At 47.9% G+C, this 66,301-nt stretch overlaps 2 protein-coding genes, 2 long non-coding RNA genes and 3 pseudogenes across 6 annotated transcripts; 2 read left to right on the top strand and 5 right to left on the bottom strand.

Annotated features, from left to right (window-relative positions):
- Window positions 1-6,144: 6,144 nt before the first annotated feature.
- On the bottom strand, window positions 6,145-7,210 carry LOC120713339 (annotated as a pseudogene).
- Window positions 7,211-7,803: 593 nt separating this feature from the next.
- Window positions 7,804-9,441, bottom strand: LOC120712056. Its single transcript, XR_005690644.1, has 2 exons — window positions 9,154-9,441; window positions 7,804-8,580 (listed from the first exon to the last, which is right to left on the bottom strand). It is a non-coding gene; the product is annotated as an uncharacterized LOC120712056 (long non-coding RNA).
- Window positions 9,442-10,058: 617 nt separating this feature from the next.
- Window positions 10,059-11,880, top strand: LOC120712055 (exopolygalacturonase-like). Its single transcript, XM_039997756.1, has 4 exons — window positions 10,059-10,225; window positions 10,312-10,479; window positions 10,586-11,104; window positions 11,352-11,880. The coding sequence occupies exons 1-4, from the start codon at window positions 10,094-10,096 to the stop codon at window positions 11,568-11,570; spliced, it is 1,038 nt and encodes a 345-aa protein (XP_039853690.1). The 5' UTR covers window positions 10,059-10,093; the 3' UTR covers window positions 11,571-11,880.
- A 732-nt stretch (window positions 11,881-12,612) lies between these two features.
- On the bottom strand, window positions 12,613-19,260 carry LOC120712053 (annotated as a pseudogene). The gene is made up of 11 exons (XR_005690641.1): window positions 19,091-19,260; window positions 18,951-18,985; window positions 18,795-18,836; window positions 18,619-18,712; window positions 18,282-18,466; window positions 16,965-17,227; window positions 16,567-16,850; window positions 15,139-15,209; window positions 14,647-15,054; window positions 13,721-13,895; window positions 12,613-13,212 (listed from the first exon to the last, which is right to left on the bottom strand). The product of XR_005690641.1 is annotated as a probable galacturonosyltransferase 4 (transcript).
- Window positions 19,261-23,872: 4,612 nt separating this feature from the next.
- On the bottom strand, window positions 23,873-26,400 carry LOC120712054. Of its 2 annotated transcripts, XR_005690643.1 has the most exons (3): window positions 26,182-26,400; window positions 25,259-25,294; window positions 23,873-24,181 (listed from the first exon to the last, which is right to left on the bottom strand). It is a non-coding gene; the product is annotated as an uncharacterized LOC120712054 (long non-coding RNA). The 2 variants fall into 2 exon arrangements; XR_005690642.1 differs by having other exon boundaries at window positions 23,873-25,294.
- A 1,678-nt stretch (window positions 26,401-28,078) lies between these two features.
- Window positions 28,079-32,144, bottom strand: LOC120713338 (annotated as a pseudogene).
- A 4,335-nt stretch (window positions 32,145-36,479) lies between these two features.
- LOC120713337 (exopolygalacturonase-like) lies at window positions 36,480-37,929 on the top strand. The gene is made up of 3 exons (XM_039999320.1): window positions 36,480-36,895; window positions 37,002-37,520; window positions 37,711-37,929. Exons 1-3 carry the CDS (start codon window positions 36,518-36,520, stop codon window positions 37,927-37,929), a joined length of 1,116 nt encoding a protein of 371 aa, XP_039855254.1. The 5' UTR covers window positions 36,480-36,517.
- Window positions 37,930-66,301: the final 28,372 nt, after the last annotated feature.

Here is a 66,301-nt window from a genome sequence, read left to right as displayed (position 1 = left end):
CTTTACCCCTTGTCGAGCGCGATGAGTTTGACGGCGTTGAATCGGGCGGAGGCCAAGAAGAGACCACGACAGCGACGAACTATGCGGAGGCTGCGCCAACGAACCTTCCTTGGCGGTGGACTAGTCCGCCGTCGAGGTGGTAAACCATGTTGGCTAGGTTGCGGCGGAAAGGGGAGGCCGCACCGGAGTATAGTAAGTTGATCGCCGAATTCTGCAGTGTATATTGTAGGATTCATCTATTCTTGGTGTATGGATTCATATGATGCCTTGTTTAGTTGGTACTGTAGTCTTGATTTGGGGCAATTTTTCTAGGTTTGTTCTTCTGTTGATGAAACGTTGAATTTTGTGCATAATGTAGGAACTGGTAATGATGAATTTAGTATTGAGATTCACCATGGAGGATTTTTTTGTTGGGCATGGTGAGCTAAGAACCTATGTCGATGAGAAAGTGGACTGGTCTGATGGAATTGAAACTGATACATGGTCAAGATTATGGTTTGAGAATTTTGTCAAGCAGTTAGGATATGAGATGAGCCCAAACATGAAGTTTTATTGGTTGTTGCCTCAGAAAACATTAGCTGATGGATTAAGGCTGGTAGATTGTGACAATGATACTATTGTTATGGCAAACATGGTAGACAGGTTCAAGACTTTGCAAATGTATGTTGATCATGATGGACCTGTTGCAGACAATACTTGGGATGACATTGTGCTGAATCCAGTGGCCGAGCTACCTAAAGTCTTGAGCCCAAGGAAGACTATTTATCAGGATCCAAAACCTGGTGAGAAGTTTCCAGTGTTTTATACTAATTTGGAAAAAGGAGTTGTTCAGCAATGTGAAGATGATGGTAGCTCTGAAGATGAGTACTTCATAGATAGTGACAATGAGGTGCTTGAAGGTGATGAAGATTTATTTGAGGATTTAGTGCACAATGTTGTGCACCAGAAGAAAAGGAACAGGAAGGCAACAGGAAGCCAGCTGAAGGTGGTGGAGATAAGTGGGCCATCTGTTGTTGATGATGAAGAAGACACCGAAGAAGGGGAATTAGAGCTTCCTGATTCAGATGGTGAGGGAGAAGATAGGCTTATGATGAAATGTTGGACAGAAGCTGATGCCAACAATCCATCCTTTTCTGTTGGACTTGTGTTTCCAACAATAGAGAAGCTGAGGCAAGCAATAACAGAATACAGTGTTAGGAATAGAGTGGAAATTAAAATGCCAAGGAATGACAAGAGGAGATTAAGGGCCCATTGTGCTGAAGGCTGCCCATGGAACATTTATGCTTCATTTGATAGCCGGGTCAAATCATTTGTAGTGAAGACATACTTTGGGGGTCACAATTGCCATAAAGAGTGGGTGGTCAAGAGATGCACTTCCAAGTGGCTTGCAACTAAGTACATTGATTCATTTAGAGCAAATGGCAAGATGAGTATCAACAGCTTTGGCAGGACTGTGCAGAAAGACCTCAACCTGACTCCTTCCAGGAGCAAATTAGCAAGAGCTAGAAGGCTCATCATGAAAGCAATCCATGGTGCTAAGGTGAAGCAGTATAACATGCTATGGGATTATGGACAGGAATTGAGGAGAAGCAATCCTGGCTCTTCTTTTTTCCTGAATATTTTTTAGAACAGATTTACTACATGCTACATGTTACTAGATGCATGTAAGAGGGGATTCATGGCTGGTTGTAGGCCCATTATTTGCCTAGACGGGTGTCACATCAAAACCAAGTATGGAGGTCATGCCATTTCTTGTTTGAGGCATGAGAGGATCAAGCCTGAAACTGTGTTGCCAGCATGCTACTCAATCTACACATTCAATACAGCCTATGGATTCAACATATGGCCTTGCAGAGACAAGAGTGAGTGAGAAAAGGTTGATGGTCCACAGGTGCAGCCACCTTTGTAAGAGAAGAAAATTGGCAGGCCTCCAAAATCCAGGAAGAAGCAACCACATGAGACACAAGGCAAAAATGGGCCGAAATTTTTTAAGCATGGAGTCACAATCCACTATTCTCATTGTACAGATGCAAATCATAACATTGCTGGGTGCAAGCTTAAAAGAATGGGGTTTACTGCAGCAGCAGCCAAAGACTTGGTTGCAAATACCAGGGCACAGGCCCAAGCAGAGGCTGAACAAGCAGCATAACATGCTGCTGCAAATGCTGCCACAGAAGTTGAACTAGAAAACCCAAATGAAACTAGTGATCCTATCAACCAAACCATGCACTTCCAAGATATGCCAGATGGACCTCAAACATAGGCGAGCACAACCTTGCTCAGTCAAATGCTTTCACAAGTATGTGTGTGCTGCTAGACAAATGCAACCTCTAATGAACCTCAAGTCCTGCTAGACATCTAATGAAATTTGTGCTGCAGGATACTCAGGCATCAGCTGTCTCAAACTCTTTTGGTCGACTACCAGATAATGAGTTCATCATGACAAACCAACCTGTGGAGATGCCTATTGCATTGACAACTTGCACCAAGGCTGGGAAGGCAGCAGCAGCAAAGAAGAGAAAGGCATCGACTTCTACAACAAAGAGAACCAGAGCTGGAACAAACAAGAAAGAGTTGGCTGCTTCTCGTACAGACAAGGGAGAAGATGGCACTGGTGGAGCCAATCATCAACAAATGGGCTAATTAGTGACATGTTTGAGCTTGTCCTTTCTATGTAAATAGAAACTAGCAGACCATTGGTCTAACTAGTGCACTACTTTCAGTTATATTTTGTGTGGAAATGTGAACCACCAGAACACCACTTGGTGTGGAAATGTGAACCACTAGATCACTATTTTGTGTGGCAAACATTATCAACATGTGTTTTCAGTGCAATCATTCTCAACACAATATGTTGTCTATAATCATTTTGAGCACAATAAATCATTCCATAACTTTTCAACCCATCAGTACATCATATGCATTGAGCACAATACCACAGATAGCAACAAAGATCAAGATTTTTATGAACACTACGAGTTTCTTGACAGCTGCAACTAAATCCCTAATCTGTTGACCTAAGTCATGTACATTGGATTCATGATTTTCATGGCCATTGCAATCCTTTTTCTGTCCATCTCCATCTTGTTTCTATCCATCTCCATCCTGCACCTCTTTCTGCTTTGTCTTCGTGATTTCTTCTTTCTTCTTTCCAATTTCGGCCAAATGGTCCTCATATTCCTCCTCCCACATCCAAAATTTGCAACCACTTCCATCCCACTGCAGATCAAGATCCAGATTCACACCAAACCAATCAAAAATTTACAGAAACTGAAGAATCAAGTCTAAATCACTTACATTGCGACCTGCACACTTGAAAAAAATGCGGCCTTGATTCCCATGCTCATCTTTTTTGACCTGAAACAACAAATTCTTGTGAATACCACACTTAGTGCAAGTGATTAGCTCAAGATCTGGCCTCTTCTGTGCGTGGACTCGAGAGGCTGAGTTGGTCGATTGATTGGACGAGTTAGCCATGGCGGCGGAGACTACAACGGTTGAGGAGCAGGCGAAGCTACGGCGGTGGCGGCGGCTGCAAGAGAAGGGGGGCGGTGGCGCCAGCGGCTGCAAGCGAAGGGGGCGGCGGTGGGGGCAGCTGCCAGCAAAGGGGCCGAGTGGAACACCAAGAGCAAATCGACCCAAGGGCCTTTTAATCGACCTCTTGTGTTTTTAGGGGGGTGATTTGCAAGATTACAATGCGCGTCAACGAGTGATTGGACCCAAACGACACAAAAACAGTGATTAGGCACCCAAATGACCGTTTTGCAAGTTTAGGGACTGTAGTGACACACCCGCACAAGTTTAGGGACCGCTGATGCACTTTACTCAAATATTAAAATTCTCTTTGACGTGATCGGACTAAAGTTTAGCTTCTGGATCCAAACAATCTCTTATGGGGCGTATTCAATGTTCTGAGAATAGAAATTGTGATACCTAATTCGATAGTTCTAATTAATGCTTGCTTTTGTAAGATTCTACTAGGCAATTATGCCCGGGCGTTGCTACGGACAAAGTTCGTATAAGTATCGGATATGTATAGTTGCACGTGCATTAATTTGTAGGGATCTACATGATCGAGTCGTGGATGAAGGACTGTTCCGTCTTACATACAAGATGGACTAAGGCCTACCTGTCAATGACATAAGACGGACCGAACCAAAAATTTAGATGACCAAACCAAAAATTTAGGTGGAAACCTTACTCGTTTTAGAAATAGGTATAGACTAGACAATTATGCCCGTGCGTTGCTACGGGCAATGTTGGTATACATAACGGATACATATATATATGTATAGTTGCCCATTAATTTGTAGGGATCCATGTGATCGTTTCATGAACGAAGAGCTAGTCGGACTCGCATAAGGGATGGACTAAGGCCCACTGACAATGACACAAGGCGGACCAAACCAAAAAATTAGGTGACCAAACCAAAAATTTAGGTGGAAACCTTACTCGCTTTAGAAATAGGTATAGACTAGTGGAGTGCCCGTGCGTTGCTACGGGCGTAAAATATTTTTAAAATATTTTTTATTATTACATAATGCTGCTAAAAGGTAAAAAGATACATCAAACATCATCTTATAATGCCTCAACCATCAAACTCCACAAATAATAATATGTTTTGTGACAGAGTAACATACATTAAGTTTTACATAACCCGTCAAGACAAGATCAAACAAAAGCAAAAAAAATATACGCCACAAATTATAAATACTTTTCAAAGTCCGCACTCTATCAAATAGACCTCCCTCTTATACAGTAAGATAATGTTGAACACTTGGATGAAGCCTCTTTTGGTATACATTCAATCCTAAGCTTAGTACATCGATCACAAAATTATGCCATAGTGTCTATGCATCCTTTGCACAGATGTAGTGTGATATATATATATATATATATATATATATATATATATATATATATATATATATATATATATATATATATATATATATATATATAATACCATACATAATTAAAAATACACTTACATAAACATATAAAATATTGTTCATACCATACAAATCGGCGCGCGTTGATTATTGCCGAACGCGGATATATTTTGAAGAACAAGATAGCCGGATAAATACCTATCATAAATTCCAACCGTATTACTAAATCATTACATAATATAACTTGATGTTAGAATGTGACAATAAGGAAATTACCCATCTGTATCCTTTGGAACAGTATCAGGAATTGTACGGCACCATAGGAAAACATCCTCTTTCCACCCAGGTTATTGTACTTTCATGGCAACCCCAAACTTGGAGTAAAATTCTAATAGTACACGCACATATTTTTTATTCTGTATGTCCCGGAGAAACACGAAGGAAGAGGTAAATCTGAGTAGAGGGGTAGCAAAGTCTCTCTGCCCATAGCAAGGCAATAGTGGCTGGTTTGGTTGACAGTCAATTTTGCTGTAAATCGTTGTCGATCTAGCTGCACTTATGTCACAGAAAGATAAGCCATCTGAATGTAGTTAGGGGAAAATAGCCTTTACCAAGTGGGCCAAATGGTTAAGAAGTTAGGTTGACTGGGTCATGATAGCAACGAAAACTAACTTCAAGCTGCTATGGTTAAAGGCAGTCATCTTGTGTAGAAACCTGCTAATAAAGCTAAAGGTTTGCAAGCTGCCAGTGGTGACCTGCTGTCAGCTCCTTTACCCGTGGCCAGCACATGCCAGATTGCCAGTCAGCAAGAGCAGCCCAGCCTGAACTTTTGATTTTGAAGCACCAAAGCTCACTCTGACAAAATGTTCAGACTTTACTTGCAACAACACTATCAGTGAGACAGTAACAACATTCAGGCCAACAGTTTTTCTACTTGGGCAATATGTAGGGAACACTGAAGATGATGGAGTCAGTCAGGTATGAGATGAACAGATACCCTTTTTCCTGGCCATTGCCATTGCCATTGCTTCCCGGACTGATGGTTGACCCAACAGCCATACAGAATGTTTTACAACTGGAATCACTGACAATACAATCCCCTTCCCTGGGTAGGTTTGAACCTGCAATCAGTGACCAATCGGACTGCTATCTCTCGGCTCAAATTGCTACCTACATGAATATGCAGGTTAGGGCACCCGCAGTAGTATAGAGAGCATGTTCTCTATAACATCAGCCACATCACTTATAGAAAGCATGGAAGTTTGTGTATCGACTCTCGCTATGTTAAGCAACATATTTTTTCTCTCTCCTAGTTTCTCTTTACCCGGATGCTGACATGGAGCCCTTGTAGAGGCTGCTACTCTGATCTTATCCCCCAAACCCAACAATTATCATGTCAAGTTCCTTAGCTTAGGACAGAGCTCGATCGCTGGTCACACGAAATGGTGCGTCGGGTACTCGTGCTCCGAGCCGTTGTAGTCGTAGTAGAGCCTCTCCCCCTTGGAGATGTCCCTTGTGGCCAGCAGCAGCACCCGGCACTCACTGGCGACGTCGAAGCGCACGCACTTGAGGTTCTGCTTCTTCCTCCCATCTGGCATGCGGTTGATGATGCCGTTGATGAAGCGCACAACGTTGCTGCGCCGGTTGGGGCAGATGACGAGGCTGCGGAACGGTGCCGACGCCGAGAGCAGGGCCATCATGCTGTCGCCATCGTCGTGCTCCCGGTTCTGCAGGTAGTCCACATCGCCAACGTACTCAGTGATGATGGTCAGGTCCCAGATGAACCGGTCCGGTCCGCCTCCACCGTGAACCCCTCCACGGGGTCGTACACCATCAGCAGGGGCGGGCACTCCTCCCGCTCCATCATCCGCTAGCGTCTCCACCTCCTCCTTCGGCAGCACCTGGTGGGGAGGAGAGATCCAGATCGATTCAGCGACGAGGCAATGGCGGTCGGTGCTTGAGGTCGACGGTAACAAGAAAAAAGAAGAAAGGGAATTGGCACCTGCATCCCTCCGGCCTCGAGGACGGCGCGGTTGGCGGAGCGCGGCGCCATGCCGGGCTGGTAGGTGAGGTGGTTGCTGAAGACGGCGCTGGTGGCCATGAGCGCAGTGGAGAGCGAGGCCATCTGGCGGAGCCGCTGCGCGGGGTCCTCGCTGGGGTTGAAGGGCAGCAGCTTCCTCTTCTTGGACACCAGACAACACTGGACTCAGCTAAAACAAATCATTCAAGGGAGATGAGATAACAATATAGCAGCCAAAGCAGGTAAGAGATGAAGGGTTAGATACAGTTGGCTGATCTTTGGCGATCAAATCCAACATGCTAGTATGCTACAAAACCTTGCTTGAGACTTCCAAGTTATTACTGGATCGTGATTCGTGCTACACAAATAGTCATTTTTCTAAATATTTATAATTAAGCAGCATTAACCACTGCACAATCTAGAGTACTCAAAACATGCCTCAAAACCACAAATCATCACTCATATGTACTATATCATTGTTGAAAAACTAAATTATATGGATTTCTTGGCATGTTTAAAAACAAGCAATTTTGTTGACAGCATAATCCCTATAATACGAACTGCACTCTACCCTGTTCAATTTGTCTTGGGAGCCTCAGCATCTAATGGCAGCCCCGAACTCGAAACTGGAACAAGGCAAGACAACGGCTTCCACTGATAGACCAACAATCCCATATATTCAAAAAACCTGCTGGTTGAATATGAAAGGGTAAATTACATATCCACATAATATGCAACGTAGTATAGCAAGAGAGAGAAAAAAAACCATACGGCTGAAGAAGGTTAAAACAATAGCTACTACTTATTTAGCGAGGCAAATACACATACCACTGCCCCTTATTTTTGATTTGATGCAATCTATAATAATAGTAAGTTAAAGCAATATGGCCATCTCTTTTCTGAACTATTTCTTAGTATAAATATCAAATATGAGATCTATTCAGAACATCCAGCATCTTAAGATCTAGTTCTTTTTTAAATCAAGGTCATGTACTGCATCCTTAACTATGTATTTGACACACCACTGTTCCATTAGCTGGAACACATTCGAAACACATGCACCTAACCATACACTGTCAAGATTTATTCAATGTTTGATTTTGGATTTTCAAATGGCTAACAAATAACAACCATAATGAATTTTGTGCGTAATAAAAAAATACACACCAAAATCTTTAGCTGTAAAGTCACCAGAAAACAGAAAACATAAGTGCTCCAAACACACAGGCAATTATAGAAGGATTATTTTGAGATTGTTGTGCTAATAGTTATCAAAATAAGGAAATATAGCAACTGAAGGATTAATGAGTCCAAATAACTAAGAATTGGAGCCTTGTTGATTGACTCCAAGCTAGTTATAGAACAAACCGTTTCAAACATGTCAATAGCAAGGTGTTTCCTGCACTTACCATAATAGTGTTGCACATGAGAAGACCAAAATTAAAGAACCAATTACCCAAATCAGTAAGTGATTAATGACCTAAAAAGATCATGGTCTTGAAGGGATTCATGTACATGGTCACTCTTTGTGCCATTTTTGACATGGCCCTGAGCGCTGAGTTCTCGTCGTTCTTCTTCTTATTGCCGCTTACTGTTTATTAGAAAGATAATTATGATGCAGTGGGATAGGTCAAAACTCACTGTTTCTTATGAGTTTAATTCTTTGATCTACAAAAGAAAACAAACTCTGTTTTAGTGAAAGTTAGAGAATCATACCGAGGTGTATAAATTCACATAGATTGGAACAATTTACAGTAAATATCATTGACTGCTTTAAGTCATGCAGCATCTTTGCAGTCTCTGGATCCATACACCCTGCCTCATATTTGCTAACTCGCTAGAAGTCTTTGATAAGTCTAGAACCACATAAAAAGAGCAATCTGCAGCTTTTATGGAGCTACTCTACAACATCAGAATTATGAAATCAGATATCTGTTTTCCTACAAACTATGTTTGGCCCGCATATTCAAAATACGGAAATTGCAGAGAGTCATCAGCAGTAGAAATATTGGAACCAGATAGACACAGTGCAGTATATTGGTTAAGAAATACATTAATGATTGCTAAAGAGAAAAAAAAACAAATTGATGTTGGTGTGGGCTAAGTAGTGCCCCACTGCCACTTCTCTACTCATGCCAAGAGAGGTATTTGTATTTAACCTCTCCATTTGCCATATTCTATTTAGGGGATGTTGCTAAAAGCTACGTACTACAGAAAGGGGATTGAAAGAGACTGAGTGACCTTTTGCAATCTCGCATCTTATCAGTAAGCTCTTCAAGCTATGTAGTGCGGCGGTTGGCATCCTTGATCTTGTCCAGCTTCTGGAACCCATTCCTGCGAACCAATTAAGCAACACATCAGTTCAATCACACTATGCTACCATTTCCATATAGATGAAGTAGTAGCTCCGCAGACAGCAGGAAAACGAATGATTTTCCCCCTCTACAGATCAATAATTCGATCCCCAAAGCTGCTCGAAAATTCTTCAAGCAAACTGAGATCTAACGAGCATTCATGGAGAACATGAGCAAGAGCAAACTGCAAGCAACCAAAATCGCGGCAAGTTGAATGGTTTGTGGGGGGGGGCGTGTGGGCGTGGGATTGGGGGGGTGGAGAGATGGAACCGTCGGAATGCCCGAGGTGGGGAGGCGCAGGGCGAAACGTGGGTCGGAGGTGGGGTGCGCACGTCCGACGCCGAGCGAACCGGAGGAACGACGGTTTTTGCCGATCGACGGAGAACCGCGCGACGCTCGTCTGGCGTCCGCAACCGCGCGGCGATCGTGGGGCGAACCGCGCGGAGGTGTCGCGGGCTGTTCGTCGATCTGCCGCGGCGCGCGGCGGGCGGAGGTCGAGCAGGTCGCCGGTCGCGGGTTTATGCCGGCCCGTCGTCCCCGGAGGCGGCATCGTGCGCGTGCGTGAGCGAGCTGAGGGAGACTACCCGGCTAGCTAGGACGTACGTCATGGAGGCGCGGTTGGCCCTCGTCGTCGTCGCGCTCCTCGCGTCCGCGCTCGCCGGCGGGGCGAACGTCTTCAACGCCAAGAACTACGGCGCCAAGGGCAACGGCATCGTTGACGACAGCAAGGTCGGAGGCCGTTGGTTGGTTTCTTAATTTTTCTTCCTGTCTGTCCTCCGGTTCCGCGCGGCTCTGATCCGTCGGTGTCGGTGTGCTTGCAGCCTCTGATGACGACATGGAAGACGGCGTGCGGGACGGCCGGCGCCGTGACGGTGGTGGTGCCGGCGGGGATCTACCATATCGGCCCGGTGCAGTTCCACGGCCCCTGCAAGGCATCCACCATCACCTTCCAGCTGCAGGCAAGCCGTCGGTCAGAGATCATCAATCAGCTGCCTGCTGCCAGTCTTTACAACTTGGTCCGTCTGACATGGGATCGTCAGTGCAGGGCACGCTCAAGGCCGCGACGGACCTGAAGCAGTTCGGCAACGACTGGATCGAGTTCGGGTGGGTGAACGGGCTCACCGTCGCCGGCGGCACCATCGACGGCCAGGGCGCCGCGTCCTGGCCCTTCAACAAGTGCCCCGTCCGCAAGGACTGCAAAGTCCTGCCCACAGTGAGCAGCATCTTCTTCTTCTTCTTTTTCGTCGGCCGATCGGCCACTCTGCTTTATAATATATTAACACGACGTACGCCACGCCATGGATGGATCGACGCTGCAGAGCGTGCTGTTCGTCAACAACCAGAACACGGTTGTGAAGGACCTGACGTCGGTGAACCCCAAGTTCTTCCACATCGCGCTGCTGTCCTGCAAGAGCATCAAAATGTCGGGGCTCCAGATCAGCGCGCCGTCCAACAGCCCCAACACCGACGGCATCCACATCGAGCGCAGCGCCGGCGTGTCCATCACGGACACCAACATCGCCACCGGCGACGACTGCATCTCCGTCGGCCAGGGCAACGACAACGTCGACGTGGCCCGCGTGCAGTGCGGCCCGGGCCACGGCATGAGCGTCGGCAGCCTGGGGCGCTACGCCGGCGAGGGCGACGTCACGCGCGTGCACATCCGGGACATGACCTTCACGGGCACCATGAACGGCGTCCGCATCAAGACGTGGGAGAACTCGCCCACCAAGAGCAACGCAGCGCACATGGTCTTCGAGAACCTCGTCATGAACGACGTCCAGAACCCCATCATCATCGACCAGAAGTACTGCCCCTACTACAACTGCGAGCACAAGGTACTTACTACTCATCATCGATTGGACCTTCATTCGTCTCAAGAGACGAAATTAGACCAACTTATTACAAGACTCATTCTCGTCATGGCAAAAGTGCCATAGACTACACGACCACAAGTCGTAGCACCAATCAAATGAACAAGCACACTAAAATCCATACATGTCGATCGGACCTATATACATCATAATGCCGCCGCCGTCGAATCTACTACTACTAATAACTATAATAACTAATGCTGCCTTGCAGTACGTGTCCGGGGTGACCATCACCGACATCCAGTTCAAGAACATCAAGGGCACGGCGACGACGCAGGTGGCCGTGCTGCTCAGGTGCGGCGTGCCGTGCCAGGGCCTGGTGCTGCAGGACGTGAACCTCAGGTACAAAGGGCAGGGCACCGTGTCGTCCAAGTGCGAGAACGCCAAGGCCAAGTACGTCGGCGTGCAGCTACCCAAGCCCTGCCCCTAGGCGTGGCCGAGGGCGCACCTGCGATAGGATTGTTTTTTTTTTTTGTTGAGGGGAATCAATGTCACCCACTCTGGCGCACCTAGCTAGCGAGCTCCAATGTGCGGTGAAGTGAGCTTTCGATTCTTTGGTCGTGTTCTCTAGAGGTTTTATCCCTTTCTTTTTTTTCTTTTTTTGATGGGATTATCCCTTTCGTTTTCAATTTGTTGCTTGTTTTTTTCTTTTTCTGTTTCTTTATTATTAAATTAGCTGATTTTTGAGGTATAACAGAGTTGAGCTGCCAATTTCTGGCACCTACTTGCTTATCAGTGAACTTGTTACTTGCCGTTGTTGTGTCAGAGAGTAATGCCTTTGGTACTGACAGCTCAAGCAAAATCGAACCCAATCGTCGCGTATGAACAAGTGACCATCTCTTAATCCTTCACAACTGATGGTGTTGCTTACAAATCAGTGACTGTATGAAGTCTTTCGTCATTCTGGTTTGCAAGTTAGCCACTCGATGAATTTATAATTCTCTTCAATTTGTTTGGGCAGCAAGGTTTTAGATCATAAGATTTGTTAAATTTGAACCGAGTTAATTTTTTTCTTATTAGCAATCCACACCTTGAAACCCGGTAACTCATTGAAGTGAATCCTTTTATGATTACTGTTCAAGGGAAAATTGGCAACCTTTTTGAAAAATATATTGCCATGGCATGCGTTTTTTTAATAAAGCTGGGTTTCATCGCCTGCTATGATGGCACGAGAGATTGGGAAATTGGATGGCCACGCTTTCCAGTGATATGAGCGAACAAACTGTTGTGCCGTGAAGAAAATGGCAATATGGCATTCTGAATTCTAAGCAACGATGGCTGACCCCTGCACAAAAGCGTAACGCATGCAGCATATTGGGTGCTAATCTAATGGAAACATGTCATAATGTCCAGTAAAAAGATCTTCCGGAGAACAATGTTGATGTAACGATCAATGGGACAATGACAGTATGACACTGATGACTGATGTTTAGCTAGCATTCCACATTTCCACCCAAAAACAGACCCACAGGAAGGGCAACATGATGAGTGCAATATGATATCCAGTTGAATACAATTTGTCATTTGAACTGGACTTCAACATTCTGGTGACCAAAGCTGCACTGAACTATTCAGTACAGAATGGCGAGGTGTTCCACTAAATTTTTGTTTCTTGCTCTAAACCATGTACTTTCATGCATTACAACTATATCTGCAATTATGCAGAGGGGTTAACTGATTAGCAACCAGAATCTAAAACACGAATTAAATGAATACTAGGCTGACTAGACTACAGAGCACATCAGCAAAAAAAACAAGCTATTGGTTATGTCAGGGATTGAAGGTGCAATCTTCCTTTACGGATTGATGTTGCATTCCCGCAGGAAAGGTTGGTCATAATCCAGATACTTTGACCAGTAGCTTCGGAACTTGGGCAGGCCAATCTCTAGCCAGGGCTTCATGTTGCCATTGTAATGTATGGCTGCGGCACATTCAATGTCTCTGCTGTTTACATGGGGGTTGTAACCTAGACCAAGAACATGCCATGACCAGCTGAGTGGGAATGTCTTGTTCCAGAATGTGATCAAACCTGGAGGGAGAGTGCCAAGTTTCCAAAGCGATCTGTCTTGATTCTGCAGTTAAATATGATGTATCATGTATGTTGATCAGGTTAAATTATTCAGTACCAATCATAGTCAGTACACATGACAAAGTGAATAAAACAGACTGAATTCAAAGGCACTGTGTTTGTGTATATGTATTTTCTATGCTTGTGTATATGTATTTTGCTACAGAATATGTAAGCTAAGGTTTTTTTAATTATAATTTTTGCATAATGTAAGCTGAAAACTGAATATGGAAGTTAAATAAAAAAATGCAATGTTGAATAAATTCCTTTCCTAGGGCCACAATAAAAATAATACTTTGCAGATGATTTAGTTCGTAGTGTTGTTGGCATTTCCAGTGCATCCTTTCAAGGTATAGCTTCAAAGTCATACTCGCTACTGAGCTTCAGTACAGACAAAACCCTACTACACACATGCAACAGAGGTAGATTTGATATTCATACATATGTGTAAAACATCAAAAAAAAACTTTGATAAATAAACCAGTGAGAAACGAAGGTTGTGAGCATCTTACAAGCTTCTGCCATGAGTGATAGATTTGGGTTATGTTCTGCCTCTTCCATTCAGCCAGATCAAACACATTCATCCCAAAAGCCCAACCACAAGCATGGGGGGTCAAAATTCTTGGCGATAACAGGATTTGAGAAATTCAGGTAACGATCGAAGCGATGGAAGCTCTCTCCACAAGTCTCAACCATAGTCACAAAGTTCCCGGGTCGAACGGGTCGAGGTCGAGGGTCGAGACTTTGTAAAATTATGGTACGAGAGGGTCGATGAATCCTCTTTGGAACGAGAACCCGAAATTTGGTACGTGAATCCGTGGCTAATGGGTCGATGACCCTAGGACGGTCCTAGGAGTCGAGAGTCGCGACCCCAGTCAATTGAAATACTCCTCCTCTCCTCCTCCTCTCTCAGCCCATATAACAGTCCAGCCCAAGTCTCAAAAAAAAAAACAGTCCAGCCCAACTCCTCTCTCTCCCTCTCCCCTGGTGTGCTCCCAGTCCCAGCCTCCCAATCTCCTCTCTCCCAACGCCGCTTCTCTCTTCCCCTTCTCTCTTCCCCTGCGGATGGAGAAGCCACTGTTCGCACAGGGCGGAGGACGGCGGCCGGAGGCCAGCGCAGTGGAGGCCGGCGGCCGGTGCGTGCGGCGGAGGACGGCGGCCGGCGTGGGAGGAGGCGGTGACGGCCGGCATGGGCGCGGCGAAGGCCAACGGCCGGCACGCGAGAAGGCGGGGGACGGCGGCCGGCGCGGCGGACGACACGGCTGCGGCGTCTGGTAAGCCTACCTTCTTCATCTGCATCTCGTCCCATTTGAGACCCTGCGCAGACGGGGTGGCGACCCATCCTGAATCGGGACATCGATCCCTGTCGTCCCCGACCCACGAATTGGGACGACGATCCGGGGTCACGGATCGCGGCATCGACTCCGAATTCCGTGACTATGGTCTCAACAGCACCATTTACCTTCCCCTTCATATTGATTGACCAGAGGCCAGTCAGATTCCTCTTTACTACTATATCATCATCAAGAAAGACCATCTTGTCAAGCTTTGGATAAATCTCAGGTATGTAAAATCGCAAATGATTAAGGATTGACAAATATTTTGGATTTCAGTATTTCAAATTTGAATCTAGGTTTGCATGATTTGTTTCAAAGTAGTAATCAATCATGGACTGAGACCCAAGTTGTTTGAGCACTGGACTGTAGCTGTCATTTAGCCATGTAAACTCCCCAATGTTCTGTACTTCAATTGTTGCCTTTCCAGGAGGATTAGAAAGGAACCACATTCTCATTGGAGCATAATTCAGTCTGTCAGTTACTATGTGGAAGACATGATCGGAAGGATGCTGCAAACAAATAATTCCATTAAGAATGATGCAAGCTATCTTTCAAATTTTAAACTCATGCATTGAAGTATTCAACATACATACCTTGGCATTTAACACTGTTGAATTAACAACAACTGCTGTTGCTAGTATATTATCCGTGAACAAGGCATAATGTCGGGTACCATGATTAGGGGCACCCTAACTAGGGGACTAAAATCGTCCTAAAAACGCAAACACATGTTAGGCAACCGGGCCCACAAAGGCCTACAGTCTCCTTCCAATCTGGAAGAAAGGAAAGGACTCAAAGAAGCCCAATACGCGGCTCACGTACACAGTGCGGTCCATCCGCACCCCCTCTCGAACCCGCGAGGCGATCTCCGCCTCGCTCGAGGGCTCCCCGCTGAGACCCTCGACAACACCCCGCACTTCCGCCTCGCTCGAGGGTAGCGAACCTACCCTCGGGGTAGCAAGCTAACTCCGCCTCGCTCGAGGGTAGCGAACCCCACCCTCGGGAGAACGGACCAACTCCGCCTCGCTCGAGGCTACCTCTCGGCTAACGGAGTTATTGATCCACCGGCTCACCTACTCGCCTGACGAAGGCAATAAATGCCAACCACTCCACCGCGGAGTGGGGAGTCAGGCGGCGTCAGGCCTCCACGCCGCACAACAGCTGTGATCGGAGTCCCGTCCGCCAACTCCGGTCACTGCTCCGCCATCCCGGACACTGGCGGCACTGTGGGAACCTGCGACGCAGTACAAGACGTGCTCGGCACTGCTCCAGCCACTGTGCTGCCAACTCCTTGTATTTCCTTCGTACTTTCTCCTCCGCAGGAACCCTCGAACGGCATGGGCACAACCTTCGGAAGCGGCTCCGACCATGACAAGGACAAGACCCTGGCCCGCAGGACCCTCAGAACGTCGCCATGCCACGTCTGGAGGACGGTACCCTCTACAACAACGACCACGCCGCCCGCTGGAGCTACAAGGATGCCGGTGCGATCTCCGCAAGGCCAAGGACGACGCCCAGGATGTCTGCTACGCCAGGTGCCGTACCCCGCAGTATACTTTCTACAGTGCTCGATCAGTGCACCCCCGCGATTCAGGGAGAAGACGATGGCTTCCACGATCTCCCCGTACATGTATACCGCCCCTCCTTGTGTCTATAAAAGGGGGAGGCGGGCTCCATCTTAGGGGGGATGGATCCGGTAACAGACAACACTCAGCACCGCTCACAGAGCACGTACGCTCTTCTGAGCCCCGATATTGGCACTCGCCTCAATCAACTCCTCTAGCAGAGACTTCGGAGCTTCCCTCCCTCTCTCGCCTCGCTTGTACCCCCTACTACAGTCACCCCCGGTGCAAGACAGTACAGTGCTCTCGCACACCCCTTTGCTAGACATACGGCCCCACAGCCGGAACCAGGATAAACCCGTGCGTTACTGTGTTGCCTCTTGCATCAACCATCTGGGACGAGAAACACGCAACATCATCACTAGTTGGTGCCGGACCACCGGGTCAGCGACACATAATGATACAGTTTTGGGTTAGTGAGTTTATGTTGGTTTGGGAACTGCTGCCGATCAGGATCCAATGAAATGTATTCATTAGCTAGCCTCAGGGGGAGGCAGTGAAGACCTTTAGGAAGGGTTTTAGCTGCAAGTTGTGTCAGAAAAACAGTCTGCTTGTGTGCATGCAGCTGCTCCTCTGATGAGTGAAGCATAGCTCGAAGCTTTTTGACAACAATAGAACAATTATCCTGCATCTGTCTGCCCTTAATCAGCATCTGCTCCAGTGCTTTAACCTTCTCATTCGCACTGAACAAGTATAGGAAAATGTTCCATAATTATTGCATGCAACTGATTTCTAGGCACGGTATGAAACGGAAGCTATATTTTGAAGCGGATGGACTGAACTGGTGAGAGACTTACTTCTTTGGTAGATCAGTGTCCTTAGATGCATCACCAAGCACCTTTTGGACTTCTCGAATCCTCTGCCTTAAGTCTTTTAGGTACTGGGAATTTGCTCTAATGGATCCAAGGCCAAGGTAGACTTTTGCCTTGATTAACTGATCCTTGATATTCCGGATCCGCGTATCAGGCAAAACAAAGCTTTTAGTTTTACTAGCTGTTAGGGAGTTCTCCGCAACAACCTTGGCAGATGTCTGTTTAGGCATAGTCTCCAGTAAACTTTCCTGTAAGCGGTCATGTGATAAAGATGAAACCATGTAACAAACATAACTGCAACACATAAGATCCACGAAGAACAATTAAATTAACTTTCTCTAAAATAGAATAATCAAGTTCAGCAAAAACATTAGGAGTATGTGATTCCGCACATGGATGAATATTTCACGACATAAATGTATTGAACCTCATTTGGTCAGAAATTGCATATATTATATGTTGGGTTAAACTTTAGGGAATATTAAGATGACGTTCTATAATGAAATCCCATATTAAGAGTTGATTTAATTAACTAATTGGAAGGAAAGGATATTGGAGGTCAAGGCAAAACTTGGCAGGTAATGTAAGCATGTGAAACAAAACAGGCCCGGAAGCCAAATCAGTAAGATTCCAGAACTTTCATATATGTGCCTTATCAGTATCCTGAAGGAAATGAGCAACATACTGAACCAAACACGTGGCATAGCTGTTGACGAACAACAACACAATCAATACCTGTAACTGACAACTGTATGAGAATGACAACAACTCCAACTGCTAGCAGTAATTGACATTGTAAAATGATTAATGTAAACTTGCTTCATTAAGACCCACAGATCAACTAAGGGCTATGTATTCACCCTAAGGTTCTCCATGGCAGCATTTTGCAGGCATTAAACTCATGAAGCAAGTGAGCCACTTAATACTTTACATCAGAATTTCATCGGTTAAGTTTATTCGTGGTATTCCTCATTTCATAGATTGGCAATTGACACTACGATTTGACCTGTTATCCCAAGAAAATGAAAGATATCACAACCCTCCAGCAGCCAGAATGTTCTTAACTTCTTATCCCAACCAGGAAGGTACTGGCCATCAAGGGGTTAGGTGTAATAAGTGCAGAAAGGCTTCGCCTACCAACCGATTTCAAAGCTTGATCTTAACTGATTAACTCTAATAATGCAATCTTCGAAACCTGAAGCTAAATGACAAACCATGGTCCCAAATCTCAGAAAACTAATCCTCAGGTGACAACTCAACTAAAATTTGATAGGATGCACAGAAAGCTTAAAAACTACAAACCTCTGAAGATGACTGTTGCTGTGATCCGGTGGTTTTCACCTGCTCTTCTGAGACGGCACTCACCAAGCCACCATCCTGTGCCTCCCGCCTTGTAACTTGCTCGATCACTTCGATGCCATCAGCAGCAGCCGTGACTTCAGAGAGCACGCGGCTCTTGTGCTCCCCTGCCTTCCTCGATGGCAATTCTACAGACAGTTTGTGTGCAACGATCTCAGAAGTCAGAACACAAAAAGTCAACAACAGCAACAACAACGCAAATCTCTACGAAAGACTTTCTGCGAATCCAGGAACCTACAAACACAAGATGCAATGAAACAAACGGAAGAGTTACCCGCACCTTGGCCCTCAGATTCAGTCCATTCTTTCGACAACCCGCCCAGTTCCTCCGAGAAGACGATGCTGGCAGGTTCTTTCAAAGAGCTCACAGTTTCCTGCATCCAAAGCAAAGGGAAATCTATAATAACTCATCACCCTGGTCAAGAAAAATACCAAAAAAAGGGAGTGAAACTTTACCAGAGGAAGTGCATTTAGCTTGTCTGCCTTGACGCCACGGCCCTAGCACACCATTCAACCCGAAAAGAAACCCGTCAAAACCCCAAACAAAATCCCCATAGAATCCCAAATCCACCGACCAAAACAAAAAAAGAAAAAAAACGAAAACCCACTCACCTGATTCGTGATTGCTCCGGGGAAATCCCGAGTTTCTGGAAAGGAAAAAAAACAAGGCAGCAAAATCGTAAGAGCGCCAATGCCGACAAAAGACGGCCTCAAATCTCGAAACAGATCACGCTGGGGGAGAGCGCGCTTACGGATGGGGTTGAGCGCCGCCGGGAGGCGGCTGGTATAGAGCGCGAGGGGGGAGAGCACCGTAAGAGAGAGGAGGAGCAGGAGCACCGGCCTCCTCCTCGTCCTCACCATCTTGGAGTTTTGGTTTTCTTCGAAGTGTGGGTTTTCGCTTCCCCTCACTGCAAACATTCGGCATGTGTATGTCTAGCAGTGGCGAGTTTTGCATTTCAGTACCTAAGTTAGATTTTGTTTAGGTCCTTCAAAATTCCAAAACATTATAAGATTCTCCATCCCATCGAATTTTTAAACGCATGTATGAAGTATTAAATATAGCTAAACAAAATAACTAATTATACAATTTGTCTATAATTTGCGAGACGAATCTTTTGAGCATAATTAACCCATGGTGGAACAATAATTACTAAATACAAACGAAATTGCTACAGCGCTTTACACCCAAAACTTTATGCATCTAAACAACACCTTAGTTTTTTATTGCACTCTGATCATGGGATGGGGTATGGTTTAGAATTTCAATCAGCTGGAATATATATTTGAATCTCAATGACAGTCGTCTATTTGTCAAAATAGGTGAAAATTATAAAGAACTATCCTACCTATACAAATTTGGAATCAAAATTTCATAGGTAGCACAAATTTTTATTGTGGAGGGATAATGGCTCAAGTAAGGATTTGATAAGATGCGCCTTATAATTTTGACCAACATCGTAAATATATCGAATCTATCATTGCATATACATACCATTATTATTCAAATTGATATTCTTGTGGTCAAGAAAAGATAGATAAGAGAGAACTAAAAAAAGATAGAAAAGAGAGGAATAAATATAGAGTGTACAAGTTTATTATCCATTAGATACAATGTGCTATGGACTTAGATACAACGGCAACAACTTCTCTTTGAGTGCTTGTGTGTGAGGTTGCCTCCCTAGTCACCATATTATTTTAGACTCACAGACATTTATGCCGCCACACCGGTAACAATGTGTATAACATGGTGAGGGATCACCTAGGCAATGACTGACGATTAACACACTTAATGATTGTGAGTGGAATGGACCACGACAAAAGGTTGATTGAGTAGGAGAGGATGGCCTGTTAAGAGACCATAAGGTGAGGGAGAAGAAGAGGATGATAAAAGGAAACAAAAAAGTGACAAGCTTAGTGTGTGTGTGCGTTAAATATCAGGGTTTGTGAATTATACTACTCCTATCATCCTGAGCTGCCAAACTCGTAGAGATATATACTCCCTCCATTCATTTTTGATAGCTATATTTCAAAAACTTAAATGTTCAAAAATGATAGCTATATTTACTATTGGTATGGGTTGTGACAATAAATAGCACTAGTTACAAGGAGTTTCCAGTTAAACCATTGGAGGACCAACAAAAAAGTCTGTTGCATTTATTAGATTGATAAGCACACTTGTGGTGCCCTTGGTCATTGTGTCATATGGAAATATATCAATCAAAACTGAATAGAGGGAGTAACAACCATTGTTGACGCCACGGGCAAGGCGATAGCATTTTTTTTTTTGAGATTCAAGTGATAGCATGGTTGCCAAACCCACGCGCGGTTCGGTGCCGGTGCACAAAGGTGCTTTTCCCACGCTGCACTCGATTTCTATTTGAGCTCGCCGCGGTACATTACAGGAGGTAAGCCGCGAGAACGTGGCTACGCTGGAACGTCATCATGAGAAAATACGAAAAGAACCGCAGAAAAGTGACCCCGTCCATGCAATCAGTAAACCAGCTACAACCTAACCCGATCATTTTCCTCGCCGGTGCTCTCCTGCGGTAGAAGGACGACACAACCTAAGGACCTGCTTGCAATTTCTGCTGCATCCCACGTGTGGGCCCGGGCTCTTCTTGCACGCACCCCAAGACTGTGTGAACGAGGAATAGTGCATTTTTTTCGCATGGAGAAAAAAGAATCATGGCGCACGCGCACCAGATCCGGGTTGGCTCTTTGCGACTGCGATGGTCTGTCTCGTCTCGCGTGTAGTAACGGCATGTGCTCCCATTCCGTTGGATTTTTTTGTTTTTTTTCCTGATACGACGGATGGAGGAGAGAGTGGCCGGTTCTTTTCTAAAACAAGTAGGTTGAGAAAAAAAATTTGTATGCATGAAATACTAAATAAAGTATATTTTCAAAATTTCTTCACGGATGAGCGTAATTTTTCGCAACGAATCTAATGACGGTAATTAATCGTTGATTGGCTATATTAGTGCTACAGTAACTATTCTCAAATCGCGCGGTCATATGCCTCATTAGATTCGTCAGGATTCCTAGCGCATATGTTCTGAAGTTGGTTTTGTAAATTGACTTTATTTAATACCCCTAATTAGCGGTCAAGGACGATTCGTCAGGATTCCTAGCTCATAAGTTCTGAAGTTAGTTTTATAAATTAACTTTATTTAATACCTCTAATTAGCTGTCAAAGTTGATTCTAACTAATTCTAAAAAAAACCAAACTGGGCAAAGTGTCGGTCAGCCCTGCGTGAGCTGCGATCCGCATGTGTACGAGGGCATCAGTAGTGTTGACTATCGAGGCTTGTCGTGACGGCGAGGCCGCCAGCCTATGCCTCTGCAGGATGGATACGGAATCTGCTGGCCAGGCTCTGTGCTGAGGGTACATCAGATTGCTCTGATAGTCCCGTTGAGGTGGCACGATTAAGAATAGCAATCAGTTATTTCTGTCGGCTGCGGCTGGTGGCTGGTGCTGGTTTGTTGTAAAAGAAAATTACTGTTGACTGGCTGGTAGTTGGTGGCTGATGCTAGCTTGGTGTAAAAGAAAACACGGTTGGCTGGCTGGAGAAGCGGCGAGCCCTGCGTGACGGCGAGGCACGATTATGTAGTTTGAATTAACAATGTGATAACAATTATCTATGAATGACGAACCTTCTCTGGTGGGGACATGATTCTATTTTTGCATGTTCCCATTATTAAAGTATGATTGAAGAGCCTTGTAGATTCCTAGAGCTGTCAGATTGCTTATGGCCCCATTTGGTTACCGTTCTAGAGATTCTAAAACGGGTATTCTAGTGCATGCATGACGGGCATATTCTAGGGAAAGGTCAGGTATGCTAGGAAAGGACGGTATGGGTTACCCGGTACATAAGTTGGTTGGAGAACTGAGTTCGACAGTAGATAATGATATCCGTGATCTAAAGAGAGCACTAATGATATGGAGGTATTATAAGATGACCGGATAATTAAGTAGAATGAGTGATTTTTTTTTGTCGTAGGCGATTTTGGTGAATACTCCTAGGCATTTTATTTGGTTTATTAATGTCTTTTTTTTAGTTTAGCATAGGCCATCTTTTGTTCATTTATAATATAGCTTTAAAATATAGACATATTGATCTTGTTTTGTTGATAAAAATATAAGAATTGCAATGGTGAAATGGATCCTAAATCCAATATATTATTTAGAAAATATAAGCATTTTTTTGTTGATAAAATATAAGCATTTGAAGATGATTCAATCTCTTTTTTCATGCGTTCACACTTATTCCATGGAAGCATGCAACTCTCTGCTCTGTGGTAAAAGTAGAAAACACTTTATTCCCTGGAAGCATGCAACTCTATCCTCTGCAAGGGCGGAGCTTCATTGGGGTCAAGGGGGGCCTTGGCCTCCCGGCCAATGAAAATTCCCACTTTGTCTGAAATTCAAGATCAAGCTCCACCACTGATGCTCTGTGCCTAAAAGTAGAAAAGGTAATATCTATGACAGCAATACATTCGAATAGATATGCCGGAAATAAAGTGTGGCCGTACATTAGCTAGGTCGGTCCAATAGAAGGGCAAAATTACGGTGCTACTGCTACATTTCTTTCAATAGATAAGACCGACCCATAGAGGGGCCCATCGGTATCCCACCTTGGTGGTCTGGGCCGCGCCCCAACGTGCACGCAGCTGGGTTCGAGCATGGGCGGGTGCGCTCCACACCGGGGAACCACACCAAGCGAGCTATGCTCTATTGCTCTGCCTTGTTGTTATTGCTGGTAGATTACATTGCATTTTCCAAACATGGATCTTTAATTTGCTTGTGCCAGTCGGCAAGGTTTCCACTTATCCCATCGATGGTGGAGGAACAATTCGACACGTCGAAAAGTACCAAGATGGGTTCGATTCCTCCAATCCGAAGCAAGCAGCCAAGCAAATCATCGTAGAAAGATACCTTCCCAGCACTGCTGCGATTACCCGTCTGTCAAGTCAAGCAAATATGGCCTGCTTAGTCTCTGCTGTGAGAAAGAGGGTGTTGCTAATGACATTTGGCCGGAACGAAATACCCGTTTCTCGTGCTAGCTGCAAATCTGAATGTACATTGCTTCAGTCAAATTTTCTTTTCATGTCAGTCAAGTTCAGTTGATCCGAATGTTAAAAAAATCATAGTACAATTTTTTCGAGTACCATGCAGACATCTTGTGGAGGCAATGAGGCACTGTTTGTTAAAGACTCAAGGCCCATATTTCCAATAATACCTCTTCCGTCCAAAACTATTAGTCGTTTTAGCTTTTTTAGATAGATCGAATTTGCTATGCGTCTAAATATAATATATATTTAGATGTATAATAAAAATTATATTTAAAAAAACTAAAATAACTAATAATTTCGAATGGAGGAAGTAGTACTTTTCCGTCTCTAGTTTAGCGTGCTCCCCTTCTGCAAGCAAAACAGATGTCGAATCTGTCGAAGGCCCATAGTTGTTACAGCCTTACAGGCCTTTCTGCCAAACAAATAACATCAACAGATTCCCCAACGAAGGCAGGGGAAGGGGAAAAAAAAGAGCTGAACCATTGTATCCAATAGTTGTCTAGTCCATCTATGGAAGTGTTGGCAATTGAGTAATGAACATACATGCATTATCATCTACATTGAGGCATGGTATTTGGACAATTGAAACTTTAGCAACCAATCCTCCATGTGAATGGTCTACTAATTAACTGATGCAGAAAAGAACCTCGACCTTGCAGTGACTGACAATAGTGTTAGAATTAACAGATAGAAAAATGGACTCAATAATCATAACTAATATCTACTTGCCCATCTTCTTTTTACTGGTGCATTGAGGAATGAATCTTCAAGATCTAAAAGATAAGAACAGATTGGTTTTGCGATCAACAAAAACAATTCATGGAAAACAAATAGTTAGAAGACATCTATGAGCTAGATAAAATATGGGAAAGAATGTCAATCTAAAACTGTACAGAAGATACTAATAAGCACAAAGGATGCATACACTAACTTATCCTTGTTTCATGCATCCCTAAAAAATATAGGTTCACTCCAATGGAGAGGATATTAAGTTAAAAACTAGAAAGTGTCCTCAGGAAAATTATAATGGTGAAACTATATACAAGAATTGGCAATACCAGAACTAATGCATTGCTTTCAAAATAAATCAGAAATTAGAAGCTAACATTAGCATCCATGCTAGTAAAATTAGACGTTCACAAAGGACAAAAAATCATACTTGTATTGACATTCGAGTACTTTCATAGTACTGCCTGAATATAGTATGAAGTGCAAATTTCAGCCTACTGTCAACAAAATGGCATCAAAGAATTCTACGTCCAACAGACTTATTCAGTAAATTATATCCAAATAATAACAAATTACATATCGAGATCAAGGTGTAAATCTAGCAAAAATCATTAGTGATTTTGCCTTAAACTATCTAAAGTGACGGCCCATTCTAATTAACAATCCATCAGAGATGACAAAAAATACGTCAACAAAAAAGCCTTCGGAGATGACAACAAATATTGTGCCATGTACTCTACATGTGCAGGTTTTTTTTTACAAGATGTGGCCTTCTGATTTAACTCACATGACCTCACACATAATGCAACATGTAGCTTTAGGATTCAACACACATGATCTCACATGTATGCCCAGGTTCTAACTACAATATCTCACTGTCTAAAATTTCAAGATGTTGAATTTCTTGTTGGTAAGTAAAATAAGAGGAATTGAAATCTCAAATACCCAGACATAAAGTTTCTGCAACTTTGAGTTGCTGTCCTAGTGATGCACAAGCCAATTCAAAAGAATGCTGGCCCCTCCCTCCCTACAGAATTTTTTTTTACAAAATCCTAAGCTAACAGTCTACAAATAGCATCCAGTAGAACACAAACAGAAAAAAAGGAAAATATAACACACACCTGATTAGCCACACCCTTGGTTATTCAACTCTTTGGCTGCAAAATGAAAAAAAAAGAAACCACACACCTTTCTGAGCACATTTCACATAAAAAAGGCACAAAAGTAGTTAAAGATAACCAAAAAGATATTAAGAATTACACTTGATGAGTTAGCAAGTTACACCACATGGCATCACATGTATTAGCAAGTTAATAGTTAAGTAGTAGCAAGCGGTATGTGTGGAGGAGACCTATGAACATATCAGAACTTATAAGGGATTGCAGACCACAGAAAAAAATAACAAAATGCTTTTTGCTGTAGTTGAGGCCATGAACTATATGGAGCTAAGTAAATATAAACATATAACATATACACCATAGTTTTTAGAAGACTATTTGTTTGACATACTAGATTTTACTCAACAGTATGGGCGTGATTGAATAAGATAAATTGAATCAATAATGATATTATTGCAACATCAGTGGTGTCTGACACACATGGCAAACTTCAAAATTGAGATAGTTCTCCAGGGATGATTTGTTGCCAAGTATTACAGACCAATTGCAATCATTACGCTAAATTGAGACCTGTATGCCTGAAACTCTAATCAATTTCGAATATCAAAATCTAAATGCCATAGGCCACACATCTCACTCCAACTACAAGCCCGTACATCAGCAAATCGCTAAATTGAGACCTGTATGCCTGAAACCCTAACCAATTTCAAATCCCAAAATTCAAACCCCATAGACCACACATCTCAGTCCAAATACAAACCCATACATCATCAAATTGTTAAATTGAGACCTGTATGCCTGAAACCCTAACAAATTTTGAATCCAATCCAAACCCCATAGGCCATCGCCATACATCTCAGTCCAACTACAAGCCTCTACAGAGGAACTACACATCCAGGGGGGGCTGCAAATTGACGCTGCCACACCTTCGCATCTCGCTGCTCACAGGTAGGGTCGCCTCCCGTCGACGCCTTGGCCTGCCCCCTTCTCCCGAGAGGAAGGGCATCAGCACCTGCGCTGCTGGGGAGCGGTGGCGCCTTGGTCCGATCCAGCCCAGCGAGAGAGAGGCGTTGACTGCTGAGTGGTGAGGGAAAGAAATGAGAATGTGTAAGAGAGAAAATAGACGGATCTATTTTGCACAGTGAAGACATGGGCGCCACATAAGGCGGGGCGGGCCCGATAGTGCTGGTTGTATTAGGGAAAAGCGGGCCCAATATCTCTTACACATGAAACCGTCTCCTGCGTCCAATGCTGAACGGATGGCTGAGATCATCGACTGATGCAAATGCAACATGTAAGTCACCTTAAAAGGAGTAAATCTGTATTTTTTATTCTGTATGTCCCGGAGAAACATGGAGGAAGAGGTAAATCTGAGTAGAGGGGTAGCAAAGTCTCTCTGCCCATAGCAAGGCAATAGTGGCTAGTTTGGTTGACAGTCAATTTTGCTGTAAATCGTTGTCGATCTAGCTGCACTTATGTCACAGAAAGATTAGCCACCTGAATGTAGTTAGGGAAAAATAGCCTTTAACAAGTGGGCCAAATGGTTAAGAAGTTAGGTTGACTGGGTCGTGATAGCAACGAAAACTAACTTCAAGCTGCTATGGTTAAAGGCAGTCATCTTGTGTATAAACCTGCTAATAAAACTAAAGGTTTGCAAGCTGCCAGTGGTGACCTGCTGTCGGCTCCTTTACCTGTGGCCAGCACATGCCAGATTGCCAGTCAGCAAGAGCAGCCCAGCCTGAACTTTTGATTTTGAAGCACCAAAGCTCACTCTGACAAAATGTTCAGACTGTACTTGCAACAACACTATCAGTGAGACGGTAACAACATTCAGGCCAACAGTTTTTCTACTTGGGCAATATGTAGGGAACACTGAAGATGATGGAGTCAGTCAGGTATGAGATGAACAGATACCCTTTTTCCTGGCCATTGCCATTGCCATTGCTACCCGGACTGATGGTTGACCCAACAGCCATGCAGAATGTTTTACAACATGAATCACTGACAATACAATCCCCTTCCCTGGGTAGGTTTGAACCTGCAATCAGTGACCAATCGGACTGCTATCTCTCTGCTCAAATTGCTACCATATCAGCTACATGAATATGCAGGTTAGGGCACCCGCAGTAGTATAGAGAGCATGTTCTCTATAACATCAGCCACATCACTTATAGAAAGCATGGTAGATTAGTCTCCCAACAGATTTACTTTAACATTTATTGCAAAATTTTGGTGGGACCTACAAATGGAATTTTTTAATCCCATTCCTTCCGTCTCTCCTCTAAGACCTCCTCCAATGGTAAGAGTCAGCAAGTATCTATAAGCAACTAATTTTAGAGCCAGTAGGTAGGTCTAAACCAGTATTGAATATCGTGCAGTGAGAGAGAAGTATATTGAAAAACGTTATAGATTAACTGCTAACTTCTCGCTAGCTATTCACTTTTCATACTGTTCATGAAATAAAAAACTATTTTTGCTTGCTTTAAGCTACCCGTTTGGAGGAGGCCTAAGGACTCCTCCAACGGCCGGCGACGTCGCCGGCTAAACCATTTTTCTAATCAATGAACATTGCCAGGGACCTCTCGCTAGCGACGCGTTCCTCGCCCAGCGACAAGCCGACCCGAGGTCTGCTTACAACTGTGCCGCCCTAGCGACATCGCCCGCACTGGATGTAACCGATGGAGGAGGCCTAAGCACTACACGGCAAGATGGTCCATTTGCATGGAAGTTTGTGTATCGACTCTCGCTATGTTAAGCAACATATTTTTCTCTCTCCTAGTTTCTCTTTACCCAAATGCTGACATGGAGCCCTTGTAGAGGCTGCTACTCTGATCTTATCCCCCAAACCCAACAATTATCATGTTGCTCCGAGCCATTGAAGTCTTAGTAGAGCCTCTCCCCCTTGGAGATGTCCCTTTTGGCCAGCAGCAGCACCCGGCACTCACTGGCGACGTCGAAGCAAGCGCACGCACTTGAGGTTCTGCTTCTTCCTCCCATCTGGCATGCGGTTGATGATGCCGTTGATGAAGCGCACGACGTTGCTGCGCCGGTCGGGGCAGATGATGAGGCTGCGGAACGGTGCCGACGCCGGGAGCAGGGCCATCATGCTGTCGCCATCGTCGTGCTCCCGGTTCCGTAGGTAGTCCACATCGCCAACGTACTCAGTGATGATGATCAGGTCCCAGATGAACCGGTCCGGTCCGCCTCCACCGTGAAACACTCCACGGGGTCGTACACCATCAGCAGGGGCGGGCATTCCCCCCGCTCCATCACCCGCTAGCGTCTCCACCTCCTCCTTTGGCAGCACCTGGTGGGGAGGAGAGATCCAGATCGATTCAGCGACGAGGCAATGGCGGTCGGGGCTTGAGGTCGACGGTAACAAGAAAAAAGAAGAAAGGGAATTGGCACCTGCATCCCTCCGGCCTCGAGGACGGCGCGGTTGGCGGAGCGCGGCGCCATGCCGGGCTGGTAGGTGAGGTGGTTGCTGAAGACGGCGCTGGTGGCCGTGAGCGCAGTGGAGAGCGAGGCCATCTGGCGGAGCCGCTGCGCGGGGTCCTCTCTGGGGTTGAAGGGCAGCAGCTTCCTCTTCTTCTTGGACACCAGACAACACTGGACTCAGCTAAAACAAATCATTCAAGGGAGATGAGATAACAATATAGCAGCCAAAGCAGGTAAGAGATGAAGGGTTAGATACAGTTGGCTGATCTTTGGCGATCAAATGCAACATACTAGTATGCTACAAAACCTTGCTGGAGACTTCCAAGTTATTACTGGATCATGCAACACAAATAGTCATTTTTCTAAATATTTATAATTAAGCAGCATTAACCACTGCACAATCTAGAGTACTCAAAACATGCCTCAAAACCACAAATCATCACTCATATGTACTATATCATTGTTGAAAAACTAAATTATATGGATTTCTTGGCATGTTTAAAAACAAGCAATTTTGTTGACAGCATAATCCCTATAATACGAACTGCACTCTACCCTGTTCAATTTGTCTTGGGAGCCTCAGCATCTAATGGCAGCCCCGAACTCGAAACTGGAACAAGGCAAGACAACGGCTTCCACTGATAGACCAACAATCCCATATATTCAAAAAACCTGCTGGTTGAATATGAAAGGGTAAATTACATATCCACATAATATGCAAAGTAGTATAGCAAGACAGAGAAAAAAACCATACGGCTGAAGAAGGTTAAAACAATAGCTACTACTTATTTAGCGAGGCAAATACACATACCACTGCCCCTTATTTTTGATTTGATGCAATCTATAATAATAGTAAGTTAAAGCAATATGGCCATCTCTTTTCTGAACTATTTCTTAGTATAAATATCAAATATGAGATCTATTCAGAACATCCAGCATCTTAAGATCTAGTTCTTTTTTAAATCAAGGTCATGTACTGCATCCTTAACTATGTATTTGACACACCACTGTTCCATTAGCTGGAACACATTTGAAACACATGCACCTAACGATACACTGTCAAGATTTATTCAATGTTTGATTTTGGATTTTCAAATGGCTAACAAATAACAACCATAATGAATTTTGTGCGTAATAAAAAAATACACACCAAAATCTTTAGCTGTAAAGTCACCAGAAAACAGAAAACATAAGTGCTCCAAACACACAGGCAATTATAGAAGGATTATTTTGAGATTGTTGTGCTAATAGTTATCAAAATAAGGAAATATAGCAACTGAAGGATTAATGAGTCCAAATAACTAAGAATTGGAGCCTTGTTGATTGACTCCAAGCTATTTATAGAACAAACCGTTTCAAACATGTCAATAGCAAGGTGTTTCCTGCACTTACCATAATAGTGTTGCACATGAGAAGACCAAAATTAAAGAACCAATTACCCAAATCAGTAAGTGATTAATGACCTAAAAAGATCATGGTCCTTGAAGGGATTCATGTACATGGTCACTCTTTGTGCCATTTTTGACATGGCCCTGAGCGCCGAGTTCTCGTCGTTCTTCTTCTTATTGCCGCTTACTGTTTATTAGAAATATAATTATGATGCAGTGGGATAGGTCAAAACTCACTGTTTCTTATGAGTTTAATTCTTTGATCTACAAAAGAAAACAAACTCTGTTTTAGTGAAAGTTAGAGAATCATACCGAGGTGTATAAATTCACATAGATTGGAACAATTTACAGTAAATATCATTGACTGCTTTAAGTCATGCAGCATCTTTGCAGTCTCTGGATTCCTATTTTGCCCAATGCTGTTCCTGTCAACTCTAAACCATACAGGTATTCTCCTTTACACAAAGATGAAATTGAGAGGCAAGTTAAAGAGTTACTTGCTGTTGGCCTGATTACACCCAGTACTAGTCCATATGCATCCCCTGTGTTGTTAGTCCAAAAAAAGGATGGTAGTTGGCGGTTTTGTGTAGACTATAGAAGGCTTAATGATATTACTATTAAGAATAGATTTCCTATGCCCCTAGTGGATGAAATTTTGGATGAGTTGGCTGGCACCTGTTATTTTTCCAAGCTTGATATGAGGTCTGGGTATCATCAAGTGAGGATGAAGAGGGGGGAGGAGCACAAGACAGCATTCAAAACCCACCATGGACATTTTGAATTCAGGGTTATGCCTTTTGGCCTCACCAATGCGCCAGCCACATTTCAGTGTTTCATAAATGACATACTAAGCCCATTTCTGCGGAAGTTTGTATTGGTATTCTTAGATGACATCTTGGTATATAGTCCTACACTAGAGGATCATGTGCTGCATCTCAAACAAGTACTGTCCAAGCTCAGAGAGCACCAGTTGTTTATGAAGAGTAGCAAATGTTCTTTTGCCCAACATCAGTTAGAGTACCTGGGGCACATTATTTCTGACAAAGGAGTTTCCACAGATCCTACCAAAACAGCTGCTATGCTCAGTTGGCCCACCCCTTCCAATGTCACTGAGTTGAGGGGTTTCTGGGTTTAACATGGTACTATAGAAAATTTGTGAAGCACTATGGCTTAATTGCTAAACCACTCACTCAGTTACTCAAGAAGAAGCAATTCTGCTGGTCTTCTGAAGCTCAACATGCTTTTGACAGTCTCAAGCATGCCATGTCCACTACTCCAGTGCTGACACTACCCGATTTCAATATCCCTTTTGTGGTGGAGACTGATGCATCTGAAGTAGGTGTTGGTGCAGTGCTTATGCAGAAAGATCAGCCAGTGGCTTTCCTCAGTAAAGCTCTAGGACCAGCTCATCAAAAACTATTTATCTATGAAAAGGAATTCTTAGCCTTAATTATGGCTGTTGAAAAATGGAGACCCTATCTTCAAAGGCAAGAATTTCTGATTCGTACAGATCATAAGAGTCTCTCCTACCTTTGTGAACAGAATCTCCATTTAGATATGCAAAGAAAGGCTATGACAAGGCTGATGGGATTGCAGTTTAAGGTAGTTTATCGAAAAGGAAAGGAGAATGTGGCAGCAGATGCATTGTCCAGAGTGGGTCACTTGTTATCATTACAAGCTGTTTCCGAAGCCCAGCCTATTTGGGTACAGGAGGTCCTTAATTCTTATGCTACAGATCCCAAGGCACAAGCTCTTCTAACTCGACTGACCATTCATAGTCCTGATGAAGAGGGGTACAGTCTGGAACAAGGCTTGATTAAGTACAAATCCAAGGTCTGGATTGCCAGTAACTCAGCCTTGCAAACCAAGTTGATAGCAGCTTTGCATTCCACAGCCATTGGAGGCCATTCCGGGGGTCAGGCCACTTATCACCGTCTGAAGCAACTCTTCCACTGGAAAGGTATGAAAAGTCAAGTCATAGAATATGTCAAGCAATGTCAGATCTGTCAACAGGCCAAGCATGAACTGATTCATCTTGTTGGTCTTTTACAACCCTTACCCATCCCTCAAGGGGCATGGAGAGATTGGTCCATGGATTTCATTGAGGGTCTTCCTATGTCAGCTGGTAGCAACACTATCCTGGTGGTAGTAGACAGGTTTACTAAATATAGTCATTTTCTTCCTCTCAAGCATCCTTTCACAACTCAGATTGTTGCTAGGGTCGTTCTGGACAATGTGGTTAAGCTCCATGGTTTCCCAAAAACGATAGTCTCGGATCGGGATAAGATTTTCACCAGCACTTTCTGGCGTGCTTTGTTCTCCCTGGTGGACACTAAATTGCAGATGAGTTCGGCGTACCACCCTCAAACTGACGGCCAAACGGAGCGGGTCAATCAATGCTTGGAGATGTACTTGCGTTGTGCAGTCCGTGACATGCCTCAACAGTGGAGATCCTGGCTTTCTTTAGCTGAATTGTGGTACAATTCTACCTATCACTCTGCCCTGGGGTGTTCACCTTTCAAGGCTCTTTATGGGTATGAGGCCGAGTTGGGTACTATGCTGCCTGTTTCTACTGATTCCTCATCACCAGCTGCTGAGTTACTACACCAGCGGGAGACACAACTAGCTACTCTTAAAACTCACTTGGCTGCAGCTCAAAACCGGATGAAACTTCAAGCCGATCGGTCTCGCTCTGACCGGCATTTTCAGGTTGGAGAACGAGTGCTACTGAAACTCCAACCATATGTGCAACAGTCGGTGGTCAGTCATCCTTACCCCAAGTTGGCGTATAAGTTCTTTGGTCCTTTTACAATTACTGAGAAGATTGGTGCTGCAGCATATCGTCTTAACTTGCCTGCTCACAGTTTAATCCACCCGGTGTTCCATGTTTCATAGCTTAAACCTTTTACTCCTAATTTTGCTCCTGTATACACTGACTTACCTAAGTTAGTGGATCTCAGCATTCAGGACCTGCAGCCGGAACGTGTGCTGGATCGTCGCCTAGTCAAGAAGGGCAACCAGGCTGTGCCACAGGTTCTTGTCAAGTGGAGTCATGTGCCCGAAGCTTCTGCTACTTGGGAAGATCTGTACGTCATCAAGGCACGTTTTCCTGATGCTGTTGCTTGGGCACAAGCAACTTCTTCGACCGGGGGAGGTGTAACATCTACAGCGAAGGCGAGAATGGCACAAGGCGCCATCGACGTGTGACCTGATTAGCTTTTATCGTTTTCATTATTGTAACCTGTGGACCCGTGATGTCGGTGTCTGATGCTCGCGCTTATAGGCCGAGCGACTCTGTACCAGGGATATGATTCATCTTCTTGAGAAACAAGTTGTTGGGACTCAGGGCTAGCCGCCCATCCCCTCTACCCTCTCTGTGCCATTCTGGATCCTTTCAAGCCACGGCGCTCGGCGGCGGCCACGGGTCGTGACACGCCGGTTTGTACGTCGATCTCGGCCAGCTCCTCGTTGCCCGATGCCAAATCCATGTCCTCCTCCTCCAGGGCAACTGCACCAGCAATCGAGACCCACATGGGAAAGCGAAATCCAAACAGAAAGCAGGATTAGGCCCCGTCCCCTCAAGGTTCCAGCCAAACCGGATCGATGGGGCCGACGGCGGCAGCGGCGGCGGCGGCTGCGCGGGGATGGGGGCACGGGCCGAAGGGCGCGCGCTGGGGAAGCTGCCGTGGAGGGAGGCACCGCCGGGAAGGCCGGACTGGGGAAGCCGGCCGCACGCGCCTGCGCATCTGGAGTTGGGGGAGTCGCTCCGCATGCAGCAGGGCCTCCAGTGCTCTGGATGCGGTTGTGACGGCTGCCTCGATCTGAGGCTGACAGTGCAGCTTCTTCACGCCGCCCGTCGCTGGTGCCGACTTGCACGCCGTCTTCGTCGCCAGCTGCTTCCGCGGCGCCTTGCCGCCAGTCGACTTGCGCGCCGTCTGCTTCGTGCGACCATCGGAGGGGAGGGAGCGGCGGTGGCAGCGGCGTGGGCGGACGCAGGTCCAGGTGCGAGGGTGAACGCAGGGCCGACGGCGAATGCCCCGGATCGGAGCGGATCGTCTGGGAGGAGCCGGATCTGAGGCGAGGTCATGCGGCGGCGTGGGCTGGGAGACTGTGGGCGTGGGATTGGGGGTGGAGAGATGGAGGCCCTGTTTGTTTCCGTAGCACGAGTAGGGCACACGATTCTCGATAAAAAATCTTACAATGTATGGAGTACTAAACAAAGTTTATTTGCAAAACCTTTTCACTGATGGGTGTAATTTTTCACGACGAATCTAATGACAGTAATTAATCGATGATTGGCTACAGTGATACTACAGTAACCATCCTCTAATCATGTCAAAGGCCTCATTAGGTTTGTCTCGCGAAGTAGCGCAGGGTTGTGGAGTTAGTTTTGTAAATTGGCTTTATTTAGTAACCCTAATTATTAGTTAAAATTTTTGTGCTACATGTGCTACAAAGAACCAAACAGGACCGGAACCGTCGGAATGCCCAATGTTGGGAGGCGCAGGGCGAGACGTGGGTCGGAGGTGGGGTGCGCACGTCCGACGCCGAGCGAACCGGAGGAACGACGGTTTTTGCCGATCGACGGAAAACCACGCGACGCACGTCTGGCGTCCGCAACCGCACGACGATCGTGGGGGCGAACTGAAGACGTAGTGGACGAAAGGCGTTTTTGACAAAAAACAGTGACCTCCCATCTTTTTTTAGTTGTAGAAATTGTAGAGATATAGATATAGATTGTTGTTCATAAATTGTTATTCATAGACAGTGAACGTTCGTGTGCCGTGGAGGAGGGGGAGGGTCGAGGGAGAGGGAGGTTTGGGGGTGATCGAATTTGACCGTGATTCAGTGAGTAGTGGGGTGGGCAATGGATAGACCACCGATGGCCTCGGTGTCGGTCGGAGAGTGCAGCACGCGCGCACATTCAGATCGAATTTGCCTTCGTTCTCGGCGGTTGTTCGATGGATCGACGCCTCCCCGCACGCTCGGTCGTCTCTGCCTCCGCCCCCAGCAAAAGAAGCTCCTCCATGGATCCATGTGATCGTTTCATGGACGAAGAGCTAGTCCGACTCGCATAAGGGGTGGACTAAGACCCACCGACAATGACACAAGGCGGACCAAACCAAAAAATTAGGTGACCAAATTAAAAATTTAGGTGGAAACCTTACTCGCTTTAGAAATAGGTATAGATTGTTGTTCATAGACAGTAGATGTTCGTGCGCTGTGGAGGAGAGGGAGGGTCGAGGGAGGTTTGGGGGTGATCGAGTTTGACCGTGATTGAGTAGTGGGGTGAGCGATGGAGAGACCACCGATGGCCTCGGTGTCGGTCGGAGGGCGTAGCATGCATGCGCGCGCATGCAGATCCAATTTGCCTTCATTCTCGGCTGTTGCTCGATGGATCGACACCTCCCCCATGCTCGGTCGCCTCTGCCTCTGCCCCAGCAAAAGAAGCTCCTCCACGGAACCGCTGCGGGAAGAGCTCAAGTGCTCCAAATTTAGCCACCTCCCCGGGCCAAGACCCTCGGTTAAAATCCCCTCGCCGCCGCTCCAGTGTCACTTGCGAGTTGATCGGAGCGAGGCCCCCGCGGTTCCCGCTGGGTCTGCGAGCGGCGGCAATAAGTTCCTGCTGACGATCGACCTGCTGCTGGTTCGGAGGAGGAAGACGAAACGGATCGGAGGCAGGCAAGGCAGGCGAACAGACGGCGCGGAGGTGTCGCGGGCTGTTCGTCGATCTGCCGCGGCGCGCGGCGGGCGGAGGTCGAGAAGGTCGCCGATCGCGGGTTTATGCCGGCCCGTCGTCCCCGGAGGCGGCATCGTGCGTGTGCGTGAGCGAGCTGAGGGAGACTACCCGGCTAACTAGGACGTACATCATGGAGGCGCGGTTGGCCCTCGTCGTCGTCGCGCTCCTCGCGTCCGCGCCCGCCGGCGGGGCGAACATCTTCAACGCCAAGAACTACGGCGCCAAGGGCAACGGCGTCGTTGACGACAGCAAGGTCGTAGGCCGTTGGTTGGTTTCTTAGGCCTCATTTAGATGCAGCCGTAAACTTTTTGAAACAGAATCTTTTCATATTTGAAGTATTAAATATAGACTACTCACAAAACTAATTACAGAACTTGTTTGTAAACTACGAGACGAATTTATTAAGACTAAGTAATCCATCATTAGCGCATATTTACTGTATCCATTTAGTGTCTAATCATGCTCTAATTAGGCTCATTAGATTTGTCTCGTAATTTACAAGCAAACTATGCAATTAGTTTTTTGTTTTGTCTAGATTTTGTACTCCATGCATGTAAGATTCTCATTCGATGTAATAGTTTTGAAATTTTGAATTTTGCATCTAAACAAGGGGTTAATTTTTCTTCCTTTCTGTCCTCCGGTTCCGCGCGGCTCTGATCCGTCGGTGTCGGTGTGCTTGCAGCCTCTGATGACGACATGGAAGACGGCGTGCGGGACGGCCGGCGCCGTGACGGTGGTGGTGCCGGCGGGGATCTACCACATCGGCCCGGTGCAGTTCCACGGCCCCTGCAAGGCATCCACCATCACCTTCCAGCTGCAGGCAAGGCGTCGGTCAGAGATCATCCATCAGCTGCCTGCTGCCAGTCTTTACAACTTGGTCCGTCTGACATGGGATCGTCAGTGCAGGGCACGCTCAAGGCCGCGACGGACCTGAAGCAGTTCGGCAACGACTGGATCGAGTTCGGGTGGGTGAACGGGCTCACCGTCGCCGGCGGCACCATCGACGGCCAGGGCGCCGCGTCCTGGCCCTTCAACAAGTGCCCCGTCCGCAAGGACTGCAAAGTCCTGCCCACAGTGAGCAGCATCTTCTTCTTCTTCTTTTTCGTCGGCCGATCGGCCACTCTGCTTTATAATATATTAACACGACGTACGCCACGCCATGGATGGATCGACGCTGCAGAGCGTGCTGTTCGTCAACAACCAGAACACGGTTGTGAAGGACCTGACGTCGGTGAACCCCAAGTTCTTCCACATCGCGCTGCTGTCCTGCAAGAGCATCAAAATGTCGGGGCTCAAGATCAGCGCGCCGTCCAACAGCCCCAACACCGACGGCATCCACATCGAGCGCAGCGCCGGCGTGTACATCATGGACACGCACATCGCCACCGGCGACGACTGCATCTCCGTCGGCCAGGGCAACGACAACGTCGACGTGGCCCGCGTGCAGTGCGGCCCGGGCCACGGCATGAGCGTCGGAAGCCTGGGGCGCTACGCCGGCGAGGGCGACGTCACGCGGGTGCACATCCGGGACATGACCTTCACGGGCACCACGAACGGCGTCCGCATCAAGACGTGGGAGAACTCGCCGACCAAGAGCAACGCCGCGCACATGGTCTTCGAGAACCTCATCATGAACGACGTCCAGAGCCCCATCATCATCGACCAGAAGTACTGCCCCTACTACAACTGCGAGCACAAGGTACTATACTTATCGGACCTATCATAATGCCGTCGCCGTCGAATCCTGTCAATTGCATAACTACTGCTCCCTCCGTTCGAAATTATAGGTGGTTTGACTTTTTTGATCTTAAGTTTGATAACTCATTTTATTCAAAAATTTGTCCGGGGTGTCCAAACTATAGAAATGACTAACTAATGCTGCCTTGCAGTACGTGTCCGGGGTGACCATCAAGGACATCCAGTTCAAGAACATCAAGGGCACGGCGACGACGCCGGTGGCCGTGCTGCTCAGGTGCGGCGTGCCGTGCCAGGGCCTGGTGCTGCAGGACGTGAACCTCAGGTACAAGGGGCAGGGCACCGTGTCGGCCAAGTGCGAGAACGCCAAGGCCAAGTACGTCGGCGTGCAGCTACCCAAGCCCTGCCCTTAGGTGGCCGAGTGCGTGCCTGCGATAGGATTTTTTTTTTGAGATCAGTGTCACCCACTCTGGCGTACCTAGCTAGCGAGCTCCAATGTGCCGTGAAGTGAGCTTTCGATTCTTTGGTCGTGTTTTCTAGAAGATTTATCCCTTTCTTTTTTTGATGGTAACATCCCTTTCTTTTACAATTTGTTGCTTGTTTTTTCTTTTTCTGTTTCCTCATTATTAAATTAGCTGATTTTTGAGGTATAACAGAGCTGAGCTGCCAATTTCAGGCACATACTTGCTTATCAGTGAACTTGTGAATACTTGCCGTTGTTGTGTCAATGGTACTGACAGCTCAAGCAAAATCGAACCCAATTGGGAAATGGCTGCGACTTCTCTGTCGCGTATGAACAAGTGCCCATCTCTTAATCCATCACAACTGATGGTGTTGCTTACAAATCAGTGAATGTATGGAGTCTTATGTTATTCTGGTTTCCATGTTAGCCAGTCGGTGAATTTATAATTCTCTGAGATTTGTTTGGGCAGCAAGGTTTTAGATCCTAAGATTTTATTAAATTTGAACTGAGTTAATTTTTTTTCTTATTAGCAATCCACACCTTCAAACCTTAGGATCTAAAAAAAATCTCAGAGTATTATAAGAAAAAAGAGTATATTGCCATGGCACATTTTTTGCAATATATATCTGTCGTGGTGTGCAAACCCACAGCCGGGTGGCGTAATGCACCCGCCTAAGCCCAGAGGGTGAGTACTCGGGGGTTAGCTAGGGTTAGTTCGATCTCGGTGGAAGAACACGATAAACACAGCAGGTTTAGAGTGGTTCGGGCTGCCGAAGCGTAATACCCTACGTCCACTGAGTGTTGTATTGCTTGTGTCCGAGAGCTTGAGAGCCCGTGTGTGTCTCCTTTTTTCTGGCCTTAGCTGAGTCTGTGTGTATATGTGTTATAGCAGGCGTGCTCTCCCATTTATATGTCCAAGGGGAGCACGTACACTGAGCGGGGCCCCGACATGTGGACCCGGCGATATATTATAAACTACACTTTGGACTTCAATGCCTCAGATCCGGAGATCTTGTCGTCGGCTTCCGTGCGTAGCTTCTGACCAGGGATGGTCTTGAGCTGTCCTGTCAGAGTAGAGTCTAGCATCTGCAGCCGCGCGCCGAGGTCATGATGAAGCACCAAACTACTGACTCAGTCCACTGTAGCAGCGTGCACTGTTGCTCCAGTCAGTAGCTGGTCATCATGACTCGTCGCCCATGCGCGCGGCGCTGAGTCTTTAATGCTTGCCTTGGTAACTGACGAGCCGCCTCGGTAACTGGCGATCCACAGTGTGGACTGACAAAAGCTGCCCCGTGACCAGAGGCAGCAGAGCTCGCCTCAACCACTCGCACTTAATGCGGGTGGGTGACGGAGCTTCCAGCGGAAGGCTTGCGCCCGCGCCCGTGTCTGCGTGACACGTGGCGGCTCCGGATCCCTCCCGAGCAGCTAGCTGAGCCGAGAGCTCACGGGGGTCCGGATAGCATGTGGAGGTCCTGGACCCACCTGCATGGGTCCGGGTCCGCGGTCACAGGTGCTGAGCATTACCACCTCTGGGACACGTGTTAACACCGGACCCGTCCCCGAGTGGGAAGCGGGTCCGGGACCGTTGGTCCGGTGAGATGGAGTCGGACCCCAGGGGTCCGGCTGCTCAGCTACTTAGGGCGTAGTTACGAATAATTACGCGAGTCTTGGCATAGTAGGAGTGGGTACCCCAGCTGCAGGGTACCGATAGAGGCCCCCGGGCCCGCCTCGGGAGAGGCAACGAACTAGTAGGTAGGGCCACTACTTTGAGCAACTTGGCTGCTTCTGGCGCCCAGCAATGCGCGCCACAAGGGTCTTGTCCTGCGTCGTCCATCCTTTGGGTCACCTGCTGCATCATCATGTTTGAACCTGCACATGACTCAAGGTAGATGCTTAGTAGCGTGCCCACGGGTCCCAAATCCTGTTGGCTGTAATCCTTTGAGATAGACATCTAGGTTCAGTGAACGGAGCTCAAGGGGCCGGCCTTTAGGTTAAGAGAAAATCCGGACCTCCAGGTTCCAGTCCTAGGTACTACGGCACTCATTCACAGGAGGTGGTGCGTGCAGGCTTAGGGTACGGAACCAGGCTAAGCGGCTACACGGCTCCGGACCTCCCCGGAGAATGAGTGAGCTTCCCTGAACCTACAGGTTCCCAGGGGTCCGAACCCCTCTCTTCCATGAGGGGTCTCGAGCTAAGTCACTAACTAGCCAACTCAATTCGGACCACAATCACCGCACAAGAGTAAGAAGCCACGTGGGGGTTAGCGCAAACAAAATGCGTAGATTGAAATTGGAATATAACATCCTTAGAGGCGAACTGAGAATAAACTTTTCCTTTATAACTAGATGTACATGAGAAGTGCGATGTAAGCTAGAACACGGGTTTATGAGGCCGGAGCTGTCCGGACCTCCAGGCCCCCAGTCTTAGGTACTATAGTACTCGCCCTAGGGAGGTAGAGCATGCAGGCTAGGGTAAGGAACCAGGCTAAGCGGCTACACGGCTCCGGACCTCCCCGGAGGGTGAGTATGCTTCCCTGAACCTGGTTTGCAGAGGTCCGGACCCCTCCACGGGGAAGGCTCACCGGACTGGACCACACGGAAGTACTACCTAGTTACAAAGGAAAATGTTTTATTCCCTGATGGGCCTCTAAGGGTAGAACTTACAGAGATGTAGAGTCGGGGGTGCGACCGGAGTCAGCTTAACGTCGGAGAGAGCCACCAGAGTCGGCTTAGTGCGACCGGAGTGGGCTTTCAGCCGGAGCGGGCTTGGTGCGACCGGAGTTGTCTTTCCGCCGTAGCGGGCTTGGTGCGACCGGAGTCGGCTTTCCGCCGGAGCGGGCTTCCTCACATGAGTGAGGTATGCTGCGAGCTGGGATTTGTCGCTCCGCCGCTCGCAGCTTGTGAGGGGGCCTTTGACGGGCGCCCTGACACTCGCTGTTGTGCAGCGTGTGCCGCTGCTGACGGCGGCTGCTCCACGGGCACGGTTGCCCCCGGCGCAGGAAGACAAGAGGTGCGTGGCGTGGATGATGCCACACCCTCCGCCATCTCCACGGCATCGTCGTGGTGAGAGTGCTCCACCACACGTACCATGGAGACAAGGATGAGATGAACTAAAACTCGCTGACCCCCCTACCTGGCGCGCCAAATGTCGTGGTGTGGCAAACCACGCAGCCGGGTGGCGTAATGCACCCGCCTAAGCCCAGAGAGTGAGTACTCGGGGGTTAGCTAGGGTTAGTTCGATCTCGGTGGAAGAACAAGATGAACATAGCAGGTTTAGAGTGGTTCGGGCCGCCGAAGCGTAATACCCTACGTCCACTGAGTGTTGTATTGCTTGTGTCCGAGAGCTTGAGAGCCCGTGTGTGTCTCGTTTTTTTCTGGCCTTAGCTGAGTCTGTGTGTATGTGTGTTCTAGCGGGCGTGTTCTCCCTTTTATATGTCCAAAGGGAGCACGTACACTGAGCGGGGCCCCGACATGTGGACCCGGCGATATATTATAAATATTGGTACCCTGTAGCAGGGATACCCACTTCTACTGCAGCAAGGCAGGACCCGCGTAGTCATTCGTAACTACGCGGTAAAGGGCGAAGCAACTGGGGCCCATAGGACAGGCTCTTACCTCACCGGGCCGACGGCCCCGGATCCGCTCCCCGTTCTGGGACGGGTCCGGAGACGCCACGTGTCCCTGAGGAAGGGAAGCTCCAAGCCAGCCACCGAGATCCCGGACCTCTTATAGGGGTCCGGAACCTCCTCACGCCCGTCCGGACCTCCCACGCGCGTAGACCTAACATACTACCGGGGGGGGGGTCCGGAGCCACCACGTGTTCCGTGGGCACAGGCGCGAGTCTTCTGCTGGAAGAATCGCCCACCCACCGCATTCAATGCATGGGGTTGAGGCGTGCTCTGTCGCCGCGGCTCGCAGGGCAGACCTTGTCAGACCTCACTGTAGACCGCGATTTACCGAAGTACACAGTGCAGCCGCCTGCGCCGCACCCATGCAGAGCCGTCTGCCACATTAATTAGATACGACGGCACGACTCTATTTCATCATGTCTCCTACGCCGCAAGCTACGTAGCCCGTTCAGCTATGTGACAGGCGACGCCACTTGCTACGCCTGGCGCCGTCCCGACAAGACAGCACCTGGACACGCCAACAGGGGATTCCAGGAGCAGGCAAGGAAATCCAGGAGAGAGATCTCCTTCGCCTGCGACGCCATAATGTATGAGCAGTACGATATTTTGTACTACATCGATGGGCCCATCTGACGGAGACCCAACGGCCATGTATGCGCCTCCCTTGAGATATAAAAGGGAGGCGCTCGCTGTGCACAGGGGGTATGCTAGACTACACGCAGTCACATGCTGGACTCAGCTCCAACCCTTCAGTCTTGAGCAATACAACACACAGTGGACGTAGGGTATTACGCTCCGGCGGCCCGAACCACTGTAACCCGGCTGTGTTCATCGTGTTCTTGAGCAAGATCGAACTAGTCGCTAGCTAACCCCCGAGTTCTCACCCTCTGGGCTTAGGCGGGTGCATTCCGCCACCCGGCTGTGGTTTGCCACACCACGACATTTGGCGCGCCAGGTAGGGGGCTATAGCTGGTTTCGTGTAACACCCGGTTTATAAAAGGACATAAACCGAGCAATCATATACGTGCCAGGATCAAGTCACACGTATATACAACAGAATGAAAAGTATATCACAGCACATATCACGTAAAAAGATATAATAAGCGAGTATGAATGTTATTTATTACATTAATGACAAAATGTATGATACAGAGTATGCGGAAGCGTAATACATAAATGAAGCCTCTCGGAAGCTGGGCACCACAGGGATGTCGACTGGGAGACGAATGCCTAGAAGTCCTCGTAGTCCTGGTAGCGCTGAGCGAACTCCCTCGCGTTGGCAGGAACTAAGCAGCAGTAGAGTGTCCCCAAAAGAACAAGAGTAAAAAGTGTAGAGGAGGCAAGGGTGAGTACACAACTCGTACTCAACAAGTATAACACAAACTATGAGACTCTAGGTTGGCTGACTGACTGCATTAGCTTTTAAGTCTTGGCAAAATTTTATTAAAGTTATTTACTACAAGTTGATGAATTACCATAAACCCAGTTACATAGTAATTAATCAAAATTAATCATGTTACTACTGAGAACCAAACCGAACCAAGCCACCCGGGGAAACCTGCCTCGTCAAAGGAAGATAACCCCACTAATCAAAAGGAGGATCTGGGCTGCTCATGACCATGAGCACGGCTAGTATACCAGTTTTACACTCTGCAGAGGTTGCACATCTTTACCCACAAGTCGTGAGCTATGCCAGTTGTTCATCACACTTCCTTAGGTGAGATGACTAGCAAACTCACTACGAGGCCGTTACAAAGGACACGTTGGTAAGGTGTAACCGCTAAGGAATCAGGCTCCACAACGATGGTGACCACCTCGAGGGGTACACAGACCAAGCCTCGTAGCCTGGGGACCATTGAAGCTCACTACCCCTCCTGCCCCGTCGGTAAGTTACTCCCGAACCAAAATGACCTAATTAGTAAGCCAAGACCGTCCCATTCCAGTCTTGTGGTAGCGCTGTTGTCCCAGGTTGTCGCTCTATGAACCGGTCCTTATGGAGAGTGGCCAACCAGGCAGTAAGCACCGTGCTGGCCCCCTAAATCATGTTTCTAAAAAAACCAATTTTAACGAGACGTGAGCCCCTCAAACGGGCCACTCTCAGAATTAAGTTGCATATACCATAAAATTAAATTAATTAAAATGGACCAAGTGTGTTATAGCGCGGCACCTAGCACAACTAACCAAAATGCAACCCAAAGGATATATATATATATATATATATATATATATATATATATATATATATATATATATATATATATATATATATATAAAGGATATAAAGTGGCTAGGAAAGTCCTTATAGGCATACAGTATTAAAATGCAGTATGAAAATGTATTTAAAAGTGATAGGTGGTGTTCATGTTATACTTTCCTTCCTCAAACTATTCCTGCTGCTCAAACTGCTTAGAAGATGGCTCCTGGTATTGGTACTGGGGCTCCTCTGGTAGCTCAATGTCTACTCACGATCGCAACGCCAAAACAAGTCCAGCACATACACATACATGCAAATAAAGGCAAACAATAAGAAAAAGTACAACAATACATGAAAACAGCAAACAAAACTAAGCTAGAACTATTCTACGCGTTACAATGATCGTGTGGATATAAAGAATGCCTAAAACGGAGCTAAAACGCAAAATCTAGGCCAAAAACAAGTTCCAGGGACCTATTTGTAAGAAAACTAGAGTTCCAGGGGGTTTCTGGGCAAAACCGAGGACTAAAACATAATTAACACATTGTTGTAGGGGCTAGCGCATAAAAAGGCAGGACTTGGACTGTGGGTTCAAAAACTGGAAAGTTCAGGGGCTTAAACGCTAAAAACAGGACTGGAATGCAATTACTTTTGAACTGCAGCGGACCGCGGGTTGATTCCAGGAAAGATGAGGGGCTCTTTAACAAAAATGTCAGGGCGAAGGGGTATGTTTAGATCTGATCCGCTGAATCTCGATCCGGCGGCTCAGATCTGCTGGGCTCGGGATCTAATCGTGACCGCTGGGCATCGATCGGATGGATCAGGGCGTTTGGGCGCGCGGGCGGCGGCGCTGGCCACCGGCGGCGAGCATCTACGGCGGTGGGCAGCGGCGCTTGCGCCGGACTTCACCGAGTTAGGTGCTCCGGGCCTCAAATCGACCCGTGCTTGGGTCAGGCGTGTTCAGCGCAACACGCGTAACCCACCTAGGGTTACAGCGGGCCTCGCCGAGGCTCTGGGTGGCGAGCGCAAGGACGGCGGCGGGTCTGCACGGCTTGACTCGCCGGCGTGTGCGTGCTCCAGGGGTTCCAGGGGCTACGGGCTGCGGGAACTGGCGCAAAGGGATCAAGGAGTCGGGGTGTAGCTCACCGAGGGTGCAGGTCGGATGGGGAGGCTGTGCAGGGGGGTTGTCGGCGTAGGCCGGCGGCGGCGCACGGCGGAGCTCGGGGTCCGGGCGTTGCAGGGCTCCTCTGGGCATATGGGTCCCACGGATCGAATCCTGGTGGTGCTGTGAAGCAGGCAGAGGGGTCAACGGGATCCGGCGCTCAACGGCGGCGAGAAATCGGGGTGGCGGAGCCTCTTACTGGCGGCGAGTCTTGGGTGAAATTCCCGGTGTAGTGTGGTGCAGAGGCCGGACAAGTGGCCGGAGATGCTCCTTGCCTCACGGTAGAGCTGCTGCAGGGTCTTGCAGGGGTGGAGGTGTAGCGTGATGGCGGTTCCTTGGCGGCGCCGAGCTTCGGCGTGGTGGAGCAAGGTGGGGTGAGGGTTTCGGGATTTGGGGCTGCGGAAAAGGGGAAAGTGTGGCGCACTGGAGGCCGGGGTGGCATTTTAAGAAGGAAGCCGAGGATCGCGGGGAGGCGTGCCGGGCGGATCGAGGCACGGAGATCACGGCGGAGCCGTTCAGCGCGGGCGTCGTGGCGGTGACGAAGGGCCTGACCCGTGGGGCCACGGCGTCAGCGAGGGGAGTGCGCGCGTGGAGCGGGCTGATCGGGCGAGTGCATGTGCGGGCTGGGCCAGCGCGGAGGGAGCTGGGCCGAGCGCTGAGCAGGGGAGGCTGGGCCGCGCGGAGGCGTTCTGGGCCGCGCAAGTGGCTGGGACGGTGCTGAAGGGAAAGAGGAGGAGGTTGGACTGGGCCGGGCTGGCGTGCGGAAAAAAGAAGGCTGGGCCGTGTGAGTTGCTGGGCCCGCAGGGAAAGAAAGAAGAGGGAGCGGGTTGGGCCGAGTGAGAAGGAAAGAACTGGGCTGCTGGGTTCTTGGGCTGGTTTTGATCTTTCTAGTTTCTTCCTCTTTTTCTATTGTGTTTCCTATTTCAAACACCACTCAAAGTAAAGCCATTTGAATTCAAATTTGAATTTGAATTCAAACCACACTCAATCAATAAAATTATGCACCAGCATGAATGCGCAATCAAGTTAAACCTAAAATAAATTTTAATTACTTTAGGAAGCAAAAATAAATTATAAATGCAAGGCTAAGCAAATTAAATCCTAGAAAATTAAATAAATCCAATTAAATTTATTATTAAATGCTGGAATTTAAATTAGGGTGTTACAAATCCTACCCCCTTACAAGAATCTCGTCCCGAGATTCTGGGCTGGCTAGCAAAGAGAAACAAAGATGGGATTAAGTTCTACTCACTTCGGAGCCGGATTCTCATACCCACATGACTTGAGTTGGAAGTATGTTGAACCTCATGCTCGATTTGCTCTCCTGACGAGTTCTGGACCTTTACCACTCTTTTGGTAGGCTGCATCACAAGTTTGTTTCGAGCTGACCAGTCTTGACCAAGAATGATGTTGATTCCTGTTGACTCCATTACAATAAGGTTCTCAGGGAAGGTTGTCTCGCATATCCTTATGCTGACTCGAGGACATATGTAACTGGAGATCTGTTCTTTTCCTGATGATTTGACGACCATTCTCTTCCTCATGGGTAGCTTCAATATCTCATGCCTAGCAGCAAACTACGTGCTGATGAATGAATGTGTAGCACGAGGGTCTATCAACACTGAGGCTGGGAAAGAGTTGACCAGAAGCATACCAAGAATGACTGGACTATTATCCCGAATGGTTTCTGCTGACACATGGTGAACTCTACCCTGGAGGTACTCTTTTGGTCCCTTCTTGGATTGCTCATGCTTTGTACGATCACTGCACACTGGTGTCACTTGCTGTTGATCCTGATCATTCTGGGCATCTTGCTTGGAGCAGTTCCCGGAAATAAGGTGGGTCTCATCACCACTGGTATGCGGGATTGTTGAAAAGTCCTGGACTGGTGGTACTGGTGACAGCTGATTCTGAGGACAACTTTTGGCATAATGACCTTCTTGCCTACATTGGTAGCACAGGCGGCGGCGGTGAAAGGCGCTACTTGGTTGACCTCCCTGTGAACTTACCACATCTTGCATTATCTCTGCTGCTTGCTTTTTGGACTCCTTGCGGCCGCGTGGCTGAATCACATTCATAGTGATAGTCAACCCATCAACATAATCATAGAGTGCTTGGTTTTTGACCTGTGTATCTCTAGAGCACTCCGGATCCTTCCTCTTCTGTGTGGTCTGTAGCTCATCGATCGATGGACCGTCAAGGAAAAGGGAATCCTCTGCTAGCTGCTCTTGATGAGACCTCTTTCTCTTTGTACTAGAGAACAACCTCTGGTTCCTCCTAGTTGTAGCTTCATCTTCAGTCGCACGAACTTGACGACAAGGAACGCCATAAAATTGGCAACACAGGCAAGCTTTCTCACCATTCTTCGGGTGGTATGTTGTTTGCGAGGACTGATCTTGTACCGTTGTCGGCTGCTTCATGGAAACTGTTGCATGAGCACCATCACCCATTGCACTGTCTCCAAAGCCTTTTTGTTCTGCCGACATCTGAGCTGGGATAAAAGGAAGCATAGATTGGTAAGGTCAAAGGAGAGAGAAAACCTCACTATGTAAGGTTCTATCTTATTTGGACAACACTACCCATGCATCACTGCTACTAACTCCAGATAGATGTCACATAAACCCATAAAAGAGAACTATAGAATAACTCTTCTGCCTCATCTGAGAGATTCTCAAATTCTCCAGTACTATCTGTAGGCCGGGGTGTCACATTTCGGTTCATCTCTTGCTCGTCTCCATGGTTCGGGTGGACGACGTGGAGATGACAGAGGGGGTGGCATCCTCCATGCCACATGCCTCTCGCGTTCCTTCTCCAGGGGCAACCGTACCTGTGGAGCAGCCACCGTCGGCGGTGGCGCGCGCTGCTCGTCGGCAGGAGTCAGGGCGCCCGTCAAGGGCCCCCTCACAGGCTGCTAGCGGCGGAGCGCTGGCCGCAGCTAGGGAGTTGCTTCGCAACCCTCCGGCTGCTGCAGCCTCGCCAGACGCCCTGAGGCAGTGGTGGGATGACATTGACCGTCTCCTCCATCTGGCTCAGGCCTCCCCCAGTTCTGCAAAAACTGGGCAACGACCACCGCCTGGCAATGCGGTGGTATCCTACCACTGGTGCTAGGGCGGCGCGTCGGCATCCGTGCGCTCCCCCACAGTGAGGGGGGCACGGACAGAAGACCTGCGGGCGGAGCTCAACCGCAGGCGTGCGGGTGAGGACGCCCGCATCTCCGTGGAGAGGGCGCGAGAGCGCCGTCTCAACATTGAGGGCCGCAACCTCAACGCCGACTTGGACGTGGTGGCACCCAAGCCTCCGGTGAACGCTCGGATACAGACGGGCGCCCCGGTGGCTGGGGTGGGCTGTGCTGCGTTGGCGGAGCACCTCCGTGCGGTGGCATGGCCATCCAAGTTCCGCCCGCACCTGCCGGAGAAGTACGATGGTACCACTAACCCGTCGGAATTCCTGCAGGTGTACGTGTTATCGCCATAAATTAACAGGATTAATTTATGGGCCGAAAGCAAGATGGGCTTAAAGCAGAAGATTGAAGAAGACTTGTAAATTGGCTCCTGCGTGAGCGTTTGGGCCACATGGGCCATGTATCTTTAGATTTAGTTTAAGATAGAGTCCGATCGGGACAAGATTAGTTTAGATTGTTTCCCAAGTCTCCGGACTATAAATATATACCCTATGTTATTCATGAGAAGGGAGGAACGTCATCACGTCTCGCAAACAACAATTCTCGGCGCATCGCCACCCCTAATTCTAGGGTTTTCATCCAAGTAAGCACCATGCTGCCCTGATCGCTTCTCGCGATCAGGGCAGCGCTGTTCTTCCTTTTACCTTGGTGTTACTCGTACTGAAGCATTTTTGATGGCGAGTAGTACTAGTTATCTCGATATTCATAGCATGACTTTTAGTAGATTTGTTGTGCTTTGTTGCTTATCATCTACGAATATCATGTTGTCTTTACGCGATCATGTCATCATCTTGTACTAGCTCTTGCTGCATAGAGTTAGTTGCGTAAAGGCAACACCCTGCATCTTTTATGTCTAGTAGATCTAATCTGTTATGGTTTGCTCTTATCTCTAAGAGTTGGCGTAATATCTGTTAGATTAGGCCTTGCAAACGGGTTGGATGATCCGGTGGTGTACTAGATGCTTTATCTTAGTCTTAATAGGGATTGTTCCAGGAATCGGCTTTTGCTAGTTCTTAGGCCTCTATTTTGGGTTATGGATTAGTTATCTGTTGCGTTCGTTAGGCCCAATCACGTGTAGGATGTTCCGATCTAACAGTGAAGCCTTTACTATCATGGATTAGATTAGTTAGATTTAATTGAAGCAGCTTTATAGTTATTCGCTTTATTTATCAATATCTGGATGTAAACAGATCCAATCTGACACCGGGACTCGATCGGCTCCTTAAAGCCGATGCAAGAGTCATCCCGGGGAGCCGACCACGGCTCAGACTTACGTTTCCACGTGTTTGTGTATGCAGGCTAATCGTTGCAAGCACGTTCGCACCTTCCTGATCGGGTATAGGTCAGGTGGCACGCCCTGCGTCTTCACAAGCCGCGGCGCGTGCTGGAATTGCAGGCCGTCGACGAGGGAGCAGTGCCTACCATCGCCCCGGCAACCTCCCAGCTCTTCGTGTTGCCTGTCGCTGCTCGCCGGTGGGTTTCGACCAACAACACATTCTGGCACGCCCGGTGGGACATTCATCAACAACAACGCTCGCCACAGAGATGACAGGAGCTCAGGACCAAGCATCGGTTCTGCCGGTCACCAAACTTGTCACGTATGAAGAACTAACTCTGGAACACAAGCAAAAATATGATGAGGCCAAAGCTCAGTTCGAAGCCGATCTCATCGGCTCTTTTGAGAGGACCCGCAACCATGGCATCAAGTGGAAGGGATTCTCACCAGAAGGCGCTCTCAACAACATTGATCTGTCTGTGCCGTCAGAGGAGCGTACCAGGGCCCAACGCCAGGAGATGAACTACATGGTGGCTCACACGCTCCATCGGCACTCAGAAAGCCTGGTGAACGAGCTTGAGCACGTGGCACATCGCGTTGTCCAGGAGGTAATCAAGAACCAGTACTCCCCATCGGGACCAACTCTGGGGAGTCACAGGGGGGAAGCTGCATTGTAAACCAAGCCGCCAGTGTCCTACTCGCTCGCGGCAGCAATACAGCAGAATTCGCCGATCTACGTCGTCCACAAGATCGGCGGTGATCCTGGAGAAGGCCAATTCCTCACCGAGCCACCCAAGGAGATCCCGCACGGCTACACGTGCGTCTACATCCCTGACAGCATCAATCCAACATGCTCGGTGCAAATGGTAAACCCAGGAGCTTCTGGAGCAGACGCGGAGAAACAAGCGTGGTTGGCAAAGTACGCTACCGGGCCGAATGCTGAGCCATCGACCCCAGGAGTTCTTAGTGTGGAGCAGGCCAGTGCAATACTGAGAGACCAGTTTGGCATCCTGCCTAAGAGAAAAGCAATCGGCTATTCCAAGCCGTATCCAAGTGACTACGACTTGATCCCATTGCCACCCAAGTATCGGCTCCCTGAGTTCACCAAGTTCAACGGGTCAGAAGGAGCCAGCTCCATTGAGCATGTGAGCCGATACTTAACGCAGCTTGGGATGATCTCAGTATCGGATCCGCTGAGGGTGCCGGTTCTTTGGCCAATCTCTTACAGGCCCAGCTTTTGAATGGTACGCGTCGTTGGCTCCGGATTCTATTCGAACTTGGAGGCAGCTGGAAGATCAGTTCCATACTCAGTATCACTCAGAGGCTGCTGAAACTGGGATTGCCGACCTCGCCCAAGTTAGGCAGAAGCGAGGAGAGACTGTGTCGGAATACATACAGTGCTTCAGAGAAGTCAAGAACCGATGCTACTCATCAGCGCATCACAGAGAGGGAGGCAGTCGAATTTGGCTGTTCTGGGACTCGCTAAGCCGATCAAGGATCTGGCTTTTCAGTTGGAATTCACCTCTCTGGCACACATGGTGCAGAAACTTACGACATATGAGCTTTACCATCCTGAGCTGTACCAGGACAAGTTCAAGCGCCATGTAAACATGGACCAGGCGGATGAATCTGATGACTCTGGCGAGGAGCAAGAAGTGGCCGTGGCAGAGTGGACTCGGGGGGCAAACCCTGTCCCGTGCAAGTGGGTCAAACAGCAGGGGCTTGTGAAGGGCTTCGACTTCGACGTGACCAAAGCAGAGCAGATATTTGATCTGCTCCTCAAAGAAAAACAGCTAAAGCTCCCAGAGAATCACAAGCTACCGACGGCACAAGAGCTGCAGGGAAGGCTGTACTGCAAATGGCACCACTCGTCCACTAATGCCACGGGCGAATGCAAGGAGCTGCGTCGTCAGATCCAATCGGCTATCGAGCAAGGCCGATTAATTTTGGCTCAACACACGATGAAGGTCGACACGAAGCCCTTCCCACAAGCCAACGTGGTAGAGTTGTCAGACTTCGCTCCTACGAGCCAGAATTTTTCATTCCAGATCAACATGGCCGGGCCTGTACGCCATCGTGACGAGCAAAGGATAGAGGCCGTTTCTGGCAAACGGCCTAGGATCAAAATGAGCCTGGGCGACAGCATATTACTGAAGAGCAAGTGCGTTACATCCGCAATCAGCTTCCAGCTTCCGATCGGCTTCTGGAAAAATATGAATATCAGCACAAGTTGCGTCGCCGATATCAATCGGAAGAAGAGGAGTACGAGTACCGCACAGGGAGGACGCTGGGAAGGCGCCAGGCTGTACGCGACCACTGGCATTGCCCGTTCTTCAGGTACTGCTGGAATTACGGCATGAGCCGATTGCCCACTATAGATGATTGTCTGGAGTGCAGGCCTCGAACACGCCAGTCAGGCGATACTTCGGCGTTTCGACGCTTGGGGCCCAAAGTGCGTCACAATGAACATGTTGGGCGGTCGACCAGGGGTGATTCCGAGCCAGAAGAAGAAGACAGGTACCATCGCCCACGGTGGTGTCCTGACGGGTTTAATCGCTCGCAGAAGCGCATAGTGCAGCGCTTGCGCAATCTAGAAGAGGCAGAAGCAAAGTACCTTGACGTGCTGAGGAAGGCGCGTCTGGATCTCGCAGAACAAGTCAAGCACCCGCGAAGGGTGGAAAGGCGCCTTCCAAGAAAAGAGTGGCGCCCCAAGCAGAAAAAAGCCGATGAGAAGCCATCAGCTGATGTGAACATGGTGTTCGTGCTCCCATCAGAGTTCCGGGCACCCCAACCGGAGGATTTGCCTGTTGCACAGTTGGATCTTGGCCCCCAGCCGATCATCTTCGAGAAGCCAAAGGAAAAAAGCTACAAACATTTGAAGGGGCTGTATCTCAAGGGCTTCATCAATGGTAAACCCATTAACAGGATGCTGGTTGACACCGGTGCTGCAGTCAACCTGATGCCATATTCGGTGCTGCGCCTGGTTGGGGTGTTCTTCTGCCGACCTAATCAAGACCAATGTGATGCACAATGACTTCAACGGACAACCATCAGAGGCAATGGGGGTTCTTAATGTGGAGTTGATAGTGGGCCTGCAAGACGATCCCGACTTCATTCTTCATCGTCAACAGCAAGAGTACATACACGGTGTTGCTTGGGAGAGATTGGATTCACGCCAACTAGTTGTATCTCTTCCACAATGCATCAGTATCTCGTCCAATGGGATGGCGATGAAGTGGAGGTGGTCCATGTAGATGACTCCAGCGAGGTCTCGCTCGCAGACATGAACGCCTGGGATGCGGAAGGGCAAGAGCCGATCTCAGGGATCGCCCTGGAAGATTGTGATCGGATCGAAGCGACAAAAAACGGACTGAGGCTGGTCTTATCCACTGGCCTCACAGAGTAGACACATCCTGGCATGCTACGGGGTGTAATAGAGATAGAGAGGCCGGTCCCAGCGACCGGCCCTAAAAAATAGAAAAATCCTATTTGGGGTCGGAATTGTTACATCATGTACATACGATGGCCAGCTCTGGCAGTTGGCCACTCATCGACTATTTAGTTTCGGATAATAATGGAAGTATAGAAGCGGCCAGCCCGTGCGATTGGCCAAATAATTTTTCTTGTCATCTCCCTGTGTTTGCCGCGAATCTTGTGGATAACGAAGACTCGCCTGCGTTCGCAGCTGGTTTTTCAGACGACGGCAACTTGGGATACGGGTTCACGTCAGCTGATGATTTGGAAGAGGTTGACATCGGTCCTGGGGATAAGCCACGACCGACATTTATCAGCAAGAAGTTGGATCCGGTCCTGCGTGAGGAGATGATTGCACTGCTGAAAGAGTACCGGGATTGTTTTGCATGGGACTACACCGAGATGCTCGGTCTAAACAGAAGCATCGTCGAGCATCGGCTCCCGCTCAAGAAAGGGTTTCGGTCGTTTCAGCAACGAGCCCGTCAGATGAAGGCCGAAGTCCTAGAATAAGTCAAGAAAGAGGTGGAGAAGATGTTGGATGCTGGGTTTATCAGGCCATGCCAGTACGCAGAATGGATTTCCAGCGTGGTACTGGTGCAAAAGAAGGATGGCCGATGGCGTGTCTGCGTCGATTTTAGAGATCTCAACAGAGCGACGCCAAAGGATGAATACCCGATGCCTGTTACAGAGACATAGATCAACGCAGCTGCCGGCCACAAAATGATGAGTTTTATGGACGGTAATGCCGGCTACAACCAGATCTTCATGGCCCCAGAAGACATGAACAAGACCGCGTTCAGAGTACCAGGCGCTGTCGGCTTGTTCGAATATTTGGTTATGACCTTTGGACTGAAAAATGCCGGTGCAACGTACAAACGTGCCATGAATTATATTTTTCATGATCTCATCGGCAAACTAGTAGAAATTTATATTGATGATGTCGTGGTCAAATCCAAATCAGCTGGGGGGCACCTAGAAGATCTGCGTCAAGTCTTGGAGCGGACTCGAAGGTTTGGGCTCAAAATGAACCCAAAGAAATGTGCCTTTGGAGTATCGGCCGGTCAATTTTTGGGATTCCTGGTGCACGAACGGGGAATCGAGATCGGCTTGAAGAGTCAAGAAGCTGTAAAAACGATGAAGCCACCTACCACGAAGAAAGAGTTGCAGAAGCTCATTGGTAAAATTAACTTTGTCAGACGATTTATTTCCAATCTGTCTGGGCGCATTGAACCGTGCATGGGTTTAGTGAAGATCAAATCCGATGATGAGTTCCGCTGGGGGGGTAGAACAACAGCAAGCTTTCGATGAAATTAAAGAATATTTGTCAAAGCCTCTAGTGTTGGTTCCTCCTCAGCAAGATAGGCCGTTCTACGTGTACCTATCCATGGGTGACACTTCCATTGCTTCGGTGTTAGTCCAGAAGCACGACGGCCAGGAGAGGGTGGTTTTCTACCTCAGCAGGCGCATGATAGACGCCGAGACCAGGTATCCTGAAATCGAGAAGCTTTGCCTTTGCTTATTCTTTACATGTACAAAGCTTCGTCATATTTTGCTCTCGGCGGAAACAATTGTCATATGCAAATCGGATGTCATAAAGCACATGCTGTTGGCTCCTGTCCTGAAAGACCGGCTTGGAAAATGGATGTTTGCATTGTCAGAGTTCGATATTCGATATCAGCTTGTGAAAGCAGTCAAAGGATAGGCACTGGCGGATCTTGTTGCAGACAGGATCAGCACTGATATTGCTGCACTATTTATTCGTGCTTGGGCTATGTTTTTTGATGGATCGGCTTGTGATGATGGGTGCGGTGTGAGAATTCCGTTGGTGTCACCTCGAGGGGCGACTTACTCTTTTTCCATCAGGATGACTGCCCCATGCACCAATAATTTGGTGGAATATGAAGCCGTTCGCAAAGGAATGGAATTGCTCCTCGAAGCTGGTGCGGAAGCGGTGGAAATATTTGGAGATTCGAAGCTGGTGATTTCTCAGCTCACAGAAGAATATAGATGTGAGAGCGAGGCTCTTTTTCCGATATGGATGCAGTGCTGTGAGTTGATGTCACGATTCAGGTACATCAATTTCCACTGGATACGCAGGACTCTGAACAATGAAGCCAATGATTTGGCACAGATGGCTTCTGGGTACAAGGAAACAGCCGATGGAGTCGATGTAGAAGTTCAGTTTCTAGAGCCCGGAGACTGGAGAGCCGATATCTTCAATTACTTGAAGGATTCGGCTCGGGGGGCACCCAGAAGGATAAGACTCAAGGCCATGAACTATGTTTTGATAGGTGATGACATGTTCTACAGGACCTTGGAAGGACTACTGCTTAAATGTCTGGGACCTTCAGAGTCAAATCGGCTCTTGCATGAGGTTCATGAAGGAGCCTGCGGTACTCATCAATCGGCTCATAAGATGAAGTGGCTGATTAGGCGATCGGGTTATTACTGGCCCACTATGCTTGAAGATTGCTTCAAATATTACAGAGTATGTCAGGCATGTCAAAGGTTTGGCAAAATTCAGATAGTGCCAGCATCAGTAATGAATCCTATCATCAAACCGTGGCTATTTAGAGGTTGGGCCATGGACATGATTGGTCAGATCAACCCGTCGTCTAGCAAGGGTCACCAATGGGTTTTAGCTGCTACAGATTATTTCACAAAGTGGGTAGAGGCAGTGCCCATGAGGTCAGTAGCCTCAAAAGATGTGATCAGCTTTGTCAAAGAGCACATCATTCACAGATTTGGGATTCCTCAAACTATTACAATCGATGGAGGATCGGTCTTTATATCAGAGGAATTCAGGAAGTTCGCCGATGACTTGGGAATTAAGCTGATCAGATCATCTCCATATTATGCCCAAGCTAATGGACAGGCTGAAGCATCCAACCAGAGCCTCATCAAGCTCATAAAGAGAAAGATCGATGAATATCCTAGGCGCTGGCATGAGGTGTTGTCAGAAGCTTTGTGGGCGTATCGTATTTCATATCACGGGTCCACCAAGACATCGTCGTACCATTTAGTCTACGGCCAAGACGCTGTGTTACCATGGGAGATCACGTTCGGATCAAGGCGTGTTGAATTCCAGAACGATCTGACAACTGAACAATATGCAGCCTTGATGAATGACAATGTGGAGGAGCTGATAGAGCTAAGGCTTTGGTCATTGGAGAAGATCAAGGAAAACAAGGCTAAAGTTGCTCGTGCGTACAACAAGAAGGTCAAGCCAAAGAATTTTCAGGTTGGAGACTTGGTTTGGGAGGCAGTATTGCTATTGGGAACTAAAGATAAAAAGTTTGGTAAATGGTCTCCAACTTGGCACGGGCCGTACAATGTTGATCAGGTTTTGCCTGGGAATGCATACATGCTTGAGGAGCTGGACGGTGTCATGTTTCCTATTGCTGTTAATGGTCAACACCTCAAGAAGTATTTCCCGAGCATGTGGAAAAGCGAGTAACAAGAGCTGATGAGACCCATCTGGCTGTAATCATGAAAAGGCCAACACGTTGAGTTGGCCGGTAAAAAAAAAGGGGAGAAAGACCAACACGTTGAGTTGGCCGGTAAAAAAAAGAGAAAGAGATAGTCCAACATGTTGAGTTGGCCAGTAAAAAAAAGAAAAAAAAGAGAAGCCAACACGTTGAGTTGGCTAGTAAAAATACATATGAGAAGCAAGACAGCCGATGTCTAACCATCGACTTAAGATGTTTTAAATGAGTACAAGTTTCAGGTTTAGCAGGCAACATCAAATGTTTTCTAAACAGTTCTACTAGTTCAGGAATTTTTCTATGGCATGGATGGCGTCTGCGCATACGGCATCAGCTCTTGCAATGATTTCTTCGTCATCCTTGTCATCGCCTGATATTATCTGTCGACTCAAGGTGCTTATTTCTGCAAACTCTGCTTGTATTTGTTCAGTCATTTCTTGGGCTTCCTGCCTAGAGTTTGCGATCGAAGCTTTCTCCTCTTGGATTAGTCTTTGGGTAGTGCGGACCTTTTCTTCAAGTTCCATCAGTTCCTTTTCCAAGAGGTTGAGTCGTCTTGTGTTCTCGGAGATATCAGCTTTAGCATCTAGAGTTGCTTTCTTTTGGTTGAGGGCTTTGCACTTTTGAGCTATGTCAGTTTTCAGAAAGACTTGAGAACGACGTGCTTCTATTCTTTGTTGAGCTGCCTTCGCATCTGCCAGAAAGAAAGGAAGATGGCCGGCTGGCCAGAGTTTGACTCGAAGTAATTCTGGAAGCTGAGATTCTATCTGCTCAAGAATTTCTTTTATCTTGCTGGAATCATCAACCAGATCAGTTATCGGAGCAGATAATAGATCCTTGATGAGTTGAAGCTGATTTGCCAAGTTAGCCGATTGCTGCAGAGATTGTGTTTTTTTCCAGGGGCAGTTAGACCCATCGATGCCAGGTCGAAGGAAAGTAAACCTGAAATATCAAAGCTGTAACACCCGGTTTATAAAAGAACATAAACCGAGCAATCATATACGTGCCAGGATCAAGTCACACGTATATACAACAGAATGAACAATATATCATAGCACATATCACGAATAAGACATAATAAATCGAAATACGAATGTTATTTATTACATTAATGACAAAATGTCTGATACAGCGGAAGCGAAGTACAAAATACGATAAAAGCTCTCCGAAGCTGAAGCAGGGCGCCACAGGGACGTCGACTGGGAGACGAACGCCTAGAAGTCCTCGTAGTCCTGGTAGCGCTGAGCGAACTCCCTCGAGTCGGCAGGAACTGAGCAGCAGTAGCGTAGCCAAGAGGAAAAAGTAGAGAAGAGGCAAGAGTGAGTACACAACTTGTACTCAACAAGTATAACACAAACTATGAGGCTCTAAGGTTGGCTGACTGACTGCATTAGCTTTTAAGTCTTGGCAAAATTTTATTAAAACTATTTACTACAAGTTGATGAATTATCATTAACCCAGTTACATAGTAATTAATCAAGATTAAACATGTTACTACGGAGAACCAAACCGAAACCAAGCCACCAAGGTAACCCCGAGAGGCACCTCACTCGTCGGAAGGAGACAACCTACTAATCAAAAGGAGGATCTGGACCGCTCATAACCGTGAGCACGGCTAGTATACCAGTTTTACACTCTGCAGAGGTTGCACATCTTTACCCACAAGTCGTGAGCTACGCTAGAGGTTCATCACACTTCCTTAGGTGAGATGACTAGCGACTCACTACGAGGCCGTTACAAAGAATCTCGTTGGTAAGGCGTAACCGCGAAGAGTTAGATCAGCGACGATGGGGCCCACCTCCGGGGGTACAAGCACAGGAGCGCAATCCAAGCACAGACCAAGCCGGAGGAGCAGGGACCATTGAAGCTTACTACTCTTGCCCCGCAGGTAAGTTACTCCAAATCAAAAAGATCTAATTAGTAAGCCAAGTCTATCCCATTCTAGCCTTGTGGTAGCGCTGTTGTCCCAGGTTGTCGCTCTATGAACCGGTCCTTATGGAGAGTGGCCAACCAAGCACTAAGCACCGTGCTGGCCCCCTAAACCATGTTTCTACAAAAACCATCTTTTAACGAGACGTGAGCCACTCATCCACACAAAGGGCCACTCTCAGAATTAAGTTCAAGTAAACCATTAATCAAATTAATTAAAAAGGACCAGAGTGTGTTATAGCGCAGCAACCTATCACATCTAACCAAAATGCAACCCAAAGGATATATATAAAGGATATAAAGTGGCTAGGAAATCCTTATAGGCATACAGTATTAAAATGCAGTATGAAAATGTATTTAAAGTGATAGGTTGTTCATGTTACACTTGCCTTCCTCGTACTGCTCCTGCTGTTGCTCAAAGTGCTCGGAAGACGGCTGCTCCTGGTACTGGTACTGGGGCTCCTCAGATGGATCAACGTCTACTCACGAACACATGGCCAAAACAATGCACAATAATAAGCATACAAACAAACACTAACAAAAACTAAGAAACAGTACATCAATACATAAAAACAGCACACTAAACTAGTCTAAAACGATTCTACGCGTTACAATGATCGCGTGGACATAAAGAACGCTAAAAACGGAGCTAAAACGCAAAATCTAGGCCTAAAACAAGTTCTAGGTGCTTTTTTGTAATAAAAACAGGGTTCCAGGGGCTTTTCTGCTAAAACCGAGGGCCTAAATGTAATTAAAGGTTAGTTCTGGGGTCTAACGCGTGAAAAAGCCATGGAAGGATGGCGGGTTCTATTTCTAAAGAACTCAGGGGGCTAAGTGCTAAAAACAGGGCCTCTGCGTAAATTCTTTTGACTAAGGCTGGACCGCGGGTTGATATTAACAAAAGATAGGGGCTCTTATGCAAGAAGGACAGGCGAACCAGTATCCACGCACGCGGACCGTCAGATCTCGATCTATAGGCTCAGATTCGCTGGCTTCCAGATCTAATCTGGGGCGTAGGACTCAAATCGGGCGGCTCAGAAGACTCGCGGGCGCCGGCGGCGGCGGGACTCACCGGCGACGGGGCTCCCGCGGCGGAGGGCTCGCCGGAGACGCCCAAACCGGCGCTCCGGGGGTCAATCCGACCCGGGCTTTGGTCGGGGAGCATGCCCGCGGAACGTGTAGTCCACCTGGGCACTTAGGTGGGCGCAGGGGAGGTCTGAGCGGTGAGAGTGATGGCGGCGGCGGCTCTGCGCGGTGGCGCTCGCCGGCGTGCGACGTTCTGGGACCTAAAGCGCGCGCTAAGGCCTATGAGCTAGTGCAAAAAGGATTAGGGGCTCGGGAGGGTGCTCACCGTGCACGGTAACGGATGGAGACTTGGAGCAGCGACGCCGGCGGCGAGGTTGAGCGGCGGTTCGCGGACGGCGCTCGTGGAGGTGGGTGCTGCAGGGCGCTCCGGGTTGCTTGGCTCCGCGGATCGGCTCTTGGTCATGCTGCGGCGGTGTACAAATGGTCAGGGCGGCCGGAGCATCCACGGCGGGGAGAAATCACGGTGGCGGAGCCACTTACCGGCGGTGGTTCTCGGGGTGGAATCCGGCGCGTGTAGAGCCCTAGGCTGGGGAAGGACGGCGCGAGGAGAATCTTGGGGCTCAGGCGGAGCTATGTCGGGGGTCGTGGAGGCTCGGGGTGTGGTGGAGAGGCGTGGCCGCGGCGGCGCAGCGCTCTGCTTTGCTCGGCGGAGCTGCGCGGCGTGGCGGAGCTAGGGTTGCGGCGGCCGAGGGGTGGATAGGGTTTCCAGGGGGTGCGGCTTGGGCGTTTAAAGGGGCCGGGCGGAGATTGCGGCGGGGCGCAGCGGGATAAGGATCCCGGCGACCTCGCCGGTGATCTCGGGCGGCCGCTGCGGAGCCGGGAAGGAAGGGGAGAGGAGGCGCTGACGGGTGGGGCCGCTCGGTCAGTGGCGGGACGGCGAGCGCGCCGACAGGTGGGCCCGGGGTGCGGGGCGTCGCGCGCGGGCTGAGGGAGGGGGCCTGTGCGGGTTGGTCTGGGCCGAGCGCCATGTGGGAGCGGGGGCGTGTGCGCTAGCTGGGCTACGCGCGGGGTGAGCAGGCCCGGGGGAGAGGGAAAAAGGAGAGTGGGCCATGGCCCGCTTCGGGTTGGACTGGGCTGTGAGCTGGGTTTCTTGTTTTGGGTTTGGGCTGGGTTGTTTTGGGTTTGGGTTCCTTTTCTATTTCTTCTTCTCTTCTATTTCTAATTCAAACAAAGTTTGAATTCAAATACAATTTGAATTCAAACCACACTCAAATAATTAAAACCATGCACCAGCATGAATGCAACAACAAATTTTAAACTTAGACAATTTTTAATTACTTGTGAAACCAAAAATTAGATTAAATGCCAGACTAAGCAAAATAAATCCTAGAAAATTAAATAAACCAATTAAATTTATTATTAAATGCTGGAATTTAAATTAGGGTGTTACAGACCCTACCCCCTTAAAGAAATCTCGTCCCCGAGATTTAGCTGGGCTAGCTAGCAAAGAGATCTGGATATGTCTTCTTCAGCTCATCTTCTCGCTCCCAAGTAGCCTCAGCTTCACTGTGATGACTCCACTGAACTCTGCACATCTTGATGCGCTTGTTCCGAGCAACCCTCTCTGATGTCTCCAGAATCTTCACCGGATGCTCAGTATAAGTCAGATCTTCCTGCACATCGACTCCATCCAGGGGTGCCTGCTCCTCGGGTACTCGCAGACACCTCTTCAGCTGAGATATATGGAAGACATCATGAACTCCTGAGAGGCTCAGAGGTAACTCCAGGCGATAAGCAACTTCGCCTTTCCGCTCTAGCACCTTGAATGGCCCCACATACCGAGGTGCTAACTTCCCTTTGACATTAAACCTGCGGATTCCTCTCATCGGAGACACCTTCAGATACACATAATCACCGACACTGAAGGTCTGATCTCTCTGTTTGCCATCAGCATAGCTCTTCTGTCTGCTCTGTGCAATCCTCAGATTTTCTCGCACAGACTGAACCATCTGCTCTGCATCATCTATGATCTCAGGGCCAAAGAGCTGCTTCTCACCAATCTGATCCCAATAGAGAGGAGTCCTGCATTTTCTGCCATGCAATGCCTCGAAGGGAGACTTCTTCAGACTGGCCTGATAGCTGTTGTTATAAGAGAACTCAACATATGACAGGCACTTATCCCAACTAGTACCATACTGAATAGCACAAGCTCTCAGCATATCCTCCAACACTTGGTTGGTTCTCTCTGTCTTCCCATCTGTCTGAGGGTGATAAGCCGTACTGAAACGCAGCTTCGTATCCAACGAATCATGGAGCTGCTCCCAGAACCGAGAAGTGAACTGAGACCCTCTGTCAGATATGATCTTCTTGGGCACACCGTGTAAGCAGACAATCCGAGAGATGTACAACTCTGCGAGTCTAGCACCGGAGTAAGTAGTGTTCACTGGAATGAAGTGAACAACCTTCGTCAGACGATCCACTACTACCCAAATGGAGTTGTACCCTTTCTGAGTACGAGGCAATCCCACAATGAAGTCCATAGTGATTTCCTCCCATTTCCACTCTGGAATCTTCAAAGGCTGTAATAGACCTGCTGGCCTCTGATGCTCAGCCTTGACACGCTGACAGGTGTCACAAATAGCCACGTACTCTGCCACTGAACGCTTCATCCCATACCACCAGAAACGTTCCTTCAGATCATAATACATCTTCGTGCTGCTCGGATGAATAGAGTAAGCTGTATCATGGGCCTCACTCAGAATCAACTTCCGGAGATCCTTCACATCTGGCACACAGATCCGGTTCTTGTACCACAAAGTACCCTGATCATCCTCTCTGAAATGAGGAGCCTTGCCCTTCTTGAGCAACTCACGAATCTCCTGCAGCTTTTCATCATCTTTCTGATGCTGCCTGATCTCTGACTCTAGAGTCGGTACTGCCTCAAACGCTGCACTGGAAGTATGATGCAAGAAGCCCAGACTCAACTGCTCGAACTCCTCGCATAACTCTGGAGGCATCTGGAAAGCCACGGCCATGTTGACATAGCTTCTCCTGCTCAAAGCATCTGCTACAACATTGGCCTTGCTTGATGATAGTGGAATCTCCAGGTCATAATCCTTGACCAACTCTAACCATCTTCTCTGCCGCATGTTCAGCTCATTCTGCGTGAAAATGTACTTGAGGCTCTTGTGATCAGTGTAGATATCACACCGATGCCCATACAAGTAATGCCTCCAAATCTTCAGAGCATGCACAACTACGGCTAACTCAAGATCATGAGTAAGGATAGTTCAGCTCATGCCGACGTAACTGTCGTGAAGCATAAAGCAATCACTCTGCCCTCCTGCATCAGAACACACCCAAGACCATCCTTCGAAGGCATCACATATACCGTGAACCTCTTGGTCTGGTCTGGCAGAGTCAGTGATTGGCGCCGTATTCAACCGTTTCTTCAGCTCAGCGAAGGCCATCTGACGCTCATCAGTCCACACGAAAGCCACATTGTTTCTCCATCAAAGAAGTCAAAGGCTTCGCGATCTTGAGAAATTCTCAATGAACACTGCGACTTGCATACGCTGATCTCTCTCATCTCCTCATAGCTCTTTTCTTCTGTCTTGGAAAAGAATCAGAATATCAGCAATGAAGAATCACCACGACAAGACATCCAAGATTAATGTCCTGAAAACCATGTGCATCAAGTGCATGAAGTAGGCCGGGGCATTAGTCAAGCCCGAAGGACATGACCATGTACTCATATAGCCCATACTTGCAGGTGAATGCCGTCTGCAGAATATCCCCAGGACGGATCCTCAAGCTGAAAGTAAAACCCGAACGGAGATCAATCTTCGAGAATATACGAGCACCTCGAAGCAGATCGAAGAGATCCTCAATACGGGCAGTGGATGCTTGTTCTTGATAGTGACTGCATTCAGCTCTCGATAATCCACACACTCCTCTTCGAGCCATCCTTCTTATCTACCAGCAACAACGGAAAAGCCAAGGAGAGAAGCTGCGACGGATTAGCCCTTGTCTAGCAACTCATCAATAGTCTTCTTGACTTCCTCATGCTCTATAGGTGCCATACGGTAGTGCCGCTTTGGCAATAGGAGCTGTGCCAGGCAAGAGATCAATACAAAACTCAATGGTGCGTTCAGGCGGCATACCTGGCAGATCATCTGGAAAAACATCCGGGAATTCAGACACCACGCAAATACCGTCCGTGGGTCTAGCCTCCATCTGATGAAGAAATCCCGAAGGCTCTACTGCACTGATAACAACCTCTTGGCCACTGGAAGCTGATAGCAAGACTGTCCTCTGAGCACAATCTATCCGGACTCCCCACTTGGCCAGAGTCTCCATTCCCAGAGTGACATCAATGCCCTTGGTGTCTAGCACCATCAGATCAGTACAGAACTCTACTCCCCTCAAAGAAACACTGACTCTCGGGCAGTAAGTGTGAGACCTCAATTGTCCTCCCGGTGAAGATACTAACATGCACCTCTTTAATGTGCTAGTATGAATACCATGATGCTCGACAAAAGACTGAGTAATGAAGGAATGCGTAGCACCAGTATCGAAAAGCACTGTAGCTGGATATGAATTAACCATGAACGTACCAATAACCACGTTGGGAGCTTCGGCCGCTGACTCGGCCGTCACGTGGTTCACTCTGCCCTAAAGTGGTGCCCTGGGCTGAGCTGGGCGCCCCTGCTGTCCCGCCTGCGCCTTCCGGGGGCAAGCGTTGGCGTAGTGCCCCGGCTGGCCGCAGTGAAAGCAGGTGCAAGGGGGTCCCTGAGCCTGCTGTCCGGTAGGAGCTGCCGGACGTGGAGCCTGTGGTGCCGGTGGAGCAGCACGAGCCGGAGGTGCCGGTAACCTCTGCCCCTGCCCCGCCTACTGCTGCTGTCGAGGCGGGTACTGCTGTGGTGGCCTCTGCTGGTACTGCTGAGGAGGCCGGTACTGCTGCTGGTACTGCTGGGGCTGCTGGAGGCAAGGACGAGTGTTGCTGCCGGAAGCAACGGGGACAATCTTCCTCTTCTTGTCCTCCATCTCCAAGTGCTTGCGCTCAGTGTTCAGCGCGCTGTCAACCAGATGGTTGAAGTCGTCGAAGCGGAGGTTGAGCAGCGCGTACTGGAGGTAGTCCTCAAGACCCTCCATGAAGTGCTCCTGCTTCTTGCGGTCATCCGCAACATCGGCAGGGGCGTAGCGAGCCAGCTGAAGAAAGCGATCACGATACTCCGTGACTGACATAGTCCCCTGAAGTGACAAAGACAGATAGGTATCGAAAGATTAACTCAAGATTCATAAGGATAGAACAAGGGGCATTTGCTCAAAAGTAACCGCTGAATGATTATATCTAAGGTTACCTGCTTCAGTGCAAGGAACTCCTTCTGCTTCATCTTCATAACGCCCGCGGGGACGTTGTGGCTGCGGAAACGCTCCCTGAACTAGAGCCAAGTGAGAGCCTCGCGGTCCTGAACTGGGTGGGACTCCCACCAGTCCAAAGCTGCCCCTCGCAGCTGTCCTGCTGCGTACAAGACGCGCTCACGATCATCGCACTGGGCGATGTCCAACTGGCGCTCCACTGCACGGAGCCAGTCGTCAGCCTGAAGAGGGTCGGACGTGTGAGAGAACATCAGCGGGTGACCCCTCAAGAACTCAGCACGCCTGTCGCGAGGCTGCGGCGGTGGAGGAGGCGGAGGCTGAGTGTGAGCCTGCTGAAGAGCCTGAATAGTGTTGTTCAGGGTGGCCATCATTTGCATCTGGAGCTGGAAGTACTGTTCCGGAGTCAAAGGTGGTGGCATCGGGATCCCGGTCCCCTGGGTGTTCTGACCCTGGTTGTTCTGCCCCTGCTGGTCAGAACTACGCCTGGTGTTCACCATCTGATTTTGGACAAAAGATTTCACGAGTAAGGATATTGCTGGAATAAATTCAGATGGATATGATAACTCTTTGCGGAAAAAGACTCAGCCATGATAAAGTAGACAGGATAGAGTGGACTGTTTTACCCCCAACGATCTAGCTCATTTTATTAATTAGTTAACTTTAGCATAAGAGTGATTTTCTTTAAACAAATTTAAACTACTAAGCTATGCAATCATTGAAAAATCCAAATCAAACATGTAGCATAATAACAGGCAGACAATTTTCACGACTTAGCCGAGTTTAACATACGACCCAACTAACACAACGCGTCGTAGAACGTGCTATCGTATTATTATAAAAGGGTCACCTAGTTTATACTCATGGTGGTCAGATGACTGATTCAGGCCAAATCTACGAAAACTATTCTTCAGAGAGAGAATTTCAAGGCAAGGCAGGTAAAAGTCATAGAATTTCAAGGGTATAATAGTAAAATAGTTTCAGCAGGCAAGGACTGGAGAGAAGAAGTCCTAAAACTCGACCAGTTCTATCTAGGCTTCGTCCTACAGTCGATATGGCTCAGATACCACTCTGTAACACCCGGTTTATAAAAGAACATAAACCGAGCAATCATATACGTGCAAGGATCAAGTCACACGTATATACAACAGAATGAACAGTATATCATAGCACATATCACGAATAAGACATAATAAATCGAAATACGAATGTTATTTATTACATTAATGACAAAATGTCTGATACAGCGGAAGCGAAGTACAAAATACGATAAAAGCTCTCCGAAGCTGAAGCAGGGCGCCACAGGGACGTCGACTAGGAGACGAACGCCTAGAAGTCCTCGTAGTCCTGGTAGCGCTGAGCGAACTCCCTCGAGTCGGCAGGAACTGAGCAGCAGTAGCGTAGCCAAGAGGAAAAAGTAGAGAAGAGGCAAGAGTGAGTACACAACTTGTACTCAACAAGTATAACACAAACTATGAGGCTCTAAGGTTGGCTGACTGACTGCATTAGCTTTTAAGTCTTGGCAAAATTTTATTAAAACTATTTACTACAAGTTGATGAATTACCATTAACCCAGTTACATAGTAATTAA

This window comes from Panicum virgatum, chromosome 6K (assembly GCF_016808335.1).
Source record: "Panicum virgatum strain AP13 chromosome 6K, P.virgatum_v5, whole genome shotgun sequence".
Lineage (NCBI taxonomy): Eukaryota > Viridiplantae > Streptophyta > Magnoliopsida > Poales > Poaceae > Panicum > Panicum virgatum.
Note: the sequence above shows the minus strand (reverse complement) of the source record. Positions and strands in the feature narration are given on the sequence as shown.

Excerpts from the sequence above, each read along its gene's own strand:
- LOC120713337 (XM_039999320.1), top strand. The coding sequence starts at position 36,518 with ATGGAAGACGGCGTGCGGGACGGCCGGCGCCGTGACGGTGGTGGTGCC. Across the intron at positions 36,896-37,001 it reads ACTGCAAAGTCCTGCCCACA|AGCGTGCTGTTCGTCAACAA; the intron begins GTGAGCAGCATC and ends TCGACGCTGCAG. Across the intron at positions 37,521-37,710 it reads ACTACAACTGCGAGCACAAG|TACGTGTCCGGGGTGACCAT; the intron begins GTACTATACTTA and ends GCTGCCTTGCAG.
- LOC120712055 (XM_039997756.1), top strand. The coding sequence starts at position 10,094 with ATGACGACATGGAAGACGGCGTGCGGGACGGCCGGCGCCGTGACGGTG. Across the intron at positions 10,480-10,585 it reads ACTGCAAAGTCCTGCCCACA|AGCGTGCTGTTCGTCAACAA; the intron begins GTGAGCAGCATC and ends TCGACGCTGCAG. Across the intron at positions 11,105-11,351 it reads ACTACAACTGCGAGCACAAG|TACGTGTCCGGGGTGACCAT; the intron begins GTACTTACTACT and ends GCTGCCTTGCAG.